Source organism: Phyllobates terribilis, unplaced genomic scaffold, assembly GCF_046119375.1.
Source record: "Phyllobates terribilis strain yellow unplaced genomic scaffold, ASM4611937v1 Scaffold_3__8_contigs__length_932513732, whole genome shotgun sequence".
In the NCBI taxonomy this organism is placed as follows: Eukaryota; Metazoa; Chordata; class Amphibia; order Anura; family Dendrobatidae; genus Phyllobates; species Phyllobates terribilis.
Window position 1 is genome coordinate 101,794,449 of NW_027362763.1, and position 72,089 is coordinate 101,866,537.

The window sequence follows — 72,089 nt, forward strand, 5'->3', positions numbered from 1 at the left end:
CCAACAGGACCACTATCAATTCACGGCTCTCCCGTTCGGCCTAGAATCTGCTCCCACAGTGTTCACCAAGGTGATGGTGACCATCATGGCCATTGTTTGCTTGAAGGGGATAATCATTATTCCCTATTTGGACGATCTGCTAATCAAGGGACCGTCCTACCGGGACTGCTGCCAGAGCCTCCAATTCACCCTGAACACTCTAGCACATCTCGGTTGAATTGTGAACCGAGCCAAGTCATCCCTAGTTCTGTCCCAGAATCTAATCCTTCTGGGCATGATGTTCGACACCTCCCTGGCCAGGGTTCTCCTCACAGAGGACAGGATCACAACTCCCAGCCTGGGCATCAGCGTTCTAAGAAGCCCATCCCCTCACTCTCTGCGATTCTGCATGCGAGTCCTGGGAAATATGATCGCCGCCATGGAGGCCATTCCCTTTGCCCAGTTCCATACCGGCCCTCTCCAATTGACTCTCCTGTTGGCTTGGGACAAGCGGATTTCCTCCTTGGATCATCCAATTCTCTTGCCTCGTCCAGTCAGACAGTCTCTATCTTGGTGGACCTTCTCCTCCTCCATCCGCCTCGGGAGGTCGTTTCTCCCTCTTCGCTGGCTAGTTTTCACGACGGATGCCAGTCTTCTAGGGTGGGGAGCAGTTTTTCTTCACCACACTGCTCAGGGTCATTGGAATCCCCTAGAGTCCTCCCTTTCCATCAGCCTGCTAGAAATCAGGGCCATTTACAGCTCTCTACTTCACTGGCAGGATCTTCTTGTGGGCCAGCCAATTCGGATCCAGTCCGACAACGCCATGGCTTACATAATTCATCAAGACAGGACCTGAAGCAAGTCCGTCCTGTCGGAGGTCTCACGGATCCTGAGTTGGGCCGAATGTCAAGTCCCAGCAATATCAGCAGTCCACATACCAGGTGTGGAGAATTGGGCCACTGACTTCCTAAGTCATCAGGGGCTGTCTTCAGGCAAGTGGTCTCTTCACCCAGAAGTGTTCAATCACATTTGTCAAAGGTGGGACACTCCCGATGTCAATCTAATGGTGTCACGGATGAATCACAAGGTCCCTCACTTCGTAGCCAGGTCACGCGATCATCTGGCGATCACTTATGACGCCCTAGTCATTCCATGGTCTCAATTCCACCTTCCTTATCTCTTTACGCCGCTCCCATTGATCCACAGAGTCATCAAGATCAAACTGGAGGGAGTTCTGGTCCTCTTGGTGGCTCCGGACTGGCCCAGGAGGGCCTGCTATCCAGAACTGGTCAATCTGCTCGCAGACGTTCCCTGGAGACTCCCAGATCGCGCAGGCCTTCTCTCTCAAGGTCCACTCTTCCACCAAAATTCTCAGTATCTCAATTTAATGGTATGGCCGTTGAAGCCGCGGTACTGAAGGAGACAGGTTTTTCTTCCCAGGTCATACAGACCATGACCAGTGCAAGAAAGCCCGCTTCCTCTCGCATATATCACCGTACCTGGAAAGCCTTTTTCGGTGGTGTGATGAGAACCATTTGACTCCCATGTCCTTCCATCTTGGCATTTCTTCAATCTGGCCTTGATTCGGGTTTATCTCTCAGTATGCTCAAAGGTCAGGTTTCCGCGTTTTCCATCCTTTTTCAGCGTAATTTGGCCTCTCGTCCCCAGGTGAAGACCTTCCTTCAGGGTGTTGCTCATTTAGCACCACCCTATCGTCAGCCAGTAGATCCGTGGGATCTTAATCTTGTGTTAGGTGTACTTCAGACTCCTCCTTTCGAACCTATTCAGGAAATTTCTTTGTCCTTCCTTTACTGGAAGGTCGCTTTTCTGAAACACTTCTGATGGACGTGATGTCCATAAGAAGTTTTTCAGAACTAGCAGCTCTTTCCAAAGTAGTTTAGGCCAATACCTACCTTTTTGCCTAAGGTGGTCTCTGCCTTCCACTTAAATGAGGACATTGTGTTGTCTTTTTTTTGGCCAGTCTCCCGTACATCCACTCGAGAAGTCCCTACATAACCTGGATTTGGTTAGAGCCTTGCATTGCTACCTCTCAAGGTCTGCTTTCAGGGGTTCTGACTCCCTGTTTGTCATCTCTGAAGGTCGTAAGGGTCTCCCTGTTTCTAAATCTACGATCGCTCGCTAGATTCGCTCGGCCATCTTGGAAGCTTATGAAATAAAGGACAGACTACCCCCTCCGGGGGTAAGGGCTCACTCCACCTGGGCGGTGGAGGCATCCTGTGCCATTCACCACCAGGGCTCAGCAGCTCAAGTTTGCAAGGCGGCTACTTGGTCGTCGTTGCATACCTTCACAAGATTCTACAAGGTTCATACCTACTCTTCAGCGGATGCCGGACTAGATGGGAAGGTGCTGCAGGCGGCGGTCGCCGGCTGTCCGACCTAATCCGAGTTGATTTTCTTGTTCCCTCCCTTGGGACTGCTTTTGGACGTCTCATGGTTACCTGTGTCCCCCAATGAGGCGATAAGGAAAAAGGGATTTTTGGTACTCACCGTAAAATCTTTCTTGGAGCCTTCATTGTGGGACACAGCACCCTCCCTGATTTGTGCCTGAGTCTTGGCCAGTGTGCCTAGTTTTTTGGCTAATAGGCCTATGTTTGGCTTGTTGCCATGTTTATACTTGCTTTATTATTATGCTTCTCCTACTGCTTTTTTCACTAACTGACGAGCCTAGTGCCAGTCGGTGGGTGTATACTGCGGAGGCATTCATGATCTTCATGCTTTTGAATCTGTGTATTTGAATAATTAATTGAAAGGGGGTGTGTTCAAAATAATAATAATGTGGAGATCAGTTAGTGAGGTCAATCATTCTGTGAAGAAACAGGTGTGAAATCAGGTGACCCTTATGTAAGGGTGAAGCCAGCAGCCTGAGAAATATGAGTCGTTCGAGACATTGTTCAGAACAGCGTAATTTGATTAAAAAGCTGATTGGAGAGGGTAAAATTTATAAACAAGTGCATACAATGATAGGCTGTTCAGCTAAATGATCTCCAATGCTTTAAAATGGAAAGCAAAACCAGAGAGACGTGGAAGAAAGCGGAAGACTACCATTCGAATGGATCGAAAAATAGCCAGAATGGCAAAGGCTCAGCTAATGATCAGCTCCAGGATGATCAAAGACAGTCTCAAGTTACCTGTGACAGTTAAAAGACGCCATTGTGAAGCTAATCTCTTAGCAAGAAGTCCCCACAAAGTCCCACTGTTGAAAAAAAAAACATACCGAGGCGGATATAATTTGCAAAAGAACACAACAACTGGCCTAAAAAGAAATGGAGAAACATTTTGTGGACTGATTAAAGTAAAAATGTTCCTTTTGGGTCCAAGGGCCGCAGACAGGTCATCAGACGACCCCCAAAATCTGCATTTAAGCCACAGTACACTCTGCAGACAGTGAAGCATAGTGGAAGCATCATGATATGGGCATGTTTCTCTTACTATGGTGCAGGACCTATTTACCGCATACCAGGGATCATGGATCAGTTTGCATATATTAAAATACTTCAAGAGGTGATGTTGCCTTATGCTGAAGAGGCTATGCCCTTGAAATTGGTGTTTCTACAAGACAATGATCCTAACCACACCAGTAAATGAGCAAAATCTTGGCTCCAGTCCAACAATATTGAGGTTATAGAGTGGCCAGCCCAATTCCCGGACCTTTATCCACTTGTGGGGTGACATAAAAAATGCCGTTTCTGAGGCAAATGCCAAAAAATTGTGGGATGTAGTCATAGCATCCTGGGCTAGAATAACAGTTGACAGGTGCCAGAAGTTGGTTGACTCTATGCAACATAGATGTGAAGCAGTTCTAAAAAACTGTGGGTCTACAACTAAATATTAGGTTAGTGATTCACAGGAATGCGGAATCCTCAAAAAAAAAAGAGAAAAGAGTACATGTTTAGTTTGTAAAGACAAATGCCGACACTGATATTTTTTAGAACAGCCCAATGTTCATTTTTTGTTATTTTCTGCAAAGTAGTTAAAAATTATATACATTTCTCTTCATGTTTGAATTAGAAAACAGTGTGCAATGTTCCCAATGCATGGAAATAAAAACTAGTATAAAGATTTTGTGCTTAACTCATGTTTTTGAACACACTGCTATTATTTTGAACACTACTGTATGTAAACCTATCCTCCAGGAGCTCTCCAGCTGTAAAAATGGGAATACATTTCTATTGAAGGCTATTTAGAAAGTAGCGCAGCACTGCATTTAGGAAGGAAATTACAATAGAGATATAGTCGTGAGAAATAGTGTTTGCCCCCTTTCTGATTTCTTATTCTTTTGCATGTTTGTCACACTTAAATGTTTTAGATCACAAAACTAATTTAAATATTAGACAAAGATTACACAAGTAAATACAAGATGCAGTTTTTCAATGAAGGCCTTTATTAAGGGAAAAATAAATCCAAACCTATAGGGCCCTGTGTGAAAAAGTGATTGCACCCCCCCCCCCTCCCCTTCCCTTAAAACATAAATTAACTGTGGTTTATCACATTTTTTGGGAAGCGGAGTTCAATTTCAAACCTCACCCAGGCCTGATTACTGCCACAGCTGTTCTCAATCAAGAAATCACCTAAATATGACCTGCCTGACAAAGTGAAGTAGACCAAAAAGTCCTCAAAAGCTAGACATCATGCTGCAATCCAAAGAAATTCAGAAACAAATGAGAAACAAAGTAATTGAGCTCTATCAGTCTGGAAAAGTTTATAAAGACGTTTCTAAAGCTTTGGGACTCCAGCGAACCAGTGAAAGCTATTATCCACAAATGGCGAAAACAAGGAACTGTGGTGAACCTTTGCAGGAATGCCGGCCGACCAAAATTACCCCAAGAGGGCAGCGACAACTTGTCCAAGAGGTCACAAAAGACCCCGCAACAACATCCAAACAACTGCAGGTCTCACTTGCCTCAGTTAAGGTCAGGTCTGGCTAATGTTTTGGTCACTTTTGAATGTTGGTTGTGCTTTCACACTCGTGGTAGCATGAGAAGGACTCTACAACCCAAAGAAGTTGCTCAGGTAGTGCAGCTCATCCAGGATGGCACATCAATGCGAGCTGTGGCAAGGTGGTTTGCTGTGTGTCAGCGTAGTGTCCAGAGGCTGGAGGCGCTACCAGGAGACAGGTCAGTACACCAGGAGACATGGAGGGGGCTGTAGGAGGGCAACAACCCAGCAGCAGGACCGATACCTCCGCCTTTGTGCAAGGAGGAACAGGAGGAGCACTGCCAGAGCCCGGCAAAATGACCTCCAGCAGGCCACAAATGTGCATGTGTCTGCACAAACGCTTAGAAACCGACTCCATGAGGGTGGTATGAGGGCCCGACGTCCTCAGATGGGGGTTGTGCTCACAGCCCAACACCGTGCAGGACGCTTGGCATTTGCTACATAACAGGATTGGCAAAGTCGCCACTGGCGTACTGTGCTCTTCACAGATGAAAGCAGGTTCACACTGAGCACGTGACAGACGTGACAGTCTGGAGACGCCGTGGAGAGCGATCTGCTGCCTGCAACATCCTTCAGCATAACCGGTTTGGCAGTGGGTCAGTAATGGTGTGGTGTGGCATTTCTTTGGAGGGCCACACAGCCCTCCATGTGCTCACCAGAGGTAGGCCTGACTGCCATGAGGTACCGAGATGAGATCCTCAGACCCCTTGTGAGACCATATGCTGGTGCGGTTGGCCCTGGGTTCCTCCTAATGCAGGACAATGTCAGACCTCATGTGGCTGGAGTGTGTCAGCAGTTCCTGCAAGATGAAGGCATTGAAGCTATGGACTGGCCTGCCCGTTCCCCAGACCTGAATCCGATTGAGCACATCTGGGACATCATGTCTCGCTCCATCCACCAATGTCACGTTGCACCACAGACTGTCCAGGAGTTGGCGGATGCTTTAGTCCTGATCTGGGAGGAGATCCCACAGGAGACCATCCGCAACCTCATCAGGAGCATGCCCAGGCGTTGTAGGGAGGTCATACAGGCACGTGGAGGCCACACACAATACGGAGCCTCATTTTGACTTGTTTTAAGGACATTACATCAAAGTTGGATGAACCTGTAGTGTGTTTTTCCACTTTAATTTGGGGGTGACTCCAAATCCAGGCCTCCATTGGTTAATAAATTAGATTTCCATTGATGATTTTTGTGTGATTTTGTTGTCAGCACATTCAACTTTGTACAGAACTAAGTATTCAATGAGAATATTTCATTCATTCAGATCTAGGATGTGTTATTTGAGTGTTCCCTTTATTTTTTTGAGCAGTGTATATTGTATATATATATATATATATATATATATATATATATATATATATATATATATATATATATATATATACACATACATACATACATACACACACTACCGTTCAAAAGTTTGGGGTCACCCAGACAATTTTGTGTTTTCCATGAAAACTCATAATTTTGCAACTCATCTGATAAAAGTATTAGAAAATATAGTCCAGACATTGACAAGGTTAGAAATAATGATTTTTATTAAAAAGAATAATTTTCTCCTTCAAACTTTGCTTTGGTCACAGAATGCTACTTTGTAGCAATTCCAGCATTGCAGACCTTTGGCATTCTAGCTGTTAATTTGCTGAGGTCATCTTGAGAAGTTTCCCCCCATGATTCCTGAAGCCCCTCCCACAAGTTGGATTGGCTTGATGGGCACTTTTTGCGTACCATACGGTCAAGCTGCTCCCACAACAGCTCAATGGGGTTGAGATCTGGTGTCTGCGCTGGCCACTCCACTACAGATAGAATACCAGCTGCCTGAATCTTCCCTAAATAGTTCATGCATAATTTGGAGGTGTGCTTTGGGTCATTGTCCTGTTGTAGGATGAAATTGGCTCCAATCAAGCGTTGTCCATAGGGTATGGCATGGCGTTGAAAAATGGAGTGATAGCCTTCATTATTCCAAATCTCATTTACCTTGTACAAATCTCCCACTTTACCAGCACCAAAGCAACCCCAGACCATCACATTACCTCCACCATGCTTGACAGATGGCGTCAGGCACTCTTCTAGCCTCTTTTCAGTTGTTCTGAGTCTCACAAATGTTCTTCTGTGTGATCCAAACACCTCAAACTTCGTCTGTCCATAAAACTTTTTTCCAATCTTCCTCTGTCCAATATCTGTGTTCTTTTGCCCATATTAATCTTTTCCTTTTATTAGCCAGTCTCAAATATGGCTTTTTCTTTGCCACTTTGCCCTGAAGGCCAGCATCCCGGAGTCGCCTCTTCACTGTAGACGTTGACACTGGCGTTTTGCGTGTACTATTTAATGAAGCTGCCAGTTGAGGAGCTGTGAGGCGTCGATTTCTCAAACTAGAGACTCTAATGTCCTTGTCTTGTTGCTCAGTTGTGCAGCGGGGCCTCCCACTTCTCTTTCTACTCTGGTTAGAGCCTGTTTGTGCTCTCCTCTGAAGGGAGTAGTACACACCGTTGTAGGAAATCCCCAGTTTCTTGGCAATTTCTCGCATGGAAAAGCCTTCATTTCTAAGAACAAGAATAGAATGTCGAGTTTCACATGAAAGTTCTCTTTTTCTGGCCATTTTGAGAGTTTCATAGAACAAACAAATGTAATGCTCCAGATTCTCAACTAGCTCAAAGGAAGGTCAATTTTATAGCTTCTCAAATCAGCCAAACCGTTTTCATCTTGGCTAACATACTTGTGCAAGGGTTTTCTAAACATCCATTAGCTTCTTACACAGTTAGCAAACATAATGTCCCATTAAAATACTGGAGTGGTGGTTGTTGGAAATGGGCCTCTATACACCTATGTAGATATTGCAATAAAAACAAGACGTTTGCAGCTAGAATAGTCATTTACCACATTAACAATGTATAGAGTGCATTTCTGATTCATTTAATGTTAGCTTCATTGAAAAAAAAATGTGCTTTTCTTTCAAAAATAACGAAATTTCTAAATGACCCCAAACTTTTGAACGGTAATGTGTATATATATATATATATATATATATATATATATATATATATATATATAGTCATTTTGATATGCGGGATATGTTGGCGCTATATAAAGAGTACTGAGATGTGAATAGTAATAATGTACAAAGCCACGGTATATAGATTAAATAAAACCATTTTGGGAAAATCAATAATAAACTCAATTTAGAAACAAGCATTTATATATAAAATTATTTATTATTTTACAAATGTAGAATTAAAAGATACAAAAATACCAGAAAAAAAATAAAAAAAAATTGTCCAAAGAACAAAAAATACCCAGTATAATAAATAAATCTTATTGTGCTCAGTCGCGGGACCACGTGCGAAGAAGACTTAACAAAAGAACAAAGAATTGTACTCTAATGTCCATTAATAATGTGAAGTCTTCCATGTGCTGAGATATGATGAAGGATCCAGGTCCAGAGTTGCTGCTGTGATGCTGCTGGTACTGATGATTGCTGAGACTTATATTCCAATCAGACAGGATGTGGATAGTGTTGTATTTGCTTAACTGAAGGGGTCCATTCCTGCACCCATCACAAATAAGAAGACATACATCCCTAAATTCTGTCTTCCACCATTGGTCCTGTAACTATCAGATCTTACCCCATCAGATCTATGTGAGTGGTACTGGACAGTGCGGGAGATGCCGCACTCTGGTATATACTGTGCTCTGTGGAGCGATTCAATATAGGTAAAAGGCCATTTTATTATTGACAAAACTCAACGAAAGCCTGCGAGTCCTCCTTAGCCCCGCCTACATGCAAGTACAGCTGAGCTCGGCCCACACAAAGCCTGCGAGTCCTCCTTAGCCCCGCCTACATGCAAGTACAGCTGAGCTCCGCCCACACAAAGCCTGCAAGTCCTTCTTAGCCCCGCCTACACACAAGTACTGCTGAGCTCTGCCCACACAAAGCCTGAGAGTCCTTCTTAGCTCCGCCTACACGCAAGTACTGCTGAGCTCCGCCCACACACAAGCCGGCGAGTCTTGCTGAGCACAACACACACAGCCTACAAGTCCGGCTGAGCTCCGCCCACAAACACATATGTATCCTCCTTATTGCCGCCCACACGCACAAAGCCTGCGAGTCCTGTTAAGCTCCGGCCAAATGAAGCCTGCGAGTCCTGCTACGCTCCGCCCACACACACGAAGCCTGCGAGTCCTGCTCCGCTCCGCCCACACACACGAAGCCTGCGAGTCCTGCTACGCTCCGCACACACAGGAAGCCTGCGAGTCCTGCTCCGCTCCGCCCACACGAAGCCTGCGAGTCCTTCTAAGCTCCGCCCACACACATTAAGCCTGGAAGTCCTGCTAGGCTCCGCCCACACACATGAAGCCTGCGAGTCCTAGGCTCCGCCCACATGAAGCCTGAGTCCTTCTAAGCTCCGCCCACACACACGAAGCCTGCGAGTCCTGCTACGCTCCGCCAACACGAAGCCTGCGAGTCCTGCTACGCTCCGCCCACACACGAAGCCTGCGAGTCCTGCTACGCTCCGCCCACACACGAAGCCTGTGAGTCCTGCTACGCTCCACCCACACACGAAGCCTGCGAGTCCTGCTATGCTCCGCCCACACACGAAGCCTGCGAGTCCTGCTACGCTCCGCCCACACACGAAGCCTGCGAGTCCTGCTACGCTCCGCCCACACACGAAGCCTGCGAGTCCTGCTACGCTCCGCCCACACGAAGCTTGCGAGTCCTGCTCCGCTCTGCGAGTCCTGCTCCGCTCTGCGAGTCCTGCTCCGCCCACACACACGAAGCCTGCGAGTCCTGCTCCGTCCACACACACGAAGCCTGCGAGTCCTGCTCCGCCCACACACACGAAGCCTGCGAGTCCTGCTCCGCCCACACACACGAAGCCTGCGAGTCCTGCTCCGCCCACACACACGAAGCCTGCGAGTCCTGCTCCGCCCACACACACAAAGCCTGCGAGTCCTGCTCCGCCCACACACACGAAGCCTGCGAGTCCTGCTACGCTCCGCCCACACACGAAGCCTGCGAGTCCTGCTACGCTCCGCCCACACACGAAGCCTGCGAGTCCTGCTACGCTCCGCCCACACACGAAGCCTGTGAGTCCTGCTACGCTCCGCCCACACACGAAGCCTGCGAGTCATGCTACGCTCCGCCCACACACGAAGCCTGCGAGTCCTGCTACGCTCCGCCCACACACGAAGCCTGCGAGTCCTGCTACGCTCCGCCCACACACGAAGCCTGTGAGTCCTGCTACGCTCCGCCCACACACGAAGCCTGTGAGTCCTGCTACGCTCCGCCCACACACGAAGCCTGCGAGTCATGCTACGCTCCGCCCACACACGAAGCCTGCGAGTCCTGCTACGCTCCGCCCACACACGAAGCCTGCGAGTCCTGCTACGCTCCGCCCACACACGAAGCCTGCGAGTCCTGCTCCGCTCTGCGAGTCCTGCTCCGCTCTGCGAGTCCTGCTCCGCCCACACACACGAAGCCTGCGAGTCCTGCTCCGCCCACACACACGAAGCCTGCGAGTCCTGCTCCGCCCACACACACGAAGCCTGCGAGTCCTGCTCCGCCCACACACACGAAGCCTGCGAGTCCTGCTCCGCCCACACGAAGCCTGCGAGTCCTTCTAAGCTCCGCCCACACACATTAAGCCTGGAAGTCCTGCTACGCTCCGCCCACACACATGAAGCCTGCGAGTCCTAGGCTCCGCCCACATGAAGCCTGAGTCCTTCTAAGCTCCGCCCACACACATTAAGCCTGCAAGTCCTGCTACGCTCTGCCCACACACATGAAGCCTGCGAGTCCTAAGCTCCGCCCACATGAAGCCTGCGAGTCCGCCTCATCCCAGCCCACACACGCAAAGCTTGCAAGTCCTGCTTCCGTTGACCACATGGAGACAGGACAGCGCCGCTGTCCAGTGATCGTATCTCAGCATAGACGCTCACAATCTGAAATTCTGCACTTATGGAAAGATTTACTATTTCTTCCTGCTTTTCAAAAGTGCAAACAAACCCCAAAATCTGGATGTTAACAGGGGTGACATTATGGCCGTGTGACACCGGTGGGGCTGGTTAAGGCCAGGTTGTGTGTGGTGATCTTGTGATGACAGGAGCCGGATCCCTGAGATACAGACATTGCTGGACGCTCCAATCTTCCGGTCATACACTGATGCTACGTCCCTCCATGCCGTACTGTGCAACAACACCCTCTGCCAGATTCTGGGCTCCGATCCTCCTCAGCAGAGACACAAGAGCCCCCATGCCTTCCCTGGAAGAGCAGACGACAGCTAAGTAACTCTGTACATGGAGGGTATTCCCGAGAAGACAGAACATTAGACAAACTTGGCTGCCATTTATTTTTCCTTAAAAAAAACAGCACCCCCATTGTCCAGGAGTCGGATCTGTCCCTTCAGCATGCTCCTTGTAGCAGAGTAATATGTGAGCCCCCTCCATCACAGGAACATTACAGCCACTTATCACAGGAAGAGCGTAATGGTGACAGTCTATGAAGGGGAGGAAAGGGGTTCACTAACTTCCCTTAAAGGATATAAACACTTTCAACATTTATTTATATGCAAGTGTTTTGGGTAAAAAAAAAAAAACATTTTTACTATTAAGTTTCATTAAAACTCTTACACCATTTGGCTTTAACAGTTAATATTTCTTTTCTCATTGCAGAATGAGGAAACTGAGAATCTGTAAGTGAGCTCGTAACCCTTATCTGTCTTTTTTATTTTTGTTTTATAATTCCTCTGTGCTGATTTAGGACCAAAGACCACATCAAAATAGAATTGATCTTTGATGTGGTCATGAATCAGCTGAGAGGAGCTCAGAAAAGGACAGATAAGAATTACAAACTCCCCATCAGAACCAGCTCACAAGAGCCTTGAAAAGCCAAACTGTGTCCAATTTTTAATAAAACCTCCCTGCAAAAATAATTGTAAAGGCGGTTTCACAAGCAGACACTGTCACGATTCAGCAATCTGCAGTCAGAGAGTTTTCAATGTGCACACAGTCAGGATTGTGACCTCAGGGATAGGATTTCATGTCATCTGCTTCTCTCCCAGTACTTGTGGTCACACAATTGCCCACTCACTTTGGAAATAGAGGGAAATCCTGACAGTGAGCCCAATGTCAACTAACGTTTAAGCAATCAGCAGTTACACATATTGTCTGCAGAGATATCTCCTGAGGCTGGAAAGAGACGAGCAGAGGTTGTCGGCAGGAAACAGGCAGTCGGCGGGGCTCCTGTTGTGGCCGCTGGTCCAGGCTCCTGCCCTTAGATTTGCTCATCTCTACAACACAGCGCCCCCTCCTGTCACTCACCTGTCATTTAGCTTGTGTAACGCGTGGACGCAGTTCACCAAGTGTTTGCTTAAATTTCCCAGCCGTGGTAATGTTGCACCGCTGACGAGACCCTTAAACCAGCTCAGAGGTAGATACTCGACTATCTGCGGAGAAAGAAAACTGAGTGACCCACAAGTAGCAGCTTCCACCCCCGCACGGCTACGACGCGCTTTCCTCCACCCGCCCCCACATGGATACGACGCGCCTTCCTCCACCCGCCCCCGCACGGCAATGACGCGCCTTCCTCCACCCGCCCACTCGCCTTCCTCCACCCGCCCCCACATGGCTAAGACTCGCCTTCCTCCACCCGCCCCCACATGGATATGACGCGCCTTCCTCCACCCGCCCCCGCACGGCTACGACGCGCCTTCCTCCACCCGCCCCTGCACGGCTACGACGCGCCTTCCTCCACCCGCCCCTGCACGGCTACGACGCGCCTTCCTCCACCCGCCCCCACATGGATACGACTCGCCTTCCTCCACCCGCCCCCACATGGATACGACTCGCCTTCCTCCACCCGCCCCCACATGGAGATGACTCGCCTTCCTCCACCCGCCCCCGCATGGATACGACTCGCCTTCCTCCACCCGCCCCCACATGGATACGACTCGCCTTCCTCCACCCGCCCCCACATGGACATGACGCGCCTTCCTCCACCCGCCCCCACATGGACATGACGCGCCTTCCTCCACCCGCCCCCACATGGACATGACGCGCCTTCCTCCACCCGCCCCCACATGGACATGACGCGCCTTCCTCCACCCGCCCCCACATGGATATGACGCGCCTTCCTCCACCCGCCCCCACATGGATAAAACTCACCTTCCTGCACCCGCCCCCACATGGATACGACTCGCCTTCCTCCACCCGCCCCCACATGGATACGACACGCCTTCCTCCACCCGCCCCCACATGGATACGACGCGCCTTCCTCCACCCGCCCCCACATGGATATGATGCGCCTTCCTCCACCCGCCCCCACATGGATACGACTCGCCTTCCTCCACCCGCCCCCACATGGATATGACTCGCCTTCCTCCACCAGCCCCCACATGGATACGACTCGCCTTCCTCCACCCACCCCCACAAGGATACGACGCGCCTTCCTCCACCCGCCCCCACATGGATACGACGCGCCTTCCTCCACCAGCCCCCACATGGACATGACTCGCCTTCCTCCACCTACACCCACATGGAGATGACTCGCCTTCCTCCACCCGCCCCCACATGGATACGACTCGCCTTCCTCCACCCGACCCCACATGGATACGACGCGCCTTCTTCCACCCGCCCCCACATGGATACGACTCGCCTTTCTCCACCCACCCCCACATGGATATGACTCGCCTTCCTCCACCAGACCCCACATGGACATGACGCGCCTTCCTCCACCCGCCCCCACATGGATACGACTCTCCTTCCTCCACCCGCCCCCACATGGATAAGACTCGCCTTCCTCCACCCGCCCCCACATGGATAAGACTCGCCTTCCTGCACCCGCCCCCACATGGATACGACTCGCCTTCCTCCACCCGCCCCCACATGGACATGACATGCCTTCCTCCACCCGCCCCCACATGGATATGACGCGCCTTCCTCCACCCGCCCCCACATGGATATGATGCGCCTTCCTCCACCCCACACCCCCGCCGCATGGCGAGGACGCGCCTTCCTCCTCCCCGCACATAAGTTAAGCATAGGAAGAACTTAGTAGGATACAGCCAGTGCAGCTATGGGAAAGGTGACTACAGTGTGTTGTTAAGGTGGGGCTATAAAAGGTCATTCGATGGGCACCCACCAGAAAGTCCCCAATTGCAGGACCCGGGTCCAGTGGCTTCGGCGGTCCTAAGCCCCCAGATCAGAGCCCTGTGAACCTCCTCCTTCCTGGCAGCTTTCCCGGTGACTCTTCTGATTAGTAGGCCACGGTGAGACAACATGTGTGCGTAGAAGATTTTGGGCTGGACCTACTAATCAGGAAAGAAGCTGGAGAGAAGGTTCCCAGGATTCTGGACTAGTGAGGTGGCCACTGGACCATGGTCCAACAGATCTACTCAGCAGGTCCAGCTCAACGCTACTACTCCTTGGACATGATGTGACCTTGAACAGAGCCTACCCATCATGGCCGCTCATCTACTCTACACAGGAGCGCCAGGCACCGCATGTTACCTTGTGACACTTGTTCACCAGCTCCGCGCCCGGCTCTGCGTTGAGAAGAACCAAGAGGAGGTAGCGATTCAGCAGCTTGTCCAGGCTGAGCTCCTGCAAGATTTCTTCCTGAAGGAAACCGTCCCATTGTAGAATATTCCCAAACAACTAAAAAGAACGATGGAAGAAATGTAGAAAAAACTCCTCTTATCCTGGAGGACGGCCGGGTCTCATCTAAAACGGGCACTAACTGCATAGACAAATTACTATCACACCAGAAACTCATTACCGCTAAAGACATGTACAACAGGTCTGATTGGCGAGAGGGACGGTAACACCCACTTGTCAATTTGCTCTTACATTTCCAGAAGAAACAACAAAACACTGTTCTACAAAACGGCAACAAGAATTAGAATTACAACACTACGGCCCCGATTCAAAGAAGAAATTCCGCCAGATTCTGGTGTAAACTGCTCGGAAAAGTCGCAAAATTTTCAGTTTCTCCCAACACCGGAGAGATAATCACCCGACTTGATGAATCACGGCAGAAACAGATTTTGTTTCCTTCTAATTACAAATCCGTGTAGTGTGGATTGTGGTCCAGTAATTTTTATTTTTTTTCATTCTTCTGTCGATAGAGTTGTGGAAGAGCTCGTTTCTTGGGTGGCGGGCCGTCATTTTTATTGGTACCATGTTAAGGTACATAACATGTTTTGATTACTTTTTACAGATTATTTTCGGAGTAAGGGGGAGGGATTGCAATGACAGAAAAAAAAACAGAAATTTTTAGCTTTTCAAATTTTTAGATATTTTTTTTAATTTTTACACATCAGACTTATGGACTCAGCAAAATCAAATATGCTTGCACTTTTCACTTTTTTTGTCATAATACATGCATACAGTTTATGTGCCCTTTTCTTAAGTAAATTTTTAGTCCCCTTTTGGGACTGGTTTGCCTGCGATCATTGGATCGAATCTTCTTACTGCAGTACAACAGTATATGGGGAAAGTGACTGTCTATGACGCTCATTGAAGTACTCACCGATCACCATCTTCTCTGTTCTGAACCACCTGACTGCAATTCAGACTCACGCAGTTTTATTCAGATATTCAACTAATTAACCTTTTGTTTTTCGATACACAGGGCTTAATTTTTATGTCATGTTGATATATTTTTTTCCGATATTGGGGGAGAAAAGGAGAAATATGAAAAATGTGTTAATTTTTCACATTTTTTTTTTAGTTTTTTTTTTTTACTTTAAATGGACAACTAAAAAAAAAAAAATTAAAAATGTACTCCCCTTTCCATAAAGATTACGCTTAGATATTAGACATTTTTACAATTCAATGGGGGCAGGGTTAGAAAAAGCGATTTAGACTGGTAGTGTCTTTTCAGTTTAGTTTATTATTTTTTTTTCTCTTTTAATTTTTTATTTATTTTTCCATTTATTTTACATATTGTGCCCCTATGAAGTCTTAAAAGACCTTTGGAGGGGATACAGTATTTTAACATATTATTACATTCTTTTTATTGCGGATTTTCCCTGTGACTCGTATATTTGCCTCAGTTACAGGGGAATTTCTGCCTACAGCCTGTACAGCAAAGTTGTCTGGGTCTCTTACAACCCAGCAGCTCCTGCTCTCCACCTACAATCAGTGATCACATGACCCTGGGTCCGGAGGAGGAAGCACTGTCAATGCTTCCTATTTTATGTACACAGTAGTGTGTATACAAAGATGTAGAAGATAAACATAGTAATAAACCATATTTATTTTCTCTGTGGGGTTGTCTGGCTAGGTTTATTTTTTCACAATACCCAAATATTTTTTACCATAGAAAAAAAAAACCCACATTACACAAGTTCGGTACTGTTATAATAGTACTGACATGGAGGAACAGGTTTCCAAGTCAATTTTACTGTGCAGTAAAAACAAAGCCCAAAAAACAACGGTGAGATTGAAACAAAAGTAGTACAAGACTATCACAACTAGACAGTGCTAGAGAGCTACAAGAGATGCATTATTCAGGCAAGTTACAGTCAGATATATGGGTGATATACAGGCGATGGGGAACCAACAATCTAAAACTGCCCACCTCCTACTAAGGACATTATGGGATCACCAGCTCCACCTCAAACCCAAACACGTGTTTCACCCTAAGATTTGCCACCACACTGGTTCAGGCCATGACTCTCACTACCAACCAGGTCTTGTCCATCTGTTAGAGATGACACTAAGGTTGTACAAAGCAGATGAAACTGTGGGAAGGAGGTTAAGCATCCAAGTTATAAGGGTGGGCAGATCACACAGGCAGTGGACAAGGAGGAAAGCAGCACATACAAGTCATTTTGCAAGGGGGAAGAGGGAGAAATCTTCAGGATATGTATCAGCATGGAAAGAACGCAGCCGTGACAAACTCTGTAGACGAAGAAGAGTAAATCACTTTCTGCTTTAGTGTCTGTAACAAGAGAGAAAGGATCCCTCATGATCTATAGAAAGGATCTCTCCCGTGGCAATACAAAAGAGCTAGTGAGGATAGCAATCCCCCATTACACACAGAGCTCACATCCAACCTATATTACTGGGAGTGACATTCCCAAGTTTCAGTTTTGTTTCCAGATTGTGAACCAGACTGCAAACTTCATAGAACGGGTCTAAAAATGAATGAAGGAAAGAAGATTGCAGCCTCAAATTTAGGTGGCCACTAACATATGCAGAAATGTTTTTTTCCCCATGTCAAAGGGTGTCCATAGCATTCAACGTACACGCTGCATGTAGACGATAACACGGTAACTTACTTTCACAGCCGACCAGAACCGTCTCTCCTGAAATCTGTAATGTGGAGAATTCCTATCCTCCAATAACCTGTAACAACAAAAAACACTGAAGCTCGGTCTATGGTCGCAACCTGTATCCTGACATAACAGCTAAGCTAGGACTGAATCGTCACTCATCCACCCAATCACAAGCATTAATGGAATAATGTGACATATGGATGATGTCCATGTCACGTACCATGAAGGTTTTGGGATTACTTTCATGGTATATATTAAAATGACGCGACAGTCTTTAATAATGTCGTGTCGGCCACAGTCCTCATTGTACCAATGTCTCTCACATGCTCCCTAATTCTCTGCTCTGCACTCCAGCGAGCGCCATGTCCCGTTCTGTGGTTACCGGCCCAGCTCTGCACTCCAGCGAGCGCCATGTCCCGTTCTGTGGTTACCGGCCCAGCTCTGCACTCCAGCGAGCGCCATGTCCCGTTCTGTAGTTACCGGCCCAGCTCTGCACTCCAGCGAGCGTTATGTCCCGTTCTGTGGTTACCGGCCCAGCTCTGCACTCCAGCGAGCGCCATGTCCCGTTCTGTGGTTACCGGCCCAGCTCTGCACTCCAGCGAGCGCCATGTCCCGTTCTGTGGTTACCGGCCCAGCACAGAACTCCAGCGAACGCCATGTCCCGTTCTGTGGTTACCGGCCCAGCTCTGCACTCCAGCGAGCACCATGTCCCGTTCTGTGGTTACAGGCCCAGCTCTGCACTCCAGCGAGCGCCATGTCCCGTTCTGTTGTTACCGGCCCAGCTCTGCACTCCAGCGAACGCCATGTCCCGTTCTGTGGTTACCGGCCCAGCTCTGCACTCCAGCGAACGCCATGTCCCGTTCTGTGGTTACCGGCCCAGCTCTGCACTCCAGCGAACGCCATGTCCCGTTCTGTGGTTACCGGCCCAGCTCTGCACTCCAGCGAGCGCCATGTCCCGTTCTGTGGTTACCGGCCCAGCTCTGCACTCCAGCGAGCGCCATGTCCCGTTCTGTGGTTACCGGCCCAGCTCTGCACTCCAGCGAGCGCCATGTCCCGTTCTGTGGTTACCGGCCCAGCTCTGCACTCCAGCGAGCGCCATGTCCCGTTCTGTGGTTACCGGCCCAGCTCTGCACTTCTGGTCGCATTGGATATTACAGCTCAGCCCCAATCACGAGTAGAAATTATAAGCAGAGAGCTGTAATAAAGGCCACAGCCTCTACCAGATGTGCGTCAGCCCCCACTATATTATATCCCAGGAAGACCCCTCATATGAAAGTTTCCTTAGATCTAGAAGTGATCTGCTCCTACCTTTTGGGGTACAGTGGAATAAATACATCGTCTTCTATGACTTTCTTTATTCTTGAAACCAGACAACCGACAAGATCCTAAAAGAGAGAACTACAATGATACACCACAATCCAAACAATCACCAACCCACATATACGTATCATTTACTGACGTCCAGGACATCCCATCCAGGAACAGGACTAATAAGAGCACTGTTCACATGACTGGGCCGCACACCGGCACTGCCACATGCACCACACAGGTTCTCCTCCGTCACAGCTCTCCAGTTGTCATGTGCACCCCATCAGCAGCCATTGTGAGGACATGATGGCTGTGTGGAAGGAAGAGGAGAACCTGGAATACTAATATATCAGTAAGTGCCACAAAATCAGGTCCGTGACACATCAGAAGTGGACACCGCCTTTAAGCGCATTAGCAGAGGATCGTTCTGGGTGCGCACAGGACGGCATTGCTGCAGACGACCTTCTATACTGACTGTTTCTTCTGATCCACATTGCAGGGATTACACGGATCATTCCCATCATCTCACCTGCACAGATTTGCTTTTCTCATCTCCCAGGACATGTGTCTTGCAGAAATGCACCAGTCTACCAGTCTGAGCAGAGGACATAGGATCCCACACATGATCTACAAGTCCTGAAATACATATAGCAATTACACAAAGCCTGAATATATCACACATACATATAGCACCAATCTGTGCAGAGCAGATCACGCTCTCACATCAGTCACTGTCCCAAGTGGTGATCTAATTCCCCCATATCAGGTATATACACACAACAAGCCGAACGCCAATTACATCCTGTATTATACTCCAGAGCTGCACTCACTATTCTGCTGGTGCAGTCACTGTGTACATACATTACATTACTGATCCTGTACTGATCCTGAGTTACATCCTGTATTATACTCCAGAGCTGCACTCACTATTCTGCTGGTGCAGTCACTGTGTACATACATTACATTACTGATCCTGAGTTACATCCTGTATTATACTCCAGAGCTGCACTCACTATTCTGCTGGTGCAGTCACTGTGTACATACATTACATTACTGATCCTGACTTACATCCTGTATTATACTCCAGAGCTGCACTCACTATTCTGCTGGTGCAGTCACTGTGTACATACATTACATTACTGATCCTGTACTGATCCTGAGTTACATCCTGTATTATACCCCAGAGCTGCACTCCCTATTCTGCTGGTGCAGTCACTGTGTACATACATTACATTACGGATTCTGTAATTCTGTACGGATCCTGAGTTACATCCTGTATTATACTCCAGAGCTGCACTCCCTATTCTGCTGGTGCAGTCACTGTGTACATACATTACATTACTGATCCTGAGTTACATCCTATATTATACTCCAGAGCTGCACTCACTATTCTGCTGGTGCAGTCACTGTGTACATACATTACATTACTGATCCTGTACTGATCCTGAGTTACCTCCTGTATTATACTCCAGAGCTGCACTCACTATTCTGCTGGTGCAGTCACTGTGCACATACATTACATTACTGATCCTGAGTTACATCCTGTATTATACTCCAGAGCTGCACTCACTATTCTGCTGGTGCAGTCACTGTGTACATACATTACATTACTGATCCTGAGTTACCTCCTGTATTATACTCCAGAGCTGCACTCACTATTCTGCTGGTGCAGTCACTGTGCACATACATTACATTACTGATCCTGTACTGATCCTGAGTTACATCCTGTATTATACTCCAGAGCTGCACTCACTATTCTGCTGGTTGTTATTTGGAAAAGCTTGTTGACGGATACACTTTGGAAGAATTGTGAATACAGCCCTGAGTATTTTCTCACCTGACACTTTGGGAATCACAGTCTTCTCAATGACAGCGGTCAGCACTTTATGATCCGGGTCGCCTTCCTTGTTATTTTCATGCTCATCTTGGCCGAAGCAGAAATCATCGGTGTCACGATACCATGACATTGGCTCCAGCTGTGTGATGTCCTAGACGAAAGAATATAAAGACATCAAGCCCAAGAGGTCATAGACATCCTGCTAACTAGAGATTTAATTAATATGCAAATGAGGGTGTGAGTGCTCTGTGTGTGAGAGAGCCCTTCCCGAGCCTCCGCCCTTCCCGAGCCTCCGCCCTTCCCGAGCCTCCGCCCAGCCCCAGCCTCCGCCCTTCCCGAGCCTCCGCCCAGCCCCAGCCTCCTCAGCTTGATTGACATCTCACTGTGTGACATCAGGTGACACACAAGGAAATGAAGACCGGGAACTATCAATCCTAATAAAGAGCCTGCTCCTGGGCGGAGGCTCGCAACGTGCTCAGTCACACCCAGAGCACTCAAAACCTTATTTGTATGTGAACTAAAGTTCTAATAACCTGGGGAAATGCAGCAACAGATAAAATATATAAAGGTGTTGATGGATTTAGTTTTCAAAGACCTGCGAGCCCATATACATGGTTTGATGTTAATGACAGATTCTCTTTAAAAAATCCCACCACTGATACACTTCATTATGCCCAGTGCAGATTCTCAGGGGCAGAGCATGAACATATATGTGGTGTTCTCTCTATTTCTGTGTCGTGCTCCTTCCCCCGAGGCCCAGCAACAGGTAGGGCACAGTGTGAGTTTTGCCTTACGGTAATCGGACCCACACAGACGTCTTCCTACATACATTGTGGTAAATGCTTCACTACCTGCAGAGGATTCCAGCCTATTAACTCCGTCCGCACCAGAGGGCTCAGCAGCTTGGGAATACATAGACTGATGTAAGCATCGTAATACGTCTCGGGGTACCGATCCCTCCACTCATGAAATTTCGACAGGATGTTTTTGATCCGGCAGAAATCCTCATGGACGTCTTCAAAGATGGGTTTACCCAGGAGGAGGAGATCCTCTGCAGAAGGAAGACATTAACATTATTCTTAATTTTGTTCAAAAGGCAAAATGTACTACCTGACACTCATGACTCACACTGGACAGGAACAATAAAGGGGTATTCACATCACCAAGTTCCTATTCTAATATGTTGTAGGTGTAATAATAATAATAATAATAATAATAATAATAATAATAATAATAATAATAATAATAAATAATAATAATATCAGCAAATCACTCCAATTAGATATGTAGTAGTTCTTCTGATTAGCTATGTCGCATACCGCATGTACAGGGCATTGCAGTAGCTTAGGTATCCATGGTTACGACCAGTAGCTGTCACTATATGACTGGTTGTAACCATGGATACCTAAGCTACTGCAATGCCCTGCACATTGGGTAAGCAACACAGCTAATCAGAAGAACTATACTACATTTCTAAATGGAGGTATCTGCTATTATTACTACATATTACTACATATTGGGGATAGGATCTTGGAGATGGTAATACCGCTTTAACCTCTGCCAACCGCAGTCAATTTTTTTTTTCTGTGCTTATTTCTTCTTCTTCCTAAGATCATGGCATTTTTAACTACCCTTTGACATAGGCTGTATGAGGGCTTCTTGTATGCCAGATACGTTGTAGTTATGAATGGCACTATTTATTTTACCATATAATTTAGTGAAACCGAAAAATAATCCAAATACAGTGAAATGTTACAAGAAGCAAAAAAAGAGTAAAAATTTATTGGGTTTCTTTGTTAGGGCGTTCATTGCGCTGTAAGAATTACCTGGGAACAGGATTCTTTAGGCCAGACCTATTATGGATAGTTTTTTTCCCTTATTTATAGGGAATATCTGGGATTTTTTTTTTCTCTAACAATGTGTGTAAGAACTAACAGACGGGCAGCGGCTATCTACCTGCCTGCTGTGTCCAGCGCCGATCTCTGCCGGCACAGTGAGGTCACAGGCAGCTCCTGCCGACAATTCAGCGGCTTCCGCTAGTGTCCTGCTGTCAAGAGCAGCGGCTTCTCATCCCCTCCGTTGATGGGGTGTGACTGCCGACATCATGCTAACTGACAGCCAGCTCCCCGCTGCCTTACTGCAGGAAGCCAGCTGTCAATCAGCAGGGTGTCGGAAGTTATGACCAATTGACAGAGCAGCCCGGAAGAGAAAGAGCTGCTCGGATGATGTGCAGCAGCTCAATTATCAGAAGGAGCTGTCAGTGACTGCTCTGAGACAGAGACAGGTACAAATAGGCAGGTTAGCAAATACCTGCTTCTTTTTTTTTTACTATTGTTATGGTAAACATTTTATACTTTATTATTTAGACAATTCATATATCTTTGATAATTTTGTATTTTAATATTAGCTTTATGAGTGTTATTCATAAAAAGCTATAACTCGCGGGCAGGGGCCTCGTTCCTCCTCTACCAGTCGCCGTCACGTGTTGTTCAACATTATTGTAATTGTTCATGTATGTATACCCCATTCTCACATGTAAAGCGCCATGGAATAAATAATAATATTATTATCATTATTAACACAGGGCATTATATAGAGGTGTGTGTTCAGCTTACTCTTGTTTTTAAAAGTATAGTTAATTGGACAACTTTTAGTTTCAAGGACATCTGCATCAGGTTTCATAATTTACGATTTTGTTGTTTCTAAGTTAAATGCTTTTTTTCCCCCAATTAAAATATCTGTAACATTAGGTGATGTAAAGCCTGTAATGACACTCCTCTTTTCATATCTCTGTTGTTAGGATAAAGACTTGTGACTGGGCATCTGAGAGCAGACAAGCCTTGTACACAGACAGAACTGGTTGTGTGCTCTTGGCTCCGATCAACCGACTCCCTGATTTGTTCAAAACTGACAAACCTGTGAAACCTTTTGAGTTTGTCCTAAAACATTCGATATAGATTTCCACATCACTATGGACCCAAGAACTAAGTCCTGGAAATCTCTTTAAATGATGGAAAAAAAATAGAGAGCTCTTTGTAAATAAATTACATGTATAAAATGTGGCTTTTGTCACCAATTTCTGCACAATGACTAAACACAATTTAAACATGGCAACCATTACATTATTTCATATTTTACGAGAACAAACTTTTGCCAATGTGGTGTTGCTGAATATAGTTATTTTCTTAATTCTTGTATTGGAAAATAAAACGGGGGAGGGGAAATTGAAATTTTTACATTTTTTAAAATGCTTTTTTTCTATTTATTATATCTGCCTGTTTATATATGGTCATTAATGCCATAGCACTTTACAGACATCATTATCACTGTCCCCATCAGTATAGGGGTATATAAACCTGTAATCCAACACCAGGATTGTAAAATGCACACTCATAATATAATATATAAAATATCTATCTGAGATCCATATATCTGTTGTGAACATCTCCTTCGAGACAGCTCTGAGCCTTACACCTGAACAGACATCAGCTCTTTACACAGATGCAGCAGAGTCGAGCTGTCAGTGAAGTAGAATAGGATTGGCATTGTGGCAGCAGTCATTGATGGCTTTCTTGGTGAGCGTGCACATACACAGGGATGCGTCTTTCCCAGCCTGGATTACCTCGGTTTTGCCGGTATTCCCGTTCTTGATCGGGCAGCAGCTCGTCGTCACTAGACGTTCCTTCGCTGTGGTGTTTGTGACCAGAATCCTCACGTTTCTGCCGTCTTCTAGTTCTGCACAAGATAAAATAGATCTGATTTAGGTTTGTGAGCTGGAGAATCGCTGCTGGACATTAAAGGAAAATTTATTGGAATCATACCCAAGTCACAGACAATAACTGACTCATTACGTTTCGCATTCAAAGTTTCGTGGTTGTCGCCATGTTCAGAGCCACTTTAGGAGATATTCCGGCCTTACAGGTATTATGCCATAAAGTGTTATGTTTGGCTCCAGGAGGTGGGATCCGCATCTACCTCCAGAAGAGGGATTCACTGACCTCAGTGCCATCTAGCATGGTGGCTGATGCATCCAGGTTGAGAATGAATACAAAAGGTGGACATGAATGTTCCTACCCATAAGTCAGAGGTATCAGAATAGATTGGGGGTGTCCATCGCTCCGTACACCGTATGAGAAATTGTGGGAGTATGGTGGAAGCTAAGTGCGGTTCTCCACTTTTTCAGGCAGTCCCATGGAAAACAAGCAGAGCAGTGGGCGAGCATGTGCACCCTGTTGCATTCAGACAGGCCTGTCTTTGTGAGCCAGAGCCCCATTCCTGGAATGGCTGGATAGGGCATTACATTCAAAAGTGGAAATACCCCTTTAAAGGGAACCTGTCCTGTTGGATAGCCCTATTTACCTGCAGATATAGGGTTAATCTACAGATTAATAGTGTTCTCATGCTGCCCGGCTGCCTACCAGGAGAAACAAAGTTCATTTTCTCCCAGGAGCCGTGCACCTTTCGAACGCTATTTACCTGCAGATTAAACCTATGTTTGCAGATAAACAGTGTGATGCGATAGGATAGGATCCCTTTAAAGCCCCCGTCTCACATAGCGAGCTCGCTAGCGAGATTGCTGCTGTGTCACGGTTTTGGTGACGCAACAGCGACCTCACCAGCGATGTCGCTATGTGTGACACTTTGCAACGATCAGGCCCCTGCTGTGAGGTCGCTGATTGCTGCAAAGTGTCCTGGACCATTTTTTGGTCACTGCCCTCCCGCTGGTCAGCACACATCGCTGTGTGTGACCAGCGGGAGCAGCGATCAGGCTGGTAACCATGGTAAACATCGGGTTACTAGGGGCACACGCGCACCTAGTAACCCGTTGTTGATCATGGTTAAGAGCCTGTTAAAGTGAGCGGTAACCTCCCGCTCACTGTAGCAGAGTGGTAACCATGATAAACAACGGGTTACTAGGTGCGCGTGTGCCCCTAGTAACCCGATGTTTATCATGGTTACCAGCCTGCTCCTGCTTCAGGAGCAGGCTGGTAACCAGGAGCAGGACATCGTGAAAAGATTCTTTCCACGATGTCGCTGCTCCCCTGATCGTTGGTGAGCCTGCCTGTTTGACAGCTCACCAGCGACCACATAGCGACGAAGCAACGATCCCTGACAGGTCATATCATTGTCGGGATCGTTGCAGCGTCGCTAAGTGTGACGGGGCCTTAAGGAAACAAGCAGCAGGCCTACCTAAGCAAAGACAGGTTTCACACTGTTTTCAAGGAAAAACAGCCATATTTTTCTAATCCTCTACAAGGTTACATTAGGGCTAAAACACAAGCACTAAGAAAAAGGTGAGCTTCCTTTGAAGATATTGTTTGCTTTCTTACATCCTCTGCATTATGAGCGAGATGGGGAATGGAAATTGCTTACACCTGATATTTTGGGGAAAGGAGGACTAGCAATGTTTGCCCTGGTGCCCCCCAATGTAACGTGGCACTGATATGTCACCTTCTTAGCTCCATGTCCTGCAGGCGCCTCGTCACTTCCTCATCTGCAGCCGCCTCGTCTACCTTACTGGACCCTGAAAGTAAGAGACACAGTCAGTGATCAGCGTCTATGATGTGAGGAGTCACATATTTATATTTACAAGCCCACCGGCACATCTCTGGACTGCAGCAGATTCGGCTCGGAGGTCGTCCTGTCTGCGCTTCAGCAAAGTGCTGCTGTGACCTTCCAGTATCTGAGACATCTCCAGCTCCAGCTGAGAAATCTCTTCTATCTAGTGAAGACATTGTACAAGCGTCAGCATAATACAGGAGTGAAGTTTATCACCACAGCAGCAATTGCGGTGAACATTCTTACTTTTTCATTGAGGCAATCCACAAAGTTCTCCACGTAAACTTTCATCTCCTTGAAGAACTTGTAGCTTTTTTCGCTCGATGACGTCTCGAGCTTCTGAAGTGTGTTCTTGGCATTTTCGAGATCATGGGAGTATTTTTCGCTGTCCAAGACGTGAGCTCTGTGCACCTCTTCGATGGAGGCCATTCTGGATATAAGGGAGAATGGGATTAAGAGTAAGAGGAGCCCCCGCTGCTTTATAATGTACATTGTTTAATCACTTGGGGATATGGACATGTTTTGAGGATTTGTTATTTTTATGTTACACTGGAGAATATAGCATTTAAATAAGGGTTGTCCGAGTAGTGGAGAACCCCTTTAAACTGTTGCAAACAGAATGAACTCCGATCCCAGCAGTTTGTCTCAGGTGTCAGCTGTATGGCACGACCGGCACGTGCGCGGCCCCAGTGGATAAAATCAGTCTACGTGAGCGTCTCATTAATGTGACTGGTGAATCTAGAATATGAGAACAACAGATTTTTAAACCTGTATTTAACAGGATTGTCCATTACTGGAGAACCACCCTGTTAATACTCAGAAGGGAGGAGGGGCGCATTAAAATAAAAAGACTTCATATCCACATCTGAGGTCAGCGCCATCCATGTCCCTTAGCAATCGCATGCGACGGGGGTCTTCAGCTGTCATGGCAATCGATTGGCACCCTGCAATCACATCCCATGGAAGCGTGAAGGACGAGCGCTGCCTGTCGGCACTTGATAAAAGAGACTTGACACTCCACCACGGCTCTTAGAGGCAGATGATGGCTAATTAAATCAGCAATCACGTGGGGGAAATTTATGGAGCCGGCATAGGACGTAAGTGTGCGTCATATATTGTGAAGGGGTTAAAGAAAGCAAGCAGAGATCTCGAAAAACAAAGAATTGATACAGGAAGCAAATGATCAAACTTCATATGATACAAAAAACAGGATTTAGTTCCTGGAATCTTTTTTTTTTTTAACAAAACTTTGAAAGATCCTTTAGGTCACCCTTACTTTGCAGGGTCCCAATGTCTATTCAATGGGATGCAGTGTAAAACTTCTTGTACCATTCAGATCAACCTGTGCCATTACCTTGCTGTCAGCCTTTTTCTAATATCCTCCACGGTCACCAGTGGTGTAGAAAACTTGGGTTTAACGTGCTTTTTCACGCGAGGGGGGCTCTGTCCGTGCAACAGATCCCCGTCCAAAGTCTATAGCAAACAGGTAAATAAAAAAATTAGAGAGATAGATAATAGATAGACTCACATTTATTCTCATCATCTTGCCCCCTTTAACCAGTGTTGTAACTTGAAGCTCATGGGCCTCAATGCAAAAGCTCCAATGGGGCCCCTGATTATTGCAAGTCTTTAATAGTATTGGTCTTTTCATATAGGCCAAAGGGACTTTTTGGGCCCCTTAGGCTTCAGGGCCCAGGTACAATTACAACCCCTGCACCTTTAGTAATTACGCCCCTGCCTTCAACACCAAGCACACTGATAATAAAAGATAATGTCATTCTGGTTGGATTAGGGGGCCAATAATGGTCACCCATATGCCAACTAACTGGATGCATTTGCCTAACCCAAAAAGTCTCATCTACAAGGTCCCAACTGATCCCTTACTGTCAACAGAAAGTTCATTACTGCCGCAGATTTTGCACGGAGTAGTGAACGTTCAGTAAATCCAGCAGATCCACGGCTGTATGTAATCACACTTTCCTGCAGCAGCCACAATTACATGGGTAACCAACATTGCACCGGGTTCTCCAGAGAGCTGAGCTATGACAATTCTGAACAGGGGATTCCCTTTTGCTATCTATATGCTCTAAAAAGGTCTTGGTACAGGGGTGACACCAATGGGACTGCAGCTCCTTCACCAGACTTCATCATTTATACAGACCAGTGGACGCCTGATAGCTTTTCTAATCTGTTGCTCCTCCCACTTGTCCTGAATGTCATCCTCTTCTTCATCGACGCTATCTGAATCGCTACCGGAGGCTGGAAATGAAACAAAAAGGGGGACAATCAGTTCTCCGATTATTAGACTAAGCAATATGAGCTGGATAGTGAGATGGGAAGTATCTAATCTGTTGCTACATATTAATGACATTTTTCCTGGAGTTTTGGAAGTTCCAGGGAAAAGAGAGGCCCGACCTTCTCCCTGCGGCATCAATAAAAAGACCATAATATGTCACATTTAAAGAAAAGAAGAAAAAAAAAGTGCAAATGTATCTAATGGGACAGAAGAATCTTACACGCTTCCTCGGCCATCTGCTCTTTGAGGGTTTTCACCCCTGGAGCAAATTTGATCCTCTTCTCGTGATCGTCGAGCTCACTGTCACTTTCTGACAGGCTGGAGTCTGACCGTTCATGGGAGACATCGAGCGCCATGTAATCCCCCTGAGCTCGGGCCAGTCTTCTCCGTGTGCGCGCTGCTCGGATCTGCTTAGCATCGGGGATTTCATCTGCGCTGGACAAAATGTCAATAACACCTGGTCATGAACTTGTATATTAATTTCACTTATTAATAAGATCATGAATAATAATATCTCTATCACGGAACAGTTATTCAGTTCTCCCTTCTCAGCATCAGTACAGAGGACCATTATCCTTTACACCTGCACAGACCTAATATTTCTCACTTCTGAGGTCTCCACCTCCCCCCCTCCCTCACACGAATATATCAGAGGATCGTCTACAACTGTGACGTATTGGATGTGTAGAGATGTTCAGCCTTAGGATGTGAACAAGAATGTTCTCCCTGACTGACAGCAAGCAGAGATCTAGAACGTGGTGGTGGGAAATAGAGTCAAATACCCCGACGCATCAAAGCTTTGACGACAAAATACTGGAGTGAAAGCTTTAAAAAGTTGCAAAATTTAAAGGGGTTGTCCGGTCCAAATAGATACAGGTGCATCTCACTAAATTAGAATATCATCAAAAAGTTAATTTATTTCAGTTCTTCAATACAAAAAGTGAAACTCCTATATTATATAAAGTCATTACACACAGAGTGATCTATTTCAAGTGTTTATTTCTGTTAATGTTGATGATTATGGCTTACAGCCAAGGAAAACACAAAAGTCATTATCTCAGTAAATTAGAATACTTTATAACAACAGCTAGAAAAATGTTTTTAAAATCCGAAATGTTGTCCTACTGAAATGTATGTTCAGTAAATGCACTCTATACTTGGTCAGGGCTCTTTTTGCATCAATTACTGCATCAATGCGGCAATGTGGCATGGAGGCGATCAGCCTGTGGCCCTGCTGAGGTGTTATGGAAGCCCAGGTTGCTTTGATAGCAGCCTTCAGCTTGTCTGCATTGTTGGGTCTGGTGTCTCTCATCTTCCTCTTGACAATACCCCATAGATTCTCTATAATAGATTCTCTATGGGGTTAAGGTCAGGCGAGTTTGCTGCCAATCAATCACAGTGATACTGTTGTTTTTACACCAGGTATTGGTACTTTTGGCCGTGTGGACAGGGGCCAAGTCCTGCTGGAGAATGACATTTCCATCTCCATAAAGCTTGTCGGCAGAGGGAAGCATGAAGTGCTCTAAAATCTCCTGGTAGACGGCTGCGCTGACTTTGCTCTTGATTAGAACACAGAGGACCTACACCAGCAGATGACATGGCTCCCCAAACCATCACTGATTGTGGAAACTTCACACTAGACCTCAAGCAGCTTGGATTGTGGCCTCTCCACTCTTCCTCCAGACTCTGGGACCTTGATTTCCAAATGAAAATTGGAACTCTAGGACCTTGTGGAGTGTGTCAATGACTGCCTTCTGGACATCTGTGAAGTCATCAGTCTTCCCCATGATTGTGGAGCCTACTGAAACAGACTAAGGGACCTGTTTAAACGCTTAGGAAGCCTTTGCAGGTTTTTTGGTTAATTATTTTAATTTACTGAGATAATGACTGTTGTGTTTTCATTGGCTGTAAGCCATAATCATCAACATTAACAGAAATAAACACTTGAAATAGATCACTCTGTTTGTATTGACTCTATATAATATAGAAGTTTCACTTTTTGTATTGAAGAACTGAAATAAATTAACTTTTTGATGATGCACTGGTTCTGTATCATCAGTACAAAGCAAAGTATTACGTTACCTAATAGTTAATGATACTGGGTTACAAGAAAATGGAAATGTCAGGACAGATACCGTGCACTTTGTATAACAAAAAATAGAGGAAAATATCAAAAAGAAGATTTGTATAAAATGATAAGTGTCCTGACTGACCTGCCGCTGACGTGTTGTGACGTGCAGGACATGACGCCGGGCTGCTGCTTGCAGGGCTGGAATATTCTTCCTTCTCTGAAAGATCCACATTTTCTTTCTCACTTCGTCCTGACTCTGAACTGCCGTCCGCTCCTGTATTTCGATCATTATATTTAGTTTACTGATTGTCAGGATGCCGATGTGAGGTCTACAACAAATCCTGAATATTCTGCTCCCGATAAAAAGAACTGCGATGATGACACCGTGCCAGCCCAGGAGATCAAGAAGAGCCGCAGATGCCATCAGGGAGCGGGCGAATGTCAGAGCTCCCTGAACACTGCCCTGGATCCTGAAAATCCATTCTCTTAATGAATAGATCATATGTGCGGTGTACATCACATGGGGGGGGGGGGAGTACCGTATTTTTCAAGCTGTAAAACGCACTTCCCCCTAAAAAAATTGGGAAGAAAATAGGGGTGCGTCTTATAGTTCGAATGTAGCTTACCCCGAGAGTGGCAGCGGTGGAGCGGGGTCACAGGAGAAAGGAGCAGGGTCCCTGCTGCAGGAAGCTGGCGGCAGCAGGAGTTGGGTGATGCTGCGGGCTCAGGGCTAGGAGGGGGGTGTCCCATTGGTGCGAGGCAGGAGTGGAGTCCCCGCTGTGAACATTGACCTCACAGTGGGCTTCAGAAGCCGGTTGTCGGCACATGTACAGATTTAGATCCACCGTTCCTGCCCAACACTGCCGGGACACCCCCTCCTCCCAGCCCAGGGCCCTGAGCATCGCCCCACTCCTGCTGTCAAATGACGTAAATGTGACCTCGCTCCACCCCCAGGTAAGCTAAATTCAGACTGTAAGACGCACCTGTGATCCCTGCATTGCCTGATCCTGATAACAGGTTAAAAAAAAAATTCTCTTATTTTCCTCCTCTAAACTTGGGGTGCATCTTATGGTCTGGTGGGTCTTATAGTCTGAAAAATTCAGTATATTTCACTATCATTACATGAAACACATCCATTCCATCACTTTAACATCCATTTTCAGGATTCATTATTTTTAGCTTCCGTTCCGCAGTTCCCACCTTTTTCTTGAGGATCGCTTCTCTGCTCGGCGTCGTCTGCCTTTTTCTGCACTCGGAATATGACGGCGTTAACCGCCGGCTTCCTGATCCTAAAGGAAACATCTTCACCTGTAATTAAAAGGCAAAAGAAAGGTAAAAATGTGAGTAGTAAAGAACGGGGGTCCGTACAGTGTCCCGAGCAGGGCGGCAGTCAGCAGTGCAGACTCACTCTTGTGCACTTTTTTGTGTTCTCATCATTAGAAGTCTGCAAATCCTGATAGGAAAATGGAACATAAACCTGCAATATATAAAGACCCTCCACTGAGTGTCTCCCACCCAAACCAGAACAAGGTGTGGACTGAGGTTGTATGCGGCCCACGCCCCCTTGTGTACATACCGTCCTGTATACGGCCCACGTCCCCTTATTATTCACACACCGTCCCGCATACGGCCCACGCCCCCTTGTGTACACACCGTCCCGTATACGGCCCACGCCCCCTTATGTACACACCGTCCCGTATACGGCCCACGCCCCCTTGTGTACACACCGTCCCGTATACGGCCCACGCCCCCTTGTGTACACACCGTCCCGTATACGGCCCACGCCCCCTTGTGTACACACCGTCCCGTATACGGCCCACGCCCCCTTGTGTACACACCGTCCCGTATACGGCCCACGCCCCCTTATGTACACACCGTCCCGTATACGGCCCACGCCCCCTTATGTACACACCGTCCCGTATACGGCCCACGCCCCCTTATGTACACACCGTCCCGTATACGGCCCACGCCCCCTTATGTACACACCGTCCCGTATACGGCCCTCGCCCCCTTATGTACACAGCGTCCCGTATACGGCCCACGCCCCCTTATGTACACACCGTCCCGTATACGGCCCACGCCCCCTTATGTACACACCGTCCCGTATACGGCCCACGCCCCCTTATGTACACACCGTCCCGTATACGGCCCACGCCCCCTTATGTACACACCGTCCCGTATACGGCCCACGCCCCCTTATGTACACACCGTCCCGTATACGGCCCACGCCCCCTTATGTACACACCGTCCCGTATACGGCCCACGCCCCCTTATGTACACACCGTCCCGTATACGGCCCACGCCCCCTTATGTACACACCGTCCCGTATACGGCCCACGCCCCCTTATGTACACACCGTCCCGTATACGGCCCACGCCCCCTTATGTACACACCGTCCCGTATACGGCCCACGCCCCCTTATGTACACACCGTCCCGTATACGGCCCACGCCCCCTTATGTACACACCGTCCCGTATACGGCCCACGCCCCCTTATGTACACACCGTCCCGTATACGGCCCACGCCCCCTTATGTACACACCGTCCCGTATACGGCCCACGCCCCCTTATGTACACACCGTCCCGTATACGGCCCACGCCCCCTTATGTACACACCGTCCCGTATACGGCCCACGCCCCCTTATGTACACACCGTCCCGTATACGGCCCACGCCCCCTTATGTACACACCGTCCCGTATACGGCCCACGCCCCCTTATGTACACACCGTCCCGTATACGGCCCACGCCCCCTTATGTACACACCGTCCCGTATACGGCCCACGCCCCCTTATGTACACAGCGTCCTGTATACGGCCCACGCCCCCTTATGTACACAGCGTCCTGTATACGGCCCACGCCCCCTTATGTACACACCGTCCCGTATACGGCCCACGCCCCCTTATGTACACAGCGTCCTGTATACGGCCCACGTCCCCTTATTATTCACACACCGTCCTGTATACGGCCCACGCCCCCTTATTATTCACACACAGTCCAGTATACGGCACACGCTCCTTTATATACACACCGCCCTGTAATAAATATATATATATATATATATATATATATATATATATATATATATATATATATATATATATAAATAGTGTTCGCCAGTGTCCTATCCCTTTAAGGTTGCCATAGATACGGCCGGGCCTGCGCACATCCTCACCTTCCTTCTCCCCGCTGAAGCTCAGGGCGCTGTGGGTTCCGGCCGCCCGGGTGGAGGCCGCCTCAGGCTCCGGAGCTGCAGTGACCGTGTCGTCCTCGCCCGCTGACTGCTGCCCGTCACTGTCCGGCTCCTCCGCCGCCTTCTCCCTCCTCTTGGTCCCGCACGTCAGGCCTCTCCCGCCGGGTCTCTTCGGCCGCTCCACCTTCCCCCGCTCCTCCTCCTCTTCCTCGCTGGACGCCGCTCTCCGGGCCCGCAGATTACGATTCGGTTTCCTAAACATCCTCCAAAAAACGTTGACAGTCGCCCTATTACTACGTCACTAGAGCGCGCCGACACCGACCGTTACCCTCAACCAATCACAAAGCTCAACTTCTTTTTTTTTTTTTTTTTTTTTTTTGTTCAATAAACTTTATGCATAGCCCGATGCCGCGCACAGTCTCAGCTACTGTTATAGAGTAATATCTTTGTCTATATGTTTCGTCTATAGTTTGGACTGGCTGAGATTCTGGATTTCTCACATATTTCAGGACCCCAATGTCAGACATAAGTGAAGCCTTTAACAATAGGAGCAGATGGTCGCCCTGACCTACAGCTTACAGAATCCGCCTCACCAGCTGAGCCTGTAACATTTAGGCTGGGGTCACACGGTGACAGTTGTGACCATACGTCACTAAGTAATACAAGTAAATAAAGTCAGATTCTGGCCCTCGAGGGCACTGAGACCCCCACAAGCAAGTCGTGAGGAGTCTGGCCGTGTCTGATATTTTTGCAACTTGGTAGTTGTAATACTTGTTTTGCATCCGATTCCTTCTTTTCTACCTGAAGTCCCTTCCATCTCAGTGAGGAAGTTGTTCTTCCCTCATTCTGTTCTTCTCACCCCTCCTACCAATATTGCTGTACATGTATGACGGGTAGTGTTGAGCGATACCTTCTGATATCAGGAAATATCGGATCGGATTGGATCGGGCCGATACCCAAAAAGTATCGGATATCGCCGATTCCGATACCGGAAACCAATGCAAGTCAATGGGACACAAATATCGGAATGAAAATAAACCCTTTCTTTCCTTGTAGGTTAATTCTACATGAAGGAAAACAACTAACAATAATATAGAATGTATTGGGGGAGGTGGTTGCCCAAATCGATGGGAACAGTGCTCACAGTGAAACATGAAAAGCCGGCAATTCAGCAGCGGCATACACCGGTACCCGACAATTTAGAACCGAAAGAATAGAGCTTCACACATAGATTAGATAGATAGAAACATGTCAGTCACATATATATGAAGTACAGTGACAGTGTTGCTTACTGTACTTGTCATTTAGTGTAAAGGATTTATTAAAAAAAATAATAGTGTTTTCATGCACCGTCTCTTTAAAAAAGCCGGCCGGCAATTCAGCATCTGTACCCGACAATTTCGAATAGAAAGAATAGAGCATCACACATAGATTAGATAGATAGAAACATGTTAGTCACATATATATGAAGTACAGTGACAGTGTTGCTTACTGTACTTGTCATTTAGTGTAAAGGATTTATTTAAAAATATAATAGTGTTTTCATGCACTGTCTCTTTAAAAAAGCCGGCCGGCAATTCAGCATCTGTACCCAACAATTTAGAACAGAAAGAATAGAGAATCACACATAGATTAGATAGATAGAAACATGTTAGTCACATATATATGAAGTACAGTGACAGTGTTGCTTACTGTACTTGTCATTTAGTGTAAAGGATTTATTTAAAAATATAATAGTGTTTTCATGCACTGTCTCTTTAAAAAAGCCGGCCGGCAATTCAGCATCTGTACCCAACAATTTAGAACAGAAAGAATAGAGAATCACACATAGATTAGATAGATAGAAACATGTCAGTTACATATATAAGAAGTACAGTGATAGTGTTGATTACTGTACTTGTCATTTAGTGTTAAAATAAAGGATTTATTTAAAAAAATTGGCGTGGGGTTCCCCCTAATTTTAGTCTCTAGCGGAGGTTAAGCAGACGGCTGGGGCAGATGTTTGAAGCCTGGGAAGGGGGTAATACCCACGGAGCTTCCCAGGCTACTAATATCAGCCCCCAAAAAAATGACATGGGGTCCCCCCTATTTTAATAGCTAGCAAAGGCTAGGCAGACAGCTGGGGGCTGATATTAATAGCCCAGGAAGGGTGCCATGAATATTGGCCCCCTCCCAGGCTAGAAACACCAGCCGTCAGCCGCCCCAGAAATGGCGCATCCATAGGATGTGCATGGCTGCTGTAAGCTCACGCTGCCGGGAACATGTCCGCTCCCGGCAGCGGGAGCCCCTGACTGAGGTCACCGGAGTGCATTCAGGCAGCGCAGCTCCGGAGACCTCCTTTACGGCACTGCTGTACCGTGGGAATTTCTCACGATACAGCAGGGCCGTAAAGGAGCTAACCGGAGCAGCGCTGCCTGAACTCCGGCGAACCCGCTTATGCAGTGACGGGGCTGCTTTACGGCCCCATCATTCTAGCGGCGGCAGCAGTTCAGAGCGGTCACATTCTATGTGGCTGCTCTAAACTGGAGATCATCGTGGGACACTCGTGGACTACTACGGAGGGGTAAGGATAAGGTTGTGGTTTATTATTTTACATTTTATTACAGGAGATCGATGGCTTCGGGGAATTAGGTGTCTAGGTGAGTATAGGTGTATTTTTTTATTTTTTACTTTATTTTAGGTGGCGATCGGCGGGGACAGGTAATGTATGAAATAACTTATTGTAGGTAACCACTGGCCACCAATGACATGTATTTAAAATTTATTGGGGACACAGTAGGGCAATTTAAATAGCAGGATCAGGCTGATGGGAACTACTGCTCCCATCGAGCTGATCCTGCTGGCACGAGTGGACGGGGGACAGACATAGGCCGATGGGAGTAGTAGTGTCACATCGGCCTATGTCTGCCTGCACGCACACACCCCCCAGACATCGCACAGACACCGTGCACACCCGCACACACTCGCAGACATCACACAGACACCGTGCACACACCCGCAGACATCGCGCACACGCTAATAATGACGGGCTTATGGTCTGGGAGGTGAGGCTGACCTGTGCGGCCGTGGGAAAGTTCATGTGAGTTCATTCAATGCTGTCAAGCATGAACTCACATGAACCCTCTGAGGGCACCGCGGCTACTTCAAATGAACAGCTGATCGGCATCACCTGATACCTCAGCTGTTCATTTGAAATAACCGGCGGGAAAGCGCAGCACAGAACGGGAAAGCCGGCGGTGAAGTCTTTTCACTGCCGGCTTCCACGCCCGGGTCCTTCGCTCCCCACTCCTTGGTGCTGTGCTCCCCGCCCGGTCCTAACTTATGATCAGGATGGGAGGTGGCGAGGGGAGCGGAGGATCGGGGTTGGAGGCTGCGGGGAAGCAGTATGGGGCTGTGTGATTGTTTAAAAGCCGGCGGCTTTTTACCGCCCGCCGGCTTTTAAACAATCAGGAGAATTCTCTCACGCTGGGATGGCATTCTGATGACAGGCTGGATCGCAGCTGAGCGCTGCCATCCAGCTTGTCATCCTTCAGAGACACTGCAGAGCGCAGGCATTATGGGAACTTCTGATTCCGGTATTCGATATTGTAAAAGTATTGGAATTCCGATACCGCGAATATCAGCCGATACCCGATATTTCAGTATCGGAATGCTCAACACTAATGACGGGTCTATGGAACGGGACAGCCAGGACCGGCCTTAAATGGTGTGAAGCGTCGCCCTCGATTGTTAACATGCAAACTCTTGACAGCGACATTTTACACTTGCCAGCATGGGGGCACGTCATTTAATGCACCCATCGGCGCCCCCGTGACGTGATCACACGTCCCCGATAGGTTGCTATTAGTGAGTAGCGAGTGTGCTCATATATTGTGTTATCCGAGTATCTCGGGCGTGCTCGAGTAATATGTTCGAGTCCCCGCTGCTGCATGATTCTTGGCTGTTAGACTTCTGCGAAACATATGGAAATTGCCCGTTTGTTAGGCAGTCCCCGCATGTGTTGCGGCTGTCTAAAAGCCGCGAAATATGCTGCAGCGGGGAATCGAACATATTACTCGAGTACGCCCGAGATACTCGGGATAACGCGATATTCGAGCACACTTGCTCTTCACTAGTTGCTATGACACCCGGGGGTCTTCTGAAGACCTTCGTGCTTGTCATTCCAGAGCTCCCCTTAAAACCCAGCCTGTGGCCGAGGCTTCAAAAGACACCGTGATTTTCACTATATGCAGCGATGCTGTGGCATCATTGTACATAGCACAAATGATCAGACCCATAGGGGACTAATAAAAGTGGTGAAAAGTAAAAAAAAATAAAATTAAAAACTTTAAAGAAAACTCCATAAAAATCACCCTCTTGAAAAAAAAAGATAAAAGTTCAACCCCCCACCTTTCCCCCATTAAATATAAAGATAACAAGAAAATGAAAAAAATACACATATGTGGTATCATCGAGTTCAGAAAACTCAGATCTATCAAAATATAAAAATAATTAACCTGATTGGTAAACACCGTAAACGAAATAAATTCAAGTACCACAAAATTATGTTTTTTTGGTTGCTGTAATTCCCCAAAAATGAGCAAGCGACCAAAATGTCACATCTATCCCAAAATGGCATCAATAAAATGTCATCTTGCCCCACAAAAAATAAACCGTCATACAGTGCTATCGACCGAAAAATGAAAACGTTATGGTCCTCGGAAAATGGCGACACAACCCCACCCCCAAAAAAAATGTTTTTGTTTTTTCAAACTCCATTTTTTTTGTTCACCACTAAAATAATAAAAGAACTGGACATGTTGGTATCACTGTAATTGTACTGATGAGCAGAATCATGTCAAAATTGCAATTTTTTTTTCACAATTTCACTGCACTTGGGATTTTTTTTCTCTTTTTCCAGGATTTTAGGTGGTAAAATGAACGTTGTTATTCAAAAGTACTACTCGTCCCACAAAAAAAACAAGTCCTCATATGTCCATGTGGACAGAAAAGTAAAAAAAAGTTATGGCTCGGGGAGGAAAAAACGAAAATGCAAAAACGGAAATTGGCTACATCAGGAAGAGGTTAAACAAAATGGAGCTTGTAAGAGCAGTGTGTCTACCTGTCAAGGACTTCTCCTTTCAGACGTTTAGATCCTTTATTCGTTATTCCAGAGGGTCATCATACAGGTCTCCTCGTTCCCATGGCTACTATTGCCCATTGGATCCGCTCTGCCATTCTGGCAGCATATCGAGCAAGGGAGAAGAGCGCCTCCACTTGGGGTCACCGCTCACTTCACAACTCTAGTTGGTGTTTCCTGGGCCATTCGTCATCAGGCCTCCGTTTTGTAGCTCTGCAAAGCTGCAACCTGGTCCTCCGTGCACACCTTCTCCATGTTCTGCAGGGTCCACACCTACACCTCGGCAAATACGAGCTTGGGTAGAAAAGTTTTGCATGTGGCAGTCGCCGGGGTTCCGATCTGAGGAAGGTGGCTCTTTTCTTCCATCTTCTGGTTCTATCTTTCTTCCCACCCTTGGGACGGCTTTTGGACGTCCAATGGTTTCCTATGTCCTCCAATGTAGTCACTGAGAGAGATTTTACAGTGAGTACTCCAAACCTTCTTACTGAGATGAGGCTTAGGAGATAAGGGTTCAGACGACCATGAGTGACCATGAATTTCAATCAATGTGATTTAATATTCCCGATTTTGTGAAGTTAACTGTGAAGTTGGGTATCTCGCCAAAAGCTTTCAAATACCCAAAGAGTTCCCACAAAGAGTTATATGGGTTTGATGGAACCAATAGCGAACGCGGTCGTCTTATATGTCAGTGTTAATACGGAAAGGATGTAGCGATGTGTTATTTGTGTCCTTGGTCTCTAGGGGTCTCGTTACTTGACTATTGATACAACTGTGATATTGAGGCCACGTTCAGTATTCGGTCAGTATTTTATCTCAGTATTTATAAGCCAAAACCAGGAGTGGGTGATAAATACAGAAGTGGTGACGAGTTTCTATTATACTTTTCCTCTGATTGTTCCTCTCCTGGTTTGATACTGATGTGAAATACAGACCAAATATTGAATGTGGCCTAAAACTTGATATTTGTTCACCAGGCAGACAGGAGTAATGGCAGCTAACACCTTATAATAAAGTGCTCTGAAGTCAGGACTTATCAGAATCCAAAAGACCAATCAGTAGAACATGGTAGCAGATGGGTGGAGGACCTTTAAGACCACGTGCACACATTGAGTATTTAGTCAGTTTTTTGCCTCAGTATTTGCAAGCCAAAACCAGGAGTGTGTGATAAATACAGAAGTGGTGATGTGTTTCTATTATACTTTTCCTCTGATTGTTCCTCACCTGGTTTTGGCTTACAAATACTAAGGTAAAATCCTGACTAAATACTGAACGTGTGCACATGGCCTAAGCCTACATTCCCACAATGAGTTTTTCATGTTGCAGATTTTCTGAAACCATTAAGTAAAATAGGTTACTTGTATTTTTTCAAAAACACGCAGCGTAGAAAACTCACCAAAAATAAATCGTGGAACCGTAGCTTTAATCACAGACTGCAAATCCTGAAATTATGGTTTTAGGCTTTTAGTACACAATCTCTCATTACTACACTATGGAGAGGGGACTGAGACCTCCTCAGAAGTGACCTCTTCAAATCTGTCAGAGACACTGGAAAGAAGAGTTACCTCCGCCTGTGGATCTCATGAAGGCGAGAGAAAAAAAACGCACAGGAAAAAAAGCCCACATGAAAACTGCTCACAGAACAAAAAAATACCGCTGTCATATACAGTATGCGCACAAAAATGTCCACACGGAAGAAGGTCCACACGGAAAACTTCTTGATTACTGTAAAAAGCCCACATGAGCTCTGTGATTCAGAGGTCTTGGTTGCGTATCAGCCGGAAACTATGTCTCCCGACTCCTCCATACACAGGAGCACTCCTGTATTCTCCCTGAGAGAGTCATTACCAGACTCCACTGGAACTCGCCATCGTACTGAGGCCACGTTCACACGGTCAGTATTTGATCAGTATTTTCCATCAGTATTTGTAAGCCAAAATTAGGAGTGGAACAATCAGAGGAAAAGTATAATAGAAACACGTCACCACTTTTGCATTTATCACCCACTCCTGATTTTGGTTTACAAATACTGATGTAAAATACTGACCAAATACTGAAGGTGTGAACGTGGCCTAAGAACAAAATCAGCTATGCCAGGTCCTTATCTCGCCTGACATCATGGGTCAGGAGGGAGGCCTCCATACACATTAGGATAAGTTCACATGTCCAGTAATCATCACTTAGAACGGATCCAGTAGCAAAATGTTTAAAAAAATAAATGTGCAGGCACAACTTTTTTTGTCCAGTTAAAAAAAACACTGATTTCAACTAGATCCGTTTTTAAAACATTGAAGTCTATGGAATATGGATCCGTTAAGTATCCATCTGTTTTGTTCCATTTGAAACTGATCCAGTAAGCAAAAAAATGGATCCTTTTCAAATGAAAGAAAAATTGATGGCTGTTGTGACATCTGTATCGGTGCCTTCCCTTCCTGCCTCTGCTTCTGTCGCCAGGCGGCGCTGTGCTTTTGTTGCGGGTGATGCGCGGCGACAGTTGTAGTTTTGTGTTCTCTGCGACTTGTAGTCCCATCCATCCTGGGAGACATAGAGTTAACTGCTGTGTGATTTGGGTGGGGCTGCAAGCTATTTAAGATCCTGAGATGCTGCTGTCTGCTGCCATTTGCCTTCTGACCTGCTTCTGTGTAACTTGGCTTGCTATGCTCCCAGTGGACTGTCCTGACTTTTGATTTTATCTTGTTTTTTTAACTGTATTTGTTCTTTATGATTTTGTTCCTGCAATGACCTCCAGATTGGGACTCTGGCTTGAATTCAGACTCCCCATTTACCTCCTAATTTAGTCATTGATGTGACTTCTCAGCTTTGACCCTGCTTGGAGACCTTCCCAGCCTCTGGACGGCAACCCTTCCATGGTAGCTATCCACTGGATCCTGTTGTAAAGCCAGATCCCTGTATAGGGGTTAAAGGGTATCGGGATTTCTCTGGAATCTGCCAGGCGGAGTGGCTTATGCAAAGTCTGTCTACGGTAGCCTTTTTCACCCTGAGGCCTCTGACAAATGTAATATAAGTGGCCCACATAGATTCCCTCCATGCGGTGGAGGATCAAATCCAAGACCTTCCCTACTTAGTCCAGAATCTTGGAGTGGATTCAGCATCAGGAATCCACTCAGGCCCAAGCCTCTGCAGCACCTCCCTTCTTTTTCTGTAGAGCCCAAGGTTAACATCCCATGCCTGATTTTTTTCAGGTGACCATAATTTATTTATTTTTTTGTGACCTGAATTTCAGGCTCTGGTTCTAGCGTGTGGTATTTATCATATTCCTACTGCAAGGAAACCCTCAGGCTTGGACCTTCTCCCTACCCCTGGACTCTCTACTGTGGACTCGTTTTTTGAGGCCTTAGGGCTCCTGTATGATGACCCTGACTGAGAAGCCTCTACTGACAGTAAATTAACTGCACTCTGTCAGGGTAAATGTCCCACCAAGAATTATTGCATGGAGTTTTGGTGTTGGGCCAAAGACAGTGGAATGACCAGACCTTTAGCTATTGGTTTAGCTCCAGACTCTCTGACCAAGTTAAGGACATGTTGGTTCAGTTTCCTCCTGACTCTTGATTCTACCAGGTGTTTGCCTATCCAGCCACAATTCCATTTACGCAAATGTAGACCTGAACGCACTGCTGACGCTGGACTTGTGCACCTATTGCTCTTACTGAAGAACCCATGCAGATTGGGGTCACTCACTCCCTTCAACTTCACGGGATCAAGTAACACAATTTGTGTTTTTTTGGTAACCACTATGGAGAGTCTGGACTTCAGAAGTCTTCCTGCTCAAGATAACAGCCACCAGAGAAACTTCAGCGTCTAGGTGGGCCTGAGGACGCCCACCTAGGCGCACAGGTACTTTCCTGTGATTCTGTAAAATTGTTACCTGTTTACCTTGCCTAGAAAAATATGTGACTTCAGGCCTTTATTGGGGTTCTGCAGCATATTTTATTGATGCGAAGCATCTTGGTTTACTCTTGCTGAAATTGTTTGGAAAATCACTGCTATTGATGGATCTCTCACCACGGATTGGTCAAGTACATCACAAAGAGGGGCCAGTTGGTGCATCACATCTTGGTGGTTTTTTTTTTTTATGTCCTTGAACTTTTCCATGGCTGTAGTTTTGGGCCTTGGTTACTTAAACAAAACCTGAGATCATTTACTGGCATGAAGGTGATATTGTGTGCTGGGGCCCGGAGTGTCAGCAGAAATGTCTGAGTCTGTCTTAAACCATACCCAATGGTTTTGCAAATGTATTTTGTCTGAATCTGAAAGCTTACCAGCACACAGATTATGATTGTCCCACAGGCCTGGTACCAAACTCCTGTCTCCCCAACGATAAGACATTATTTCTTGTCCAGAACATCGGGTTATGAAAGATTATGTAGTCTGGAAAAAGGAGTTTATCAAACCTTCCACTTCACCAGCAGACACTTTAATCCTAAAAAATGGTGGTCTCATACTAATACCTTGTATTGCGTATAAGGAACTTGACAAAATTACTGAGAAGCATCAGTATCCTCTGCTACTCATCCCTGGTCTCTACAACCAGCAGCTGGGAGCCCGTTGGTTCACCAAACATGATCGAATGGATCCGTTTAAGAGAAGTAGATGAGTGGAAGACGGCATTTAATACACCCAAGGGTCACTATGATTATCTTGTGATGACTTTTGGGCTAATAATGCGCCAGCTGTCAGAGTTTAGTTTATGCTATAGATAGCAGTGGTAAATGTGGTTGTCTGTCGGGATGACATCTTTGCTTAATCTAATTATAATAATTTACATCTAGCATGTGCATACTGTAATCAAAAGACTAAAAAACTTTTACTTAAATTTCCTGGGGTTTATTGTTAACGAAACTTCCGCATCGACCTCCTTTAGGTTGCACCCATTCCTTCATGGGTTGGACCTTAAGTCTCTGAAAGCCCTGTAGTGTTTTCTAGGGTTGCAAACTATTTTATCTTAAATTTTTCAAGTTTGCCAAACCACTCACTGACTTGAGAAGGGGGCAGAAGTCAATCTGTGCTTTCTGTATGTTGGTGTGCAGTCAGACTGCAGTATTCCTCATACGAGCTTTACAATCCTCGGTCTGCCCGTCAGCTCTCCTCTCCCGACGGGAGCATGGCAGCTGTGTAGAAACACATGCTGACACTCGGGTCAGGAGAGCAGATGGCCTGTCCGATCGCCTCGTGTGAGGAATACAGTAATTTACCTGCACCCTTAAAGGAATGTCTGTGGTTTTTTTTTTTTTTTTTTGCAGTCTGACCCGATATTGGTTCAGCCTGATCTTGATCACCCAACCTCAAAGGTTGACTTTTGAGGTTGGAGCGGTGTTATCGCAAGGTACCCTGTCTCACTCAGCTTCATCCATGCTACTTTTCCCAAAAATTGGAATTTGCCGAGAGAGATCAGTAACTGTAAACGTCAAAGGTATGGTTGTCCACAAACCTTAAAGGTAAAGGGGTATTCCCATCTCCAAGATACTATCACAAATATGTAGTAGATGTAATAACAAATGACTCCAATTAGAAATGTAGTATAGTTTTTCTGGTTTGTCTTTCCATGACCACTAGCAACTAGCTTCACTATCAGTGGCTGTAACCATGGACACCTAAAGGTCTTGCAATGCCTGCACATGAGATGAGCAACATAGCAAATCAGGAAAACTATGCTTAATTTATAATTGGAGGTTTTTTGCTAATATTACACCTACTACATATTGGGATAGGATCTGGGAGATGGGAATACCCCTTTAAGGTTCCTTCTGTCAAGCTGGGTACATGATTTATTGGTTCTTATGAGATAATCAAGGTCACTAATCCTGCAGCTTTCTCTCTAAAACTTGTATCTTTTTAAGATGCTCAATGTATTTCATCAGTCCCTCCTCAAACCATATTGATCCTCTGTTCACCCAGTCAGAAACCCTCCTCCTGATTAAGTGAAAGGTGGTTTCTAGTACAAGATACAGAAAATCCAGGATTCTGGGTGAGGGTCTGTACAGTATCTTGTTCACTAGAGGTATTATGGCCCAGAATTAGTGTCTGGGTTTCGACAAGCTTTTGGTATTGATCTTATCAGGAAGTTTCGTTTTCTGTATCCAAATAAACCTGGTTTTAAGCATCTGGAAGCCCCCCTTAAAATGGGGGTTTACGGTCACCTCCACCACAACCTACTCCTGGAACATCTGCTTCTGTCGCTGCATCCTACCGTATTCATTCTGCAGGTTGTGCTGGTGATGGAATAGATGTTGCAGCCAGAAGCTCTGGATGGTGGAAGCTCTATCTAGCTTCTTGGGTTTCGGAGGCTGGAACCTGTAGTGCCTCAGGCTGGCAGTATGGGTGTGATCTGCTCTAGCCAATTCGAGAGCACCACACCCAGCTAAAGCTTCCAGCTTACTCCTGGAAGCTGCCGGATAGTCTTGTTCTTCTCTGGTTTAGTCCTTTTCTGTTGGTTAATTGTTTCAAATTTTCCTTGTTTTCATCTTGGCCTATGTATTCTCACTCTTGATCCAGATTTACCCTTAACAAATTCTTTGCTTTGACCCTACTTGGCAACCATTCCTGCCTTTGGTTCATACCTCCAGACAGCAGCCCTTCTGTAGGTAGTAGTCCACTGGGTCCTGATGTAAATCCAGATCCCTGTATAGGGGTTAAAGGGTGTTGGGATTTCTCTGGAATCTGCCAGTCTGAGTGGCTTGTGTAAAGTCTGCCTGAGGTAGCCCTTATGAGCCTGTGGCCTCAGTCATTACAGCTGAGTAGTTAATCCCATCACGTGATACAGGCCGCAGTGCCATGTGATATACTCTCCATATCTAACCCCATCGTGACATACTCTACATATCGAAGCCCAATGCATGATACAATGAGCAGTGGCAACTAACAGAATTGGTGCTGCCAGCAGTCCCCAGTTACTGTCCACATCTCTGTATCGCTTTGCAGTCATCCTACCGTTTCCTTTCGCATCTTCCCAGAAGGGAAGGAGGAGTGACATCAGAAACGTCACCACATCCCTCTGTGAGCTAGCAGCATTTCCATGGTAAATTCCAGCAGCTGAGCACCCCCCCCCCTCCTCCCTAGTGTTTAAAAAGTCAAAAATGAAAACTTTTTATTTAATTTTTTTCATGTTATACCATTAAAAAAATACTCTTTTTTTTTTTTTTTTTTTTTTTCTATTATTGGAGAATCCTTTTTTTTTTTTTTTTTCTATAACATCCCCTTTTAACCTTCTTGGCTGTCTGCCCCTCTATAAATTATCCATACAAGATACTGAAGCATTTTCTAGGGGACATTCTGGACAATATGTAATGGTGTATTTAGTGAGTGGGAGACGGTATATAATAGAATTCTACCAAACATAGAAGTTTCAATCTGTTTTCTTCATTTTCACTTTCCTACTAACTTTTCCACCAGCGACAATATATTTAACCGACCATCCTCAATACAGAGTCAACGCTGAGATCCCTCCCCAGATATTTTCTAGAACCTTCCTCCACCACAACTTCTGTCTCCTAAAAGTTTCAGCAATATTGCAAATAATGCAGACAAGGGACACCTGTCTACCTCATTGTATATTAAAGGGGTTAGATTCACTGTACCGTGTAGGAAAAAATCCTAACCTACAAAGTGTCTCCCCTTGTAAATATCCCTAAAGAGGTGGATTATAGACAACCAAAGAACTACCGATCTGATCAAAATAGTACTGGGCTGAGATATCATCATAATCGAAAGGCAGAGAAAAGGTAAACTGGAGTATATAATGGTCACATTTATCGAACATTATATATGGAACTGTTAAGGTCTACTGAAACAATGAATCTGTCAGGATAAAGATTGATATTTTTGAGCATAAGAATTTTTTTTTTTTAAATCTAACAAATAATATCCAAAGCCCCATAGAGGTGAATTTTTGATTACATATGTATTACCCTGATATAATAAAACTATGATGAATGTAACAATGTGTACCATTGTTGCATAGTGGCTCATTGGTTAGAACTGTTGCTTTGCAGCATTGGGGTCCTGGATTCAAATCCCACCAAGGAAAACATCTGCAAGGAGTTTGTATGTTCTCCCCGTGTTTGCGTGGGTTTCCTCCGGGTTCTCTGGTTTCCTCCCACACTCCAAAGACATACTGATAGGGAATCTAGATTGTGAGCCCCAATGGGGACAGTGGTGTCTGTAAAGTGCTGAGGAATTAATGGCGCTATGTAAGATAAATAAGATGTATCCTGAACAAGAGATATGTAATGAACAGCAAGTAATGTCTTAATATGGAACCAACTCAATGGCGTGTGCGATAAAGTGAGGCAAAAGATTAAGTACTTTGTCAAATAAAACTTGCGCATAGCAGCAAGTCATAATAGCAATGCAGGGAGTATGAAGGTAAATAACACTACACTTAATGGCAGCAATAAAAGGGCATAAGGTGCAAAGGAAGAGATAATGAAAATGTCTATAGTAAAACAGATATGCATTGAGGCCAGTATTAATGGACAACAGGGAGAGACCTAAGATAGGTGAAACACAAATGCTTATGAGCCCCTCACTGGTTTCTTCAGGAGATATGAACAAAAATACTGGAAAGAGGCTTCCAAAAAAACATGTGGTGTTTTTTTTTGTTTAACCATTATTAAAATGTAAAATGAACAAAATAATTCCTAAATCGCATCAATATTTGGTGACCGCTCTTTACCTTCATCAGTTCTTCTAGGTACTTCTCACTTGTACAATTTTTGAAGAAATTTGACAGGGAGGTTTTTCCTAAAATCATGGAGAACTGACCCCAGATCTTCTGTGGATGTGGCTTGTGCAAATCCTTCTGTCTCTTCATACAATCCCACAGACTGAGATGATCAGGGCTCAGTGGGGACCGTATCATCACCTCCAAGTCTCCTTGTTCTTTATACTGAAGTCTGTTCTTGTTGTCTGGATGTTTGGGATAATTTTTCTGATGCAGAATAAATTGGTTATATTTTTACCATTTGCTCTTAACATTTTAGATGTCCAAACACATTTTTACTATTTTTCTTTATCTGCAATGTTCTTTGGATTCTGTTTAGTAATGAGGCATTAGTTGGTATATTACCTGAAATGGTTAAGCAAGAAAATAAAACTTGAATGTTCTGTATGAAATGCCGTATGCTCGCAGCTAATGTTTGGGTCTTGTGAGACAGTGAGACCTCTTAACTATCAAAATACCTAGGATGAGCTGAAGAGGTTTCTCAGGTTGGCAAGATGAGCCAAATGTTCCAGTGGTCTATGGGCCTGAGTTCTCCCCTTGCAGGCCTGAGTGGTCTTTCTCTGATCATCTCAGACAGAGCATAGTCTGGAGAAGCAATGTGGTCTACATCTGGGATGAGCATAAGAGGCCTATTTGAGTCTACTAGGTGAGCTGGATGTTCAATCTTATTGTGATCCCATTCAGATCCTCCTAGAGACAGAGCAATATGAGAAAATGGTCCATTAAGCAACTAGAAATGGTTGAAGGGGCCCACTTGAGTATGCTAAGTGAGCAAGATGTCCCTGCTGTGGTCCTGAGGTCCTCTTCAGATCATTCTAGGGACAGTCCAAGAAAGGCATGTAGTCTGCAAGTGAGATGGAGGTCCACTAGGTGAGCCAGACTTCGGCTGTGGGTCTTATAGGTGATCTCTGGAACAGGGTGCAGAAAAGGAGTCTGTCCTGTGAGTGTGGATGACGTGGCACTGAGTCCATAGTGATATTCTCTGGGTCATATAATATACACTGGCAATGGACTTCAGCATGTAGGCACGGTTCTTCAGTCTGCAGATGAAGTTCCTGGAACAGGGTGGTGTACACTCCTTGGGCCATTCTGGAAATTATCATTGGGAGATCCATGTTTGTGGTCAATGGTGCTTCCTGGTCTCCTTTCTCCACTCAAGTGGAAGTTGCTGCCAAATAAAACAGATGAAAGACTGAAGGCAAAGAATAACAGTTATAATGTGGATATTGAGGTTTTTTTTTTTCTAAAACCTGGATTAAAATGCAACCATATCCTTGAATAATTTTTCTTCTGTTTTGAAATGGATCCACTAAAAAGAATACAGCTCTGCTTGAAATGGATGAATGCTGGACATGTGAGTTCAGCCTAAAAAGTATCATGTGAACAGGGTAATACAGCTAGCAAGATATCAGGCATATATTTGTATGAATTTTTTGGACGTTCCTTCCTAGTTTCAGAGTTTTGTGACCGATTAGCATAGAACTGACAATCATTAATCTTTATTTAAAAACAGGGACTTCATGCTATACTCAAATTATTAAAGCTTCTTCTGCTTCCCATAATTGTGGACCCAAAGAAGCTTTGGTCGCCCCACCATGTCCCTTAAAGTTCTAAAGATTTTCGACTGCAGATCCAATAGTCAGTGTGGTGCTTTTTGTGTGGATAAAGATGATTGGATTGCAGACTTCGGTCCCAAGACTTAATACAGAACCCGGAAAGCAACAAATTATGATCGACTCAAGCTGTTACATTACCTACAGATTTCTCTCAGTGGGGAAAAACAAGATAATATTGTAATTATACCTTTTTTAATGGTTAACAAAAATAAGATACCGTATAAGTCGGGGTACTTAATTTTACCTCAAACTGGGAGAACTTATTGACTCGTGTATAAGCCTAGGGTTGGAAATGCAGCAGCTACCAGTAAATGTCCCCAATCCTGGTGGGCATGGCCCCATAACTGCACATGTAAAAAATAAATTAATAAATTTACTTGTATACTCGCCTTCCTTCCTTGCTGCTGCGTCCTGTCTGCCAGCAGCTTATGTCAGCATCTGAGCAGCGCATGGCATCATAGCCATGAGCTCTCAGATGCTGATGTGAGCTGCTGCCAGCATATTGACTCCTCTCCACGCCAGGACTATGGGCATGGAGAATGAATATGCATTCTCTTTAGTAGTGGACAGTGTCAGGAGCCACATCTCAGAACTCCTGTGCCTGCTACTAAAGAGAATGAATATTCCCTTTTCACCACACCCATGGGAGTGGAGAGGGGTGAATAATCCTGCCTTTAGCAGCGGGCTCGCGTGGTAGCTCATGCATGTTCCTCCACAACCCCCCCCCCCCCACCACCACCACTATCCTTCAATGGAATTGCCATATACTTAAGTATTAGCCAATGGGGTTTTTTTTTTTTTAGCACAAAAAATATGCAGTAAGACTCGGCTTATAATCACCTATATACGGTAAAGGATGTTACAAGGTAAACTTTCGAGAACTTGGATCTTTGTCTGGCATGGTATAAAAAAATATATGAAGAAACATTAAATATATGCACAAAAAAAGTAGAGGTATGGCATAGTTTAATTTATTAACAGCTTAGATTAATTGGATTGGATTCGTGGTGTGAAAGCTTACATGGATATTGGGACCATAAAAATCTGAGGTCTAGTGCCTTCACTGTCTCTTAAGCAGATTCCTCAGATTTTGTAGTGAAACAGACTTATTCATGTGTGGAGTGTCTAACATCCTAATCAGTTTGTATTCCCAAACTCTTGTGATTTAAAAGTTTCCTTTTAATGATGACATTCATATTCACACACTAAAATTTTTTCGGTGAGTTCCCATCCTGGAGACTGGCCTCCCAGGGTTGTCTGCCTTATGAATCTTGGGAGACATAGAGAAAATGCTTATCCTGGGATTCTCAGGTGTGAAGTCAGAAGGTATGTGGAATCTGTGTACACTTTTTTTGATCAACTCCCTCACATTTGGAGTCAGGTCATCATCCACTTAGGTGTAGTATTGTATGTCCATAAGCTGTCTGTGTGCTTCTTTAATGTAGTCAGTTGTATTCAGAAGGACTATGGCACCACTTCTATATGCAGGTTTAATAGTGATCTAATATTTCAGGCTGTGAATTGCCCTACTCCTATGCACACTGTTTCCTTTCTATTTTTATCCAATATCATGGACTGCACCAAATGTCAGTCAATATATTGGTTCAAAGTGGTGGTGTGGCCAGAAAATGTACAGTCAAATTATTCTTGGTCATGTCCTAGTCTGATTTTGGCTGCTTAGAAGCCTCAAGTAGTCTTTACCATCAAAACTCCTCCAGTTTCAGTCTCCTGAAATATTGTTCCATGTCACTACAAAGTTCTGTCCTGTCCAGAGGTTTTGTAGGACAAATGAGACGTCTAGAAGGCACACTGAGTTCTAGTTTAGTGGGTTTGTGAGATGACAGCTTTGCTCCATGCTGTTGTGCTTAGGAGGAACGTGACTGGTGCTGGAGTAGAATCATGCTTTCAGTTGAAGTCTGGAGTTTCTCTTGTCTATATGGTATGACTGTAGTGTTGTGTAATAATGCTGAATTTTCTGCTGTACATTTCCAGAAAGTGTACTCAAAGTTTTTTTATTTTCATTTGGACTTTCTTCTTTGTGCTGTCGAAAACATGAGTAAGGTGATTCCATAGTCTCATAAGTTCTTCAGCAGAGGAGGTAAAAGTATTGTAGGTGCTCCAAATAGGATTTTTTAAGCTCCTTTCTTGAGGTATTAGATGTTCCTTCTTGCATCTGGTTAAATGTCACTATCCAGCTGTGCCAGTTTCTGCAGATCTTGGTTCCAAATCCTTATTTTTTTATAAAAACCCAGAGGCCAAAAAATGGTAAAATGTAGAAGATTAGCTATGAATATGATGTACATTATAGTGAAAACTACATGGACATAAACATGCCCTACCACTGAAAAAATCAGTTAAACAAGTTTAAAAAAATAAACCCAAGTTGTTGGCTGTGCTCTACAACTTCTGTTACCAATTCTTCCTCAGCTGCCCAGTTGGTGCCATATTCCAAGTTGTTTAATTTCTAGGGAAAATTGGGTAATTGAAGACACAACTGACTGCTAAGTGGGGGATGGAGTAAGTAGATGGCTGCACTGTACATCAACTAATAAGTAGATGGCCACACATATTCATGGCTGCACTGTACATCAACTAATATGTTGATGTACAGTCTGGACTTTGTTTCCAGTTTATGTAGACTTAGTACATGGTGTAATTATTATTTTTTCTTTTTTTTTATTCCCATTGCTTTGAACCAGGGGAAATTTCCAATCAATGAACAAAATAAACCCCAAAAGCTCAGGTATCAGTAGTAGGACCCAAGACTAGATATTCCTCTTCTTTCAAGTCACACAGCTCTGGAGACATGTACAGTGTTATATGTGACATGGACGACACATAGTTTCCCATAAGTTAGGTCAAACCAAAATCACTCAATTTGATTTGGTAGCAGTCTTTGTCCATGATCAACACGTTGTCCAGCTTCAGGTCCCTGTGAACCAACCCTCTACCATGCATATAGTCCAGAGCTGAGGATATCTGTTTGGCGCACCTCTTCACTGTGTCCTCAGGAATTCCAACCTGCAGAAAACAGATCAGGTTCATGAGATTTAGTTTTATTTGTGTAGTTCTTTATCCAAATCAAAAATACTAAACATTGAAGATGTTGCTGTTGTTGGGACAGTGGATGGTATAGTGGATAAAACTGCTGCTGTGATGGTCATGAGGCTTCAAACAGTGCATTGTTATGGAACCCACCTTCACCTATGGAAATGTTTGATGTATTCCCAAAGACCCCCATACGTAAGTTAGCTAACTGGTACAATTTACAGGGATATCTAGAGTCTGCCTCAGACATCTATTCCCTGCTTTAGTTTCATAAATTAAATATTGTTACTTGATTAAAGGAGAATCCCACAAAACACAATCTAAAAGGAGTTTGCGTGGGTGTATCCCCATTCTTCTCATTTTATGTATCAACCTTTTTTGTGGAACTGTGTCAAAAGCTTTTGAAAAGTCCATATACACAACATCCACTGCATTTCCTTGGTCCACTCCAGAACTTTCCTCCTCATAAAAGCTGATCAGATTAGTTTGACAGGAACGGTCCCTCGTAAACCCATGTTGATATTGGGTCATGAGGTTATTCTTCAGATACTCTAGTATAGCATCTCTTAGGAAACCCTCCATGATTTTACCCACAGTAGAGGTTAAGCTTACTGGCCTATATTTTCCAAGTTCAGAATTTGTCCCCTTTTTGAATATTGGCACCACATTTGCTATACGCCAGTCCTGTGGTACAGACCCTGTTATTATGGAATCTTTAAAGATTAAAAATAGTGGTCTATCTATGACGTTGCTTAATTCCTGCAGTACTCGCAGGTGTATCCCATCCGGGCCCGGGGATTTGTCAACTTTAGTGATTTTTAGACGCCTGCATAATTCCTTCAGGGTTAAACAAGTGACATTTAATTGAGAATTTGTCATAACTGATTATGTTTTGTCATGCTATTTTCTTGTGGAAATACTGGTGAAAAAAATCATTTAGCATATTGGATGAGGAAAAAGCCACCATTTCACCCAGACTATTTTTAAGGGGGTTAACTATCATTTTTTAGTTTTTTACTTTTTCTGTAGTTAAAGAATATCTTTGGATTAATTTTACTTTCTCTGGCAATGAGTCTCTCAATCTTTGCTGCCTTGATTTGTTTTATACAGAATTTATTTAATTTGTATTTGTTTAATGCCTCATCACTACCTACTTGCTTTAGTTCTCTAAATGCTTTCTTTTTGTCACTTATTCTGCCCCTTACAGCTCTATTTAGCCATAGTGGTTTCCTCCTATTTCTAGCGTGTTTATTCCCATAGGGTATATATTGTGCACAGGTCCTATTCAGGTTTCTAATGTCTCTTATTTTGCTTTGTGTAGTTTTAGGTCTCAGGATATCGTTCCAGTTTATTGCACGAAGATCATCTCTCAACCGTTGGAAATTTGCCTTCCTGAAGTTTAGTGTCCTTGTAACCCCTCTACTACACACTTTAATAAAGGATACATGAAAAGGTATTCTCTTGTGCTCACTATTACTCAAGTGACCCCCCCAACTTGTATATTTGATATGCGGTCTGGCCTGTTGGTTAATATTAGGTCTAGCAGTGCCCCCTTGTTGGGTCCTAAACCAGTTGTGAAAGGTAACTGTCTCTCATAGTTGTCAAAAACCTATTACCTTTGCTTGAACTACAGGTTTCTGTTCCCCAAAGTATTTCAGGGTAGTTGAAGTCCCCCATAATGACTTCTTGAGTCGCTGCTTCATCTATTTGCTTTGAGGATATGCTCTACTGCCTCCATTATTTTTTGGAGACTTATAACAAACCCCTATCGTCCAGCCCCCCCCCCTCCCCTTATCTAAACCCACAGGGTCTCTACATTTTCATTAGATTCACATATTCTCAATCATGATGGGTTTTAAGGATGATTTTACATATAAACACCCCCCCATTCTCACTTGTTTGTACAGTCATTTCTGAATAGACTATAGCCCTGTAAATTAACTGCCCAGTCATGGCTCTCGTCCAGCCACGTCTCAGATATCCCCACCATGTCATAATTATTTTCTAACAAAATTAATTCCAATTCCTCCATTTTGTTGGTGAGGCTTCTGGCATTAGTGTACATGCATTTTATGTATCTCTGTCCCTCTATTCCTTCATACTATATTGACTGTTCTATCCCCCACCCCCAATTTCTTCTTGTGCCCAGGTTACTATCTGCACCATCTTCCCCACCTATAAAATGAATACCACTCCTCCAACCTTCTAGCTATTTTCTCCCCCAGCACAGCTGCACCCTCCCCATTGAGGTGTAGTCCGTCCCTAGCATAGAACCTGTAGCCACCTGAGGTCAGCCCAGTTCCCCAGGAACACAAACCCCTCCTTCCTGCACCAATTCCTGAGTCACTTATTTCTGTAATCTCCCGTTGCCTCTCTGGCATGGTACAGGCAGTATTTCAAAGAATACCGCCTTGGAGGTCTTTGCTTTTAAGCTTGCAGCCTAATTCCCTGAAAGCATCTTTAAGGACCTTCCACCTACCTCTAACTGTCATTTGTGCCAATGTGCACCATGACCGCTGGGTCCTCACCAGCCCCTCCCTGTTATCTGTCAACACGATCAGATATGTGCCGGACTCTATCGCCAGGTAGGATCACTGTTCGACGATCCCTATCTGTTTGCTTAATAATAGAGTCCCCCACTACCAGCACCTGCCTGACCTGCCCTGCTCCATTTCCCCTCTTACTGGAGCTGACACTCCTGCTTTCAGAGGACATGCCTAGCAGCAGTGCTACCCCTGTACAGACCCCCCCCCCCCCCCTCATCTGCTAACTTAATTTATTTGGGTGTGCCAGATCAGGACTAGCCTCCTTGGCACTCTTCCCTCTACCCCCCCCCCCCTTCTAACTGTTGTAAGGTTCACCAGCGAGGTAGTCATGGGTAAGTTGTAGCCCCTGCTTGCTTTGACACCCTACAGACAATTTGTGTCCTCCCTTTGTGACTGGGTATGTGACATTCTTCACTTAACCAAACCATCCGATCGCAGCTGTCTTCAGGCATTTCTCTTCTGGGACCAGGCCAGCAATAAATTCAGAGGACACAAAGTTCTTAACCATAACTGGGATTTAATTTGACTTGGGGGAGAGGAGTATTTACAGTCGAGTACATTGGTTAAGGCCCAACAGGTTTTCATCTCCCATACAGGTGCTAGAATCCTCTTTAGCCCTGGTGCCCTCTTTAGGTGAAGCATCTCTCTAACTCTGTTCGCTAGCTGAAGAGAAGCTTCATCACCAGTGACAGTGTATCCAGAGCCTAGATCTCTCTCACAGCTTAGCCTGGAGTCCTATCTTCCTCTGCTACCTGCAGACTAGACTTGCCCTGCGTCCTCAATACATCCGTTGAGTTTCTCCAGTCTGCTAATGGGACTCCTCCATGTGGAGATATTTACACTGTTGATCCACTGTCTGAGAGTTCTCCCGTTTACCCTAGCAGCCAGTATCTCCGACTGTCCATAAGGCTTCCTGTCACAACCCTGACAGGACTCCAGCTGACAGAAAATAATGGTTGCAGCTATTTTAGCACACCCATAGGCTCCACTCACTAAGCCATCTGCCTAACAACTGCTTTGCATGTCTGTAATCCTGCTAACACTCTCACGAACTGTGCCCAACAGTGGCATCTTGTGGCCAATTTAAAAGTACTACATCCCCACAATGAAATATGTTAACACTACATGCCTGACCATGACACGACGTCCCCCTCTCAACTGACTGGACCACTGAAGCTAACCCCTTAACTTGGCTTGACAGCAGTTCAGAGAGGGTTAACTAAGGGAACATGTTTTAACTACTTCAGTGCCAGGGAAAGGCTACACCCTTCCTCACTATTAACCTGTCACCCAGCTATTTATCTCGCTGTCCTGCAGCTCCATACTACCATTCTCCCCCATATACCTCAGTGCGCAGAAGACTCCTTTCCATATTGTCAATGGATCTGTTACCAGCTGCTCATTTAGATCCAGTACCTGGGCTTCCAAGCACACAACGTGCACACATCTCGTACAGCAGTATGCACCCACAACCAGCTGTTCAAGGATTGCATACAAGTGGCAAGATGTACACTGGATAGCATTAATAATGGCGCTCATTTCCTAATGGGGATTGCACTAGACAGAAATGTAAAGAATTAATTACAGACAGCAATTCAGTCCAAATTCCTCCCAAAGTCACTTAATCACAAGTCACTGAAAAACAAGTCACACTTACTTCCGTTTGCACTTACGCTCCAGTCACTCAGCTCGTTCACACTCGCTAAGGAAGATTTAAAGTTGTGTTTTTTTTCCCTTTAAAAGCAATCCAACCTACAGCTCAATGCACTTCCAAAGGACCTAATGTTTATTTGCCCAACACCTCTTCCCAGATGTTCAAGATTCAACAAACTTGGCAGGTTTGGATGACTTTGCTTCTGTCTATGGGCATTTTTACAGCTGATGTTACTAAAATAATCTGTAGGTCATTGGTAGGCTGAACATCCCATCTCAATAGCCAGTTAAAATCATTATCATATTTTGTTAAATTTAAAACATTTTAATCCAGAAGACTTTTTTCCTTTGTTCACATACCTATTGATATGTATGTAAAAATTTCCATATAACCCTGCTTCTTAAATATGTTGCCGCATATGGAAATCTGAATCTCCAATGTTATCAAAACTTTCTCCATTGTAGCTTGGAAATTGGCTATTCTTTGGACTAGTACCCCCTCCCCACACCAATGGCATTTATATTGACCTCAAGATACTTCAGCACCATCCTTTCCAGCTGTTCACTGTGTCAGGTTTGTACTCTGTTCTGTTGGTGCACTGGCTAGTCTAAAGTGTGAAACGTCTCATTGCTGCTGTTTTTGCGTTGACGACTCAACGTTCCCAGGATTGGAATTCTAGAACTGTGGTGCACACTGTGTGCCTCACTGCTGTCTCGGGAAAAAACACTCTCAAGATTGTCTTAAAGCATGTTTTGATACTCCAGCATGCGTGAGTCCCTTTCCAGATCAAGGAGCATCTGGCAAAATTTACTCTTGGCCCATGGATGTAACGGCTGCAACCCAGTAGTCAGCACAATTTCGACTCTTAACCACATGGGCATCTTGTTGCAGATGAACCTCATGGAAGCACCTTCTTGCTGCACCAAGCCCATGCTGTGTTGGTGATGGGGTAACACTCAAGCTTGCTTCCTCCTGCCAACCACAAACAGATGATTATCTTGATCTGCTGACTGTTGGTTGCACATCACCTCTTCATCTTTGATTTGTTCCTCAGCTCCTGCACCTTCACTAACAGTTTGTATTGTACCATGAGCTCCCCTCGATCACTGTAATCCACTCTCCCTTGGCACCACCTGTGCAACAAGTGTCCAGAGCTTAGACATTGTTATCCCATCCGCATCCTCCTCTGCTTCCTCTGGGACCACCACCTCCTCCCGCAGACTCTGCAAAGTGTGCTCCAGCATGATGCTGATGGCATTGTCAGCGCTAACTATCTTAGTAGCCATTACAAAACTGTCCAGAGGTCTTTCATCTGTGCCCACTCTGCAAGTGTGATTTGCTCTGCGTCATTACTGTGATGGACCAGGCTATGCAAAAATACATACTGCACCAGGGCTTGTTGCTACTGCCAGTGCCACTTGAACATGTGCAGAGTGGAATTCCACTGTGATAAGCATTGTGCTGTCAGCCGTTTAACCAGTAGGCTGAAAGATATCTGTAGCTATGCAACTTGATAACCTGCAGGGTGGAAACAGCAGAAGGGAGCTCAGTGACCGTGATTGCTGCAGCAGCACATCCAGGCCAGGATGGTCGCGGAGAAACTGCTGTACCACCAGGTTGAGGACATGAGCAATGCAAGGCATGTGAGGTTGCACATGGCCTTCCCTGCCTCATTAAAGACAGCCACTGCTAAAAGTAGACAGCTCTCTAGGCCAACAACTCTTCAGCCGTGCTACTGCAATCTCCAAGGCACATTAATGTTAATACTACCTGATTGCAGGGAGCCCTGGTTGCTCATAGTGTTAAGAGGGAGGGGGTTTCTGCACTGTTGTAATATGTGATTCAGTAAGGGTGATGTGGAGGAAGTGTTAGATACAGAGTTTTCTCCCGTAAGCCTTGGGGATTCCAAGACTTGTGGAGCAGCCCCTTCCCCCACCTGCCTCACTCAGCCACAAGTCACCCAATGCTTAACCAGCAAGGTTGAACGTCCCTGGCCATGTTTGCTCTAGGTGTCAGTGATGAAAATCACTCAGTCCCCCCACCACCCCTAAGGAATTGGTTATGTTGTCTGCAACGTCCTGGGGTAGCGCAGGCACAGATTTCTTAGAGAATTAATGGTGACTGTCCAACTGGTACTAGGGGACTGCTATGGTCATCAGCTTTCAGAAACAGTCTATATATCCACCAGGTGGAAAGGCAGCATTTTTGTGGCCAACAGGTTGGACATGGTGGGGTTCAAGCTTAGCTTTGGCATATGTCGGATGAAACCATCTTTTACATGACCACAACTGTGGGACCGAGGGTTTGCTGCAGTGCTGAGAGGTTGGAGTAGGGTGAACATGACATACTGTTGGACTAAGAGGTGCAGGCTGAGATGTTGTGATGTGCACTGCCTGAGATTAGTGAAAACGGCAGGCATGTTCACTTGCATAACAGCTGACGGGCTCTCACTGACCCCGACTGTAGCAGGTAATCTAAGCTTCTGTGGTCAGAGACCTGTGTGAGAACACTTGAAACTGATGGAAGAAGCAGCAGATGCAGTTGATGGGGCGGCTGGTGATTGTCGAGGCCTTCTAGTTTACTTTTTAGTGCAGTGATATCCCAAGACTAGCCCATGTCGACCATGCATGTGCCATTTTACTCATGTAGTGAAATTATTAGAATCTTTGCATCGGAGTTGTGGTGTTTTTTAAAAAAATAAATAAATAAATAAATTTGGCAGATAATGCTTGGGTCATCCTTTGCGGTCTCCAAAGACCCAGGCTAGGCAACCCTTTCCTCCCCTGCAAACTGCAACTGGTGCTGGCCAGTTGTGGCTGAGCATACAGTGCTTGTTGTGGTTGCATCAATCGGTGTCTGTACGGAAAGCTGCAATGTAACCTTCTCGTCTTCCCCCTCTGTTCAGCTGTGTGCTTGTGAGATCTACAACCTCATGGTCATCCTTTTGTTATCCCACTCCTTGCCCTAAGTCACTATCCTCCTTCCTGCCCAGACAGCACAGTCCACATGCAACTCAGGTATGCGACTCATCCGGATCACTTACACCCCGGTTCCTTCTCTTAAATCAGAAACTTTAACCCCTTAACATCTGACGTACTAATACGCGTCTGTGCCCTGGGACTTAAGAGCCAGACCCGTATTAGTACGTCATCGCGATCGCACACAGGCTGTGCGGGCGCGATCGCCGCCGGGTGTCAGCTGATTGTCACAGCTGACACCCGGTACTATGTGCAGGGAGCGGTCCTGCACCGCTCCCAGCACATTAACCCCTGCGATGCTGCGATCGAAGTTGATCGCGGCATTGCGGGGGCAAGGGGAGGTGATCGCCGATACTCCCCTCCTCTTCCAGCTTCCAGCGCAGTCTGCAAAGGCTTCCCGGGTGTTGCCATGACGACCCGATGTCGTCATGACAACATCCGGGTCACCAGACAGCAGGAAGATTGTTTGGACATGCGCAGTGCATCTCCAATCTTCACACTGTGCACTGCTGATAGCCTGCATGGCATAGGGATGGTGCTGCATTCCTGTGCCATGCAGGCGATCAGAGAAAAAAAAAGTCCCAGAGTGGGACAAAGTAATAAAGTGTATAAACTGTGTGAAAGTGGGGAAAAAAAAAAAAAATTGCAAAAATATAAAAAAAAAATAATCCACCAAAAATAAAAATATAATGTACCCATCAATAAATATTATTATAAAAAAAAAAAAATAAAAGTACACATTTGGTATCGCCGCGTCCGGAACAACCTGACCTATAAAACTGTCCCACTAGTTAACCCCTTCAGTGAACACGGTAAAAAAAAAAAAGCAATGCTTTATCACCATACCGCCAAACAAAAAGTGGAATAACACGTGATCAAAAAGACGCATATAAATAAAAATGGTACCGCTGAAAACTTCATCTCGTCCCGCAAAAAACAAGCCACCATACAGCTCCATCAGCCGAAAAATAAAAGTTATAGCTCTCAGAATAAAGCGATGCTAAAAAATATTTTTTTCTATAAAATAGCTTTTATTGTGTATAAGCGCCAAAACATAGAAAAATGATACAAATGTGGTACCGCTGTAAACTTACTGACCCGAAGAATAAAGCTACCTCATCAATTTTACCACACGCGGAACAGAATAAAAAAAACAATTCCTGAATTGTTTTTTGTTTATTCTGCCTCCCAAAAATCGGAATAGAAAGCGATCAAAAAATGTCACGTGCCTGAAAATGGCACCAATAACTACATCAAGTCATCCCGCAAAAAACGAACCGTCACATGGCTGTCTGCCAAAATCTGGAAAAATTATAGCTCTCAAAATATAGCGATGCAAAAACTAGATTTTACAAAAAATGCGTCTTTTAGTGTGTGACAGCTGTCAGTCATAAAAACCCCATATGATTCTGGCATTGCTGTAATCACACCGACCTGAAGAATAAAGTCGTCTAATCACTTATACCACACAAGGAACGGCGTCAAAAATAAACTCTAGGGTTGTGCTGGGGCTAGGGTTGTGCTGGGGCTAGGGTTGTGCTGGGGTTGGGATTTTTTTCAAAAGTAAGAAAAAAGATGACGATATGGCGACTAGTGTTGAGCGCAAGTGCTCGCTACTTGAGTTTGCATCAGGTGCTCTGGTATACATTGAGTATCGTGGGTATTTGAGTGACATGCTCGAGTCTCTGCCCCATATGCTTCGCGGCCAAAAAAACTTTACGGGGATTGCCTGCCATGCACGAGCGATCCCCGCATGTTTTTTTTTGGGTGTCTAATAACCGTGAAACATGCGGAGCAGGGACTCGAGCATGTCACTCGAGCACACGTTGTTCATGGTGCATACCAGAGTACCCGATGCAAACTCAAGTAGCGAGCACTTGCGCTCAAGAATGACAACTTATTCAATATGATGACCTAATGTAAACAAATTCTGTGCCGTACCTCTGGGTTCAAAATGTTCACTATACACCTTTAATAAAATCCTTGAGGGGTATAGTTTCCAAAATGGGGACACTTGTGGGGGAGCTCCAATGTTTGGGCACACAGGGACTCTCCAAATGCAACATGATATCCGCTAACAAATTGTCGGCTCAAATTGTTAGCGGACACCATGTTGCATTTGGAGCTCCCCCACAAGTGACCCCATTTTGGAAACTAGCCCCCCCCCCCCCCCAAGGCACCTATCTAGATTCATAGTGAGCACTTGGAACCCCAGGTGCTTCACAAATTGATTCGTAAAAATGAAAGTTTTTTTTTTTTCATTTTTACGAATCAATTTGTGAAGCACCTGGGGGTTCCAAGTGCTCACTATGCATCTAGAAAGGTGCCTTGGGGGGTCTAGTTTCCAAAATGGGGTCAATTGTGGGGGAGCTCCAAAGTTTGGGCACACAGGGGCTCTCCAAACACAACATGGCGTCCGCTAATTATTCAAGCAAATTTTACAATCAAAAAGTCAAATGGCGCTCCTTCCCTTCCGAGCCCTGCCATGCGCCCAAACAGTGTTTTTTCCACAAATATTGGGTATTTGCGTGCCCAGGGGAAATTGCACAACAAATTTTGGGGTCCATTTTTTCTTGTGACCCCCTGTGAAAATAAAAAAAATTGGGTCTAAAGTAACATTTTTGTGAAAAAAGTTAAATGTTCATTTTTTTTTCTTCCACATTCAAAAAATTCCTGTGAAGCACCTGAAGGGTTAAAGTTCTTGAATGTGGTTTTGAGCACCTTGAGGGGTGCAGTTTTTAGAATGGTGTTACTTTTGGGTATTTTCTGTCATAAAGACCCCTCAAAGTGACTTCAAATATGATGTGGTCCCTAAAAAATGGTTTTGTAAATTTTGTTGGAAAAATGAGAAATCACTGGTCAACTTTTAACCCTTATAGCTCCCTAACAAAAAAAAAAAAAAAATGTTGGTTCCAAAATTGTGCTGATGTAAAGTAGACATGTGGGAAATGTTATTTATTAACTCTTTTGTGACATATCTCTCTGATTTCAGGGCTTAAAAATTCAAATTTTGAAAATTGCAAAATTTTCAAAATTTTCGCTAAATTTCCATTTTTTTCCACAAATAAACGCAAGTGATATCAAAGAAATTTTTCCACAATCATGAAGTACAATATGTCACGAAAAAACAATCTCAGAATCAGAGGGATCCGTTGAAGCGTTCCAGAGTAATTACCTCATAAAGTGACAGTGGTCAGAATTGTAAAAATTGGCCTGGTCATTAACGTGCAAACCACCCTCGGGGCTTAAGGGGTTAAAGCTGCTCTGCAGACTCACCCATCTGTGGTTCCCCCATAGTCAATTGGAGAGTTGTGACACGGGTGGAAACTGTAATTGGGATGCCACCTAAGAGGACACATCTGTGTGAGATTAAGAGGCCACTTGATGCAGCACTTGCAATCCACTGGAGCACCTGCTCTTTCTGGTCCTCACCTACAAGGCATACCACTGTGCGGCTGCCATAGAAAGGGAGTGGAGTAGTCCGTACAGTGACAAGTTGTCACTTGTCTTTGCACAGGACGAGCCATTGTTCAGGACAGCTTTCAGTAACATTACCACCTATTCCCCCTTCCACCACTACCTGTTTCTCACTCATGTTGGATGTACCCTTACCCTATTAACCAGCTGTTTCACAACCCTAGGTCCAGAGCAGTCATTAATCTGTCAATAAAAAATCAGTATTTGCTGAGTCACTGGACCACACAATTGGCACAAAGGACTTAGATGCTGGAAGGTCTACTTGACACACAGGATCCTATAACTACCTGACTACTTTGAGCAGCAGCCTCTCTATGCTGTTACACTGATAAAATGGTGCTGAAGCCACAACTCTGCTTTTTAATATGGAGAGGGACATGAGTCTTCAGCAGCCAACGACACCAGCCCTTGTGTCTTATAAGGCAGCGCTAGTCATCATGTTGGGGGACACTCGCTGCACCCGGTGAATTAAAGCGCACCAGCCACGTTTTCCAGTATTTCACAATCCAGCAGTTTATTACATTTCACTACTGCTTATCACCAAGTCTAACTCAGTGGTTTGTCAACATACACATATAGTGTCCAAGAGCCGTTCAAGTGGCAGACAGGCCCACTTGGCTCCAGTTACAGCCTCCAGCAAAGTCACTTATAGCAACGTCCATATAATGCAGTGTTTATACCTTTGCCGGGTTTTAGCTGCTTCAGTCAGACTTGTTCTGCCACAACTGTAGCTTTACGGCTTCCCAGATGGGGGTCTCCTGCCCTCATTCGTTCAAAGGCTACTGGAATGTTGTCTCACCTAACATCCAGCCTCTGCCTTCCAAGCCTCTGGCCCTCCAAGGCTACTGGTATCGCTTACACATAAGGATCCAGCCTCTGCCTTTCAGGCTTCGCTAGGCCTCACTAAGCCTCTCCAGGCCAACTGTGTCCAACATGGGAACAGGCCTCACGCCTTGCACACCTGTCTCAAATCTACCAGGGTTTATATATCCTCTAGTGCACACAGGACCTGTGCTGTCAGTCATGTGATCAGACCTTCTGTGTGCACAGGACCTGTGCGATATCAGTCATGTGACCAGTCACCTCAGGGAGGTACATGGTCGGCCAAAACACATCCTGGACCATTACAGTAATACCGCTGCATTAGTCTGGACTTTGTGGATGGTTTCTGTGCCCTGATTGGCTGCTGCAATCTCAACACATTAAAATAAAGTCCACTGCTCTAAGTTCTCCCTGTTCATGCAGCACCACTATCCTAGGCAAAGCCCTAACAAAAGCATTAGTGGTAACTTGATGATTTACCAAACTTTAGCCACTAATCCAAATGTGCCATGTTCATGCCGACTGAGGTCAGTGAACATTTTCCAAACAATTTTGTTTATCTGTAAAATTTCAGTAACTTGAAAACAAATTCATCATTTAAAATTAATCCTTAGTTTTCTAAAAAAAAAAAGCATTGTGTGGTTAGATGGATTTGTTATTCCCTTCAATCCAATAGCAATATACACATGATGCTGAGATTTCAGTCACCTCTATAGTGATCCCTTTATTTAAGGGGTTTTATCATATGCATGTCCTGATCCAGAGTGATAATGCAGTCTTACTCCCCCCATATAAGATTATAATAAAACTGTTTCTCTAATTCCTCAATTCTTACTAACCATTAGCACAAAAATCCTCTGACATATTGCCTTGGGCTGGCTGCTTTCTATTGCTCTCAATTTTCAGGTCAGTGAAGGGTCCTTAACCCCTCTCTTCGATCAGGTCGTTAGGATTCACCTTCAAGAGGCTATAAAGAGACCTCCACAATCTTTGAAGGAATTCCAGAATACCCAGTTCCTGAGATGTCCATTTCTTGGCCTTGGAAAAAGTCTGCCATAAGTTTTCTGGCAAATGACTTACTCTAAGTTTGAAATCTGAAAGGTACAAATAAGGCCTTCAAGACATTTCATCATCACAAAGGTTTCTGGGGGAATGATTTGTAAATGGAGTTTTAACGGAGAATTCAAATAACTGGGTTGACTTCTGAGTGGATATGGTTAGTCCAATAGTCCCTTGTGTTAAAATGTCTAACAGAGGTCTCTGGTTTCCCATCGATTTATCCTCCTGCCTGTCTCATCTGATTCTCAGTATCTAAGATCTCTATCTGAAGGGGAAATATTTGTCTAGATGTTTTGAACCCTATCTAATGCTTGTATGTACATATGCCTTATTCTCATTCTTGGAGATCCCTTTTTATATAATTTTGCAGTAGCTCCGGTGAGAGGGAAGTGTGGTTATTGTAAGCTGTAAGTTTTCTTGAAGATGGGTTTTCAGATTCCATCTGAAGGATCTAAATGTGTTGGAGGCTCAGAATTCTAGGATTGGGGCTATTCAGGAGAAATCTTGGAGGCAATTGGGTGAGTAAAGTCAGATACAATGTAAAAGGGATTCAGGAAATATGCGCGATGATGATGCAGACAGGAAGAAACAGACCTGTGGATGAAGAAAATGAATAGTCAGAATTTCTAAATGCAGAATTTTAACAAACTAGATCTAGGTCTGAAAACTTCCTTGGACTGTTATCCACTGGATTGGATACCAATTAAGTGGATGGAAAACCTGCCATATTCAATGTGAGTATATAAAACAAAATGGCAATTATTTGTATGATAATGGCTGAAACATCAAATGGTAAAGGTAGTACCAAATTGCTTATTAACTTTATTAGGTCGTATAAAATAAAAATAAAGCTAGTAGTAAAGGCCTATATTACCTATAAACTTAAACTTTAAATTAAAAAAAATTAGTTGTGTATAGGCACTAACTACAGGATTCATACACTGCATGGAGATCATTAACTTAAAATCCATACAAAATTTAGTAAGTAAAAACATAGAATTTCAGATTTGAATTGAGCTTTTCTTCCACTTTCAAACTAATCTCTCTAGGAATTTAAAAATCCAGACTCCATGTCAGATGTTGGGCTGAAAAATGAATAGGCATCTGGATGAGACTGGAACTTGTGAGCCCCTTATCTGCTACATAAATATACTGTGGACATTACCTGCACAAGCTCAAACGGTTTCCTGGAAAGCTTTCAGATTTTTATTTTAAAAAAATCACCTCTTCATCAGAGCTGTTTGGCCAAAGGTGGGGACAGTGATGCCCAGCATCACTTGTCATTCCACCGCATGAGTACCTGGACCACGAGTGCCAACATGGCTGGAACAGCCAGCACAGTAGGGTGAGCATTTGTTTATCGAGGCCAAATGCTTATTACTAGAACAACCCTTTCTAAAACTAAACTCCTTCAAGTGATCTGGTAAGAATGATTGCCCCACGATGTCCTTCCATAATGACCTTGGATCCAAAGTGGAATTTTCTAAGTCGGTGTGATTCTTTCTGCATGGATCAATGATTGGATTGCAGGTTTCTGTCCCAAGACTTAATGTGTTGCTTTCCTTATTCTGTTTCATCATAAACTGAAGCTACTGGCTGTCCTCCACCTTCTATTTCCAATTCCTCCTCCTCAACTGCCAGGTTGGTGCCATTTTCCAAGTGGCTTATTTTCCAGGGAAGATTGATGTAATCTAAGACCGAGAGCGAGATGTCGAAGAGGGACATTGCCAAACATGTTTATGGCTTCTCTTGAAATCCTCTCCTAATGAGCAGATACAGGAGTACTATCTGGACTTTTTTTGCCAGTTTATGTAGACTTGATACATTGCATTAGTTTTCATTGCTTTGAGCCAGGGGAAATATCCAAGACGAGGATAACCCTAAGATTAGATGTTCTTCTTTCAAGTCACACAACTCTGGGGACATGTACAGTACAAACCAAAAGTTTGGACACGCCTTCTCATTTAAAGATTTTTCTGTATTTTCATGACTTTGAAAATTGTACAGTCACACTGAAGGCATCAAAACTATGAATTAACACATGTGGAATTATATACTTCACAAAAAAGTGTGAAACAACTGAAAATATGTATTGTATTCTAGGTTCTTCAAAATAGCCACCTTTTGCTTTGACTGCTTTGCACACTCTTGGCATTCTCTTGATGACCTTCAAGAGGTAGTTAAGAACTTATAGTGGCATCAAGATTCTCCCTGTGACTGTCTCCAGCCTTTGGTGTTGCACTAAGTATAGGTATATTGTAAAAGAACACATTAGGAGCTGGTCTTTCTTGCCTCACTCTAAATATTATGAAAGATTCCTACTATTGCCAACTCTTGAGTCATCACACAGTGGTCCATCGTGCCACTAAAGATGGAATATGTGCTAATGTCAGGGTGGTCAGAAATGGTGGTTGACAATGACAACTCCATAAAGGCTTTCAGTTGAGTTCTGTCCTTCCTCACTAATTTCACAGCCACTCGTTCTCCCCCCAAAAAATATTAAAATATAAGATTTTCACATAGAAACCTATTATATAAAAAAAACTTTCTTCCCATAACTGGCCATAGGCATGGGATGTTTTGATGGTGCATATCAATTCCTGTTCTGTAAGGCAGCCTGACTGTCCTGGTTTTGTATCAGCTTGGATTTACAACAGTTTAATCCCAAGTTTACCACTATAAAGCTGGTAGATGTGTTTAGCGGCCACTTAATCCTTTTTCATTTAAAAATGATATACACCTTTGACTAAACTAAGCGGTAAATTTAGGGAAACGCGTATTTGTTGCTATGCTCATGAAGAAAAAATTCCAAACCAGCCAACTTTGGCAGGTTTGTTTGACTGTTCATTGTACTTGGCGTCCTTCTGACTCTCCAAACAGATGTCGAAAAGATCAGGTATATAGAAACTCAATGAACAATTGTATATCTTTTTTAAAGCATAAATGTCACTATCCGGAGGAATGCACATCTGTCACATGTGCTCAGTGTGAACCTGCTTTCATCTGTGAAGAGCACCGAGCGCCAGTGGCGACTTTACTAATCCTGGTGTTCTGTGGCAAATGCCAAGCGTCCTACACGGTGTTGGGCTGTATCGCAACCCCAATCTGTGGATGTCTGGCCCTGATGCCACCCTCATGGAGTCGGTTTCTAACCGTTTGTGCAGACACAAGCACATTTGTGGCCTGCTGGAGGTCATTTTGCAGGGCTCCCGCAGTACTCCTCCTGTTCCTCCTTGCACAAAGGCGGAGGTAGCGGTCCTGCTGCTGGGTTGTTGCCCTCCTCCGGCCCCCTCCACATCTACTGGTGTACTGGCCTGTCTCCTGGTAGCACCTCCAGCCTCTGAACACTACGCTGACACACAGCAAACCACCTTGCCACAGCTTGCATTGATGTGCCATCCTGGATGAGCTGCAATACCTGAGTAACTTCTGTGGGTTGTAGAGTCCATCTCGTGCTACCACAAGTGTGAAAGCACAACCCACACTCAAAAGAGACCAAAACATCAGCCAGGAAGCATTGGTACTGAGATGTGGTCCCCACCTGCAGAACTACTTTTATTGAGGGTGTCTTGATTGCCAATTTCCATCTATTGTCTAGTCCATTTGTACAACAGCATGTGAAATTGATTGTCAATCAGTGTTGCTTTCTAAGTGGACAGTTTGATTTCACAGAAGTTTGATTTACTTAAACAGAATATAATTAAGTGTTCCCTTTATTTTTTGAGCAGTGTATCATATCTATGGCCAGTTAAAATAACCTTTTCATGCATATACATAATTTGCCACTTGTATAATCTTATAATAAATGACCATCTTTGTTTTTGCCTTACCCTACCTGTTTTGTTCTGTGCCAGTAGAACTTCTCCATTTGACTCCTGGCCCAGCTTCTTGATGACTTTGTAGCATTCAGAAATCTCCTGAATCTCCAAAGCTTGGAAGATGACGTCCATTGTAGGTTGAAAATTAATGATTCTTTAGGCTAAGCAACAAACTTTGACTATGGGAAAATGTTTGCAGATCACCTGCATTGAACTACTTCTTTTAGAAGTATGTGGATGTTCTCAGAGGGCCTTCACTTAGAAGGCTCATAGAAGCCCACTTCAGAATAGTCTGTTTTCCTCTTAGCCATTCTTGGGTGTCTTTAGCTGGGTCTTGCAACAGGATAATGACCCAAAACACACATGACCTGCATCTGAGACCAAGCATTCTGACACTGGGCAGCACATTTCTCTCTAAAATCCCTTGATAGCCTTGAGATTTCATTATTCTCTGCACAGATTTAAGATGCCCTGTACCAGATGCAGCCCCAGAATATAACAGCCTCCATGTTAAACAGTAGGGACAGTGTTCTTTTCTTGACCTGCTTCATTTTTCCATCTGTGAACATAGAGCTGATATGCCTTGCCAGAATCTTCCATCTGTCTCTGTCCATAGGACTTTCTCCCATAAGCTTTGAGGCTTGTCAACATATAGTTTGGAAAATTAGTCTGGCTTTTTTTTGATTTTTCAACCATGTTCTCCTTGGTAGTCTCCCAAGAAGTCCACTTTGGATCAAACAACGACAGATGGTGTGATCTGACACTGATGTTCCTTGAGCTTGAAGTTCACCTTTAATCTCTTTAGAAGTTATCCTGGGCTCTCTTGTTCCTATTCATATTATTCATCTCTTTGATTTGTCATCAATTTTCCTCCTGCGGCCACATCCAGGGAGGTTGACTACAGTCCCATGGATCTTACATTTCTGAATATGTGCAACTGTAGTCACAGGAATATCAAGCTGCTTGGATATGGTCTTATAACCTTTACCTTTAACATGCTTGTCTATAATTTTCTTTCTAATCTCCTGAGACAACTTTCCTTTGCTTCCTCTGGTCCATGTTGAGTGTGATACATGGCATGTCATCAAACACGGAGTATCTGTATCCCTATATACAGGCCCACTGACTGTTTACAAGATTGTAGAACCCTGTGATGCTTATTAGTGGACACAACCTGATTTAGCATGTCCCTTTTTACATTATATTCAGGGGTACAATCACTAATGTCCAGGCCTATTTCAAGAGTTTAATTTTTTTTTTTTTAAATTCTAAGGAAGCAGGGTTGAACAGCAATGAATGACTTTCATTTGTTCATTAACATAGATTTTTAATTCATTTTGTCAGATTCAAGTAATTCCTGTGACCGTTGTGGGTTTCTTTCAACGGGGGGGGGGGGGTTCCAACAATTTTGACCATGTGTGTAGGTGCCGCCGCCTTACAGTCTATATCCGGTAGTCTTCTACTTGCCACCACATTGTAGATGAGTTGTCCAGATGGTGACATAGCAGGTATGGCTGAGTAGTCCTTCAGCTTCATCCTATAATTACTTGCTATATTGATCCAGAGGGCTGGCAAGATTATCCTCATATCATGGTGGAAGAAAAATCCTTCCTGACCCAAAATATGGTCATCAGAATAAATCCCTGGATGTTTTGGTGCTCAAATCTGCATGGCTGTTACATGGTGCAAGTTTGGTAGGTTTTAGTGCGGTAGAGGAGCGTCCCAGTTTAGTTGTCTGATCTGATGTAAAGCGTCATTCCTGGATGTTACTGGAATGGGGCTGATTTTTATTAGCCCATGTTGGAAGAGAAATATACAGGTCTGAGAATAAGCTTCTCCCTTATATTGGGGTTATAATAAGGTGTGTCTTTGTGTTGTAGTTACAGAAGTCCCATCGGCATGGTGGGTCGGCTCTGCTGGATTCCACATCACTCCAGTCTATATAATAGAATGGGTGGGATCTGAGATACGATGTTATGGAGTTTTGCAGAGATGCTGGAAAATAAGACTATTAGTCATTAAATTATGTATTACTGATACATTATTTACTTGATGTATGAATTGTCCACATCTTCCACCTCTCCTTATAATCGTCAATCATCCATCATTAAAATAATCCTACTCACCCCTTCTATAATATCAGTGGCATCTATGCCGATCCTTGATGTCCTCATGCTGAGACTGGTGGTATTCCTCCAATGATCCTCGGCTATAGAATGACTGATCACCCACAACCAACTTATATAGGATGATGCCAAAGGAAAAAGCCTGCTAGACTGTTGTAGCCTTCACTGTCCATTATCTGTGGGAAGATGAGAAAGGAGATGAGCTGAAAATACCATTGATGGGATTTACACGCACTAAGGACCAGTGTGATTTAGATATAGATATATGAGCCGAATACATCTGCATAAATTATACAGGGATGTTCCTTACCTCGGTACCTTAGAGCAAACAAGGTTATTCACTATGTCCTCCTCAATCACATTCATGGCTGAGACCAAATCTGTAATTTGTGTCTGGTGTCATTGAGGAGAATGTTCTGTCTTCAGGTCACTGCAGGGAGAAGACACTGAGTAGAAGGCATGAAAATGTTCTTTAATGGAAATATAAGGAGACAACAGTCAAAGGAGACAGATTTGTTAATGAGCTGATTACCAATGTATGATGCCATGTTCATTCAGGAATTGTAGTCCGCACACCATCTCTGTTGCAGAGTCTGTGGAGTAAAAAAGAGGATGGGAAAAGTAGTTACATACACTAGGACTGCAATGCAGCGGATTATTAGGATTCAGTAGAAGACTTTTACTTTGATATATAGACAAACTGCATTGAATGTGCCATGTGGTCAAACAGGTCTCCTCTGGCCATATAGTCCATGGCAATTAGATACTCGTTTGGTGTCTCCATAAATGCCCTCAGGGACACTAGGTAGCGGCACCCGGTGGTCATTTTCAGGACTTCCATCTCTGTACAGATTTTGTCCTCTGCAGGGAATCAGCCGCACTTGCATTGAGAATCTTTTAAATGATTGCTTGTATTTACAGAACAATATTTAGTGCTGGGTAGAAGAATATAGCGCGAGGGGCCGTATTTGTTTCGACCCATCCCCGGTCTAATTCAAATGTCGCTTTAGTCACAATGTTGTGTACTGTGCAGCACATGCTCCAGAGAAGATGAAATCACAAAAGATCAGAGAAAACTCTACTGTTCTATAGATCTGTTTAATGGCTCGCTGATTATCCCAGTTATCACATATGAACATCCTGTAATGAATATGTATGTCCCTCCTGAGTATTTAGTGCAGGATACATTGGGGAACATGGAGGATAAATTCACACTTACTTTTCTAAATCCTCCCTCTCCAATCTCTTTGCAGAATTCAAGGCTGGAAAGGCCAATAGGGTTTTTCATGTTGTCCATTTCTGTCAGGGGTAAAACGTAGTATTTGCCATCACCAAGGTCTTGTTCTGGCATATCTGCTATGTCAGAGGATATCTTGAGCCTTCCAGCTGCTGAGAAAATACAAGATTTATTTTAATTTAACGAACACCCAACGGTAATGTTTGTTGTTCGACAAATGTATGGAGCGGGCTCAGGAGCTGAGCATGCACCGCACCAGGCAGATGCCAGCTGTATTAGATCCGATTACTGCAGTTTTACCATTTCAATGCTGACTGGTCTTTAAATGCAATGATTGCAGATCTGAGTGCACCAGCACCCATTAATCCCCCC

General features: G+C 44.8%; 1 protein-coding gene across 4 annotated transcripts; it reads right to left on the reverse strand.

The window, feature by feature from the left end:
* Positions 1-8,133: 8,133 nt before the first annotated feature.
* Positions 8,134-33,823, reverse strand: LOC141258876 (intron Large complex component GCFC2-like). 4 transcript variants are annotated; one of them, XM_073674088.1, is made up of 18 exons: positions 33,463-33,823; positions 31,491-31,598; positions 30,433-30,564; positions 28,440-28,649; positions 28,085-28,182; positions 27,278-27,396; positions 26,170-26,353; positions 25,963-26,086; positions 25,816-25,888; positions 23,987-24,099; positions 21,216-21,415; positions 20,365-20,515; positions 19,057-19,163; positions 18,528-18,604; positions 17,223-17,289; positions 14,446-14,592; positions 12,259-12,383; positions 8,134-11,200 (listed from the first exon to the last, which is right to left on the reverse strand). In XM_073674088.1, the coding sequence occupies exons 1-18, from the start codon at positions 33,740-33,742 to the stop codon at positions 11,092-11,094; spliced, it is 2,424 nt and encodes an 807-aa protein (XP_073530189.1). In that variant the 5' UTR covers positions 33,743-33,823; the 3' UTR covers positions 8,134-11,091. The 4 variants fall into 4 exon arrangements, 3 of the variants coding, with proteins under 3 accessions (XP_073530189.1, XP_073530188.1, XP_073530190.1); XM_073674087.1 differs by having other exon boundaries at positions 17,190-17,289; XM_073674089.1 differs by lacking the exon at positions 33,463-33,823 and having other exon boundaries at positions 17,190-17,289; positions 28,440-28,654.
* Between the last annotated feature and the right edge of the window lie 38,266 nt (positions 33,824-72,089).

Excerpts from the sequence above, each read along its gene's own strand:
- LOC141258876 (XM_073674087.1), bottom strand. The coding sequence starts at position 33,742 with ATGTTTAGGAAACCGAATCGTAATCTGCGGGCCCGGAGAGCGGCGTCC. Across the intron at positions 31,599-33,462 it reads CTTCAGCGGGGAGAAGGAAG|GTGAAGATGTTTCCTTTAGG; the intron begins GTGAGGATGTGC and ends TTTTAATTACAG. Across the intron at positions 18,605-19,056 it reads AGAAAAGCAAATCTGTGCAG|GATCTTGTCGGTTGTCTGGT; the intron begins GTGAGATGATGG and ends TCTCTCTTTTAG.